This window comes from Ursus americanus, chromosome 32 (assembly GCF_024610735.1).
Source record: "Ursus americanus isolate L20-20 chromosome 32, mUrsAme1.1.p, whole genome shotgun sequence".
Classification (NCBI taxonomy): Eukaryota; Metazoa; Chordata; class Mammalia; order Carnivora; family Ursidae; genus Ursus; species Ursus americanus.
This window is the reverse complement of record NC_142158.1, coordinates 28,095,886-28,167,974: the sequence shown is the minus strand read 5'-3', so window position 1 is coordinate 28,167,974 and position 72,089 is coordinate 28,095,886. Positions and strand designations below refer to the sequence as shown.

General features: G+C 39.8%; 1 protein-coding gene and 1 pseudogene across 2 annotated transcripts; one reads left to right on the top strand and one right to left on the bottom strand.

The window, feature by feature from the left end:
* The first annotated feature begins 24,495 nt into the window (after positions 1–24,495).
* Positions 24,496–36,442, top strand: LOC123790953 (DLA class II histocompatibility antigen, DR-1 beta chain). Of its 2 annotated transcripts, XM_045795561.2 has the most exons (6): positions 24,497–24,677; positions 30,805–31,074; positions 34,188–34,469; positions 35,213–35,323; positions 35,788–35,811; positions 36,106–36,442. In XM_045795561.2, exons 1-6 carry the CDS (start codon positions 24,578–24,580, stop codon positions 36,117–36,119), a joined length of 801 nt encoding a protein of 266 aa, XP_045651517.2. In that variant the 5' UTR covers positions 24,497–24,577; the 3' UTR covers positions 36,120–36,442. The 2 variants fall into 2 exon arrangements, with proteins under 2 accessions (XP_087714250.1, XP_045651517.2); XM_087858124.1 differs by lacking the exons at positions 35,788–35,811; positions 36,106–36,442 and having other exon boundaries at positions 24,496–24,677; positions 35,213–35,361.
* LOC123790898 (large ribosomal subunit protein eL8 pseudogene) lies at positions 27,901–28,896 on the bottom strand (annotated as a pseudogene).
* Positions 36,443–72,089: the final 35,647 nt, after the last annotated feature.

Below are 72,089 nucleotides of genomic sequence, written 5' to 3'. Positions count from 1 at the left end.
TTTTATAAAATAAGCAATACATTGGAGACAAAAGCTAATTATTTTTTTTAAAAATTACTCAATATAGTGTCAGATATACATACACCCACACACCCACACACATATTTATTTATTTATGAGTACTTTGAATACTGACTTTTGGAAACACATTACTAATTTTTAGAATGTCATGCAGATCTTGATGGAAACTGCATTAAATCCATATATTACATTCCTTGCTGTGAACATTGTATTCTGCCCCACTTTTTCACCTTTGGTGTCCTCAGCAAAGTTTTGTACTGTTTTCTCCGATGACTCTTTATATCTCTTGTTAAATATATGACTTAGTATTTTGGGTTTTTGTTGTTTTTCTTCTTGTTAATGGATATCTTTTTCTTCTCATATATCTAAATATGATTTTCTTATACTCCTTCGTGGCTTAGTCTGCCGGAGACCAATGATGCTGCCTCCCACATGGTTTTAATTGGCCTGAGAGGAATGTACCGCATGTCTTATTTTGGTTTCACTTAAAACCAACTTCCCCAAAGATTGTCACCACAGCCTGGCTAGAGAGAACTGGGTTGTGGACTTGAGGATTTTGGTGAATATGGGTGTGCCTCTCAGAGTGCTCTGCTTCTCTATGGAGAAAAATGTTCCATAGGCAAAGAGAAGCGAAGGGCTCGGCAGTCAGATGACGGGATACATATTATCCCTCTGATCTAACCACAACCAAGTGTTGCACTTAAACCAAGTTTGGGCTCCCAATCATGGGTCTGTAGGGAAATGACAGCTATAAATATCAACATCTTAAAGTGTTTCCACTTCTAGAAATGCAAAGGTTACTTCATTTATCTATGTCTGCTCAATTTGGGGATGTGCTCTGCTCACCAAACAGCCAATAAATCCCCAAATCAACTGTATGTTTGACCTGAATCAATCAGGTGTGAACCTGATTCCTGCAGTTTCAGAGTCAACCAACACATTCTGGGACGTGTACATGGTGGAAAGGAAATCCGGAAGGGAGGGAGGGGATGGATGCGGTTGTTTGCTTAGATGTCTTGTTGCTGGTTAGTTTCCTGGAGGTGAGTAGGGAAAGGGCAGAATCTGAAGTATGAATGGCTGCTCCCTCCTACTCCTTCCCTCCTCCCCTTCCCCACCTAATACAAAGAAAGCCAGGCTTCTTCTGGCTTTTGACACTGAGACTTTCCCCCAGATGTATTGGATCCTGATCAACCCGGCTAGTAAGAGAATAAAGACAGATTGCCAGGTTACCCTCCAGACATGACGATAATGATAATTAATAAAAACTGTGATAATAATAATAATGCCTAATATTTACTGAGTGATTGCTACATGCCGTACACTCTTCTAGGTGCTGTTACTGTATTTACTGTCTTCATCTTCATGGTACCATGTGCTGAGACCATTGCTAAATGCAGCCGAGGAGTCAAGGCCGCACACGACCCCAGAAGTCCCAGTACGAAAGCTGCTGTACTTTAACTGCAGACTGGGCGTTTCTTCTGAAAGTTTCCTTTTGCAGGGCAAGCAGGGTGAACCTCAGTAGTGCTCTTCTGTCTGTGCTCACTTGATTACCACGGTTCATGGGTTCTGAATTTAAGGCTCTGTTGGATTTGGGGAGTGTTCATGTTTTTCCTCTTCTCTTTATGTATGAGGTACAAACTAATAATTATTTAGTTCTATGAAGTGAGTGGGTAAAAAACGAACATGTTGGAGGGAAATAAGAAATAGAAATGACGAAGACAGAAAAGGATTGAAAAGTGGGTGGGAGCCCAACTAAGATTGGAAACTTTGTGGCCATGATGCCTTTGGGGACCATGAAATCCTGTGGGAGCGGGAGAAAGGCAGAGAAGAGACCCAATGGGGACAGCGTGGGCGGTAACTTCAGAAATTCTGCACACTGCTCCATAAATGAGGGTTCCATACACCAATTTCCCTGAACTGAGATGTGAATGAAATTTCTGCACCGCCCCCCCCCCCCCGCAACCCCAGGTTTGGTAGGCCTTCTTGATGGTTTGTCTGCCAGAGACAAATAATGCTGCCTTCCCTCTTTTGTCTTGTTAGCTCGAAGGAAAAGTATTTAATAATGTACTATGGTTTTATTTAAGTGTGGTTTATGCAAAGATTTATGTCATCATCCTTCCTCTTTGACTACAACCCTGGTCTAATCACTGTTTCCTATGCCCAGACAGCTTCTCTCTTCCTACGACCATCAAATGTGTTGCTAGTTTCTCCGAGGTTTTCAATATAAATTTTAGATAGTAACATAGCCTTTAGCCCATACTCCAAAAAGCTTTGTAAGTAAAGACACCCAAGGAGTGTATGTTAATACTACCAACTGTGAAGGCAATTTTCTTTTAAGCACTATATTTTACAGGATACTTTCTAGGCATATGAATCCAGCATACCAGTAACCACATTGCAAAACTTTCCAAACACAATGGGGAAACCCACTACAATAAGGAGAATCTGAGATTGTTTGGTATGAGAGTAAGAGTGTGTTCAGCTCTGGGCCAGACAGACTTAGGGCCACTGTCTCAACATTTGAGAGACTGGGCTTGAAGGGTGAGGGCTGCATTAACAGGGGGCTGGGCCGGTAGGGCTCACACTTAAACAGAGATGGGAACCATGCTGACTGCCAGCTCAGGGTCTAGGCAGTAAAGGTCCCCTGCTGGAGGCCAGCATATGCATATATGCTGACCATTAATAAGGGCACAGTGTATTTTCCAGAACAGTGAGTCCTTCAGGGCCTGGGTTAAATGAACCAGCACCCTCCTCTCCCTTCACCCCATTACCATTTACCCAATGGTAAATCTGATCCATCATCCCTAATTTGCTTTGTATTATAGAATTTTCTAACATGAGAGCTAATAATTTTGAGCCAAGTTCTTTTACATTACTACTGACTCCAGAGCAATGTGGTAATCGAAGTGTAAGAATAGAATTTTGTACTGCTGTGCAAATTTATCAGTGACAGATACTCTGTCTCACTACCCGTTCACACACCTGTTCTCTTCTGGTGCTGAATAAAGATATATGACATTAAGGAGTTTATAACAAGATTGGTACCATGAAAGTCTCTCTTTTAGCTGTCCTGGATTTTGTCTCTTACAGTTTGTTTTACCTTTCTCCAGTAAGCTTGCAAATTCTGTAATCTCTTTGTTCCAGTAGATTTCCTGTATATAAATTTAAATGTAAGACTAGGAAAAAAAAAAAGAATCCTTTCTGACACTTGGACACTGAAAACAAGCATCTCTCTATTTCCTTGTTTTCTCAACAGGTCTGATCAAATGGAGTCTCCTGCCCATAGTAGAGGATTAATTTCTCTGCTAATTATCTCAGTTATTGAGGGCTCCTTAATATGGGAGTTCTTACTATATCACATGGGGAAAATGAAGGACATGCCTGAATTTGCAGGGTTGGTTTGGGGAGATCAGCTGCACTGTGTTAAGTAATTCCGTGAAAGACACTGTTGTCTTCTCCCCCCTGAACATTTTGATCTGAACATCTCCTTCACATCAAGGCTCCGCGCATCCCTGGTAAACAGTGAAGAGAGTCTGAGAATGTTTCTAAAAACCTTTTCCATGAGAGAATTTGGTGATTTCACATTGCTATTTTTTCTTGATTCAATTTTGGTAGTTTGTGTCTTTCTGAGAATTAGTCCAGTTAACCTAAGTTATCTGATTTATTTGTATATACATGTTTATACAATTGCCTTTTTAAAAAGTTGGTGTGTAATTGACATATGACATTACCTTAGTATCAGGTGTACAGCGGAATGATTCAATATTTGTATATATTGCAAAATGACAACCATAAGTCTAGTAACATTGGTCATCATACATAATTACAAATATTTTTTTCTTCAGATGAAAACTTTAAAATTTCTACTTCTTTAACTTTCAAATATGCAATACTGTACTATGATCTATAGCCAGCATGCCATACATTACAACCTTGTTATTTATTTATTTTATAGCTGAAAGCTAGTATCATTGAGCCCCATAAACCATTTCACCCACCCTCTACCTTTCCCTCTAGAAATCACCAATCTGTTCTCTGTAATATGAGCTTGGCTTTGTTTGTTCATTTGTTTTGTTTTTACATCCCACATATAAGTGAGATCATATGGTGTTTGCCTTTCCCTGTCTAATTTCAATTAGCACAATAATCTGAAGTTCCATCCATGTTGTCATAAATGGCAATATGTCCTTTTTATGGCTGCGTAATAATGCCTTGTATATATATACACCACATTTTCTTTATCCATTCATCTTTTGAAGGACATTTATGTTTACGTATCCTGGCTTTTGTGAATAGTGATGCAATGAACCTAAGTCTGCAGATATCTCTTTAAGATACTGATTTCAATTACTTCAGATATATACCCAAGATGGGATTGTTGAATCATATGGTAGTTCAATTTTTAATTTTTTGAGGAGCCACCATACTGTTTTCCATATCATTCTACCATTTTGCTTTCCAACTCATAGTGTACAAGGGTTCGTTTTACTCCACATCCTCACCAACATTTATCTCTAGTCTTTTAAATAATAGCCATTCTGACAGGTATGAGGTGATATCTCATTGTGATTCTGATTTGCATGTCCCTGATGAATAGTGTGTGTGTGTGTGTTTAAGATTTTATTTATTTATTTGACAGAGAGACAGTGAGAGAGGGAACACAAGCAGGGGCAGAAGGAGAGGGAGAAGCAGGCTTCCCACTGAGCAGGGAGCCTGATGTGGGGCTCGATTCCAGGCCCCTGGGATCATGACCTGAGCCAAAGACAGATGCTTAACAACTGAGCCACCCAGGCGCCCCTCCCTGATGAATAGCGTTAAGCAACTTTTTATATAGCTGTTGGTCATTTGTATGTCTTCTTTGCAAAAATGTTTTCAGGTTCTTTGCCTATTTTAAAATGGGATTATTTGGGATTTTTTTCCTGCTATTGAGTTGTATGAGTTCTTTATATGCTTTGGTATTAAGCCCTTATCAGATATGTGCTTTGTGAATATTTTCTCCCATTTTGTAGGTGACCTTTTCAATTTATTGATGGTTTCCTTTGCTGTGTAGTACCTCTTTAGTTTAATGTAGTCCCAAATGCTTATTTTAGTTATTTCCTGTGTTTTTGATATTTTATCCAAGAAATCATTGCCAAAACCCATGTCAGAGATCTTTTTTACTAAGTTTTCTACTAGGAACTTATAGTTTCTAGTGTGACATTTAAGTCTTTATACATTTCTAGTTTATTTATGTCAGTGGTGTAGGTTAGGGACCCAGTTTCATTCTTTGTGTGTGGATACCAGTTCTCCCAAGACCATTAATTGAAGAGAATGTCTTTTCCTCATTGTGTGGTCTTCACACCCTTGTCAAATATTAGTTGATTATCTATGCGTGGGTTTATGCCTGGTATCTCTATTCTGTTTCCTCAATCTATGTGCCTGTTTTTATGCCAGTATCATACTGTTTTGATTACCGCAGCTTTGTAATATAGTTTGAAATCAGGAAATGTGATGCCTTCAGCTTTGTTCTTTCTCAGTATTGCCTTGGCAATTTGGAGTCTTTTGTGTTTCCATACCTATTTTAGGATTATTTTTTCTATGTTTGTGAAAAATGCCATTGGAATTTTGATTGAGATTGCATTGGATCTGCAGATCACTTTTGGTAGTGTGGATATTTTTATAATATTAATTCTTCAATCCAAGAATATGGGCTATCTTTCTGTATCTTTATTCTCTTTCATCAGTGTCTTACAGTTTTTAGAGTACAGTTCTTTAAATTCCTCAGTTAAGTTTACTCCTATGTATTTTATTGCTTTTGATGCTTTGTAGATGGGATTGTTTTTTTAATGTCTGTTTCAGATAGTTCCTCAGTAGTGTATAGCATTTGCAGCTGATTGCTATACACTGATTTTGTATCCTGCAAATTTACTGAATTCATTTTTAGTTCTAACAGTTTTTGGTAGAGTCTTTAGGATTTTTTATATCAAAGATTATGGTTTTTATAAATGACGATAGTTTTACTTCTTCCTTTCTGGTTTAGATGCTTTTAGTTCTTTTTCTTCTTCTCATTCTCCTTCTTCTTTTACTGATTGCTCTGACTGGATCTTTCACTATTAGTTTAAATGAATAAGCAAAAATGGGCATCCTTATCTTGTTCTTGATCTTAGGGGAAAATCTTTTACCTTTTCACCATTGAGTATGATGTTAACTGTGGGCTTGTCATATATTGCCTTTATTATGTTGAGGAACATTCCTCTATACCCAATCTGTTGAGAATTTTTATCATGAAAGGATCTTGAATTTTTTCAAATGCTTTACATGTATCTATTGAAACAATATATGATTTATATTCTTCATTCTGTAAGTGTTATGTATCGTATTTATTTATTTGCATATGTTGAACTATCCTTGCATTCCAGGGTTGTATCTCACTTGATCATGGCGTATGATTCTTTTAATGTTTTCTTGAATTCACCTTGCTAGTATTTTGTTTAGGATGTTTGCAACTATGTTTGTTAGGGATGTTGGCCTGTAATTTTCTTTTTCTTGTGGTGTCATTGTCTGACTTCAGTATCAGGGGAACGCTGGCTTTGTAAAATGAGTTTGGAAGTGTTCCTTCCTCTTCGATATTTTGGAAGAGTTTGAGGAGGATTGTTAACTAATTCTTATTTAAATGTTTGGCAGAATTCACCTGTAAAGTCATCTAATCCTGGGATTTTGTTCATTGGGAGATTTTTGAGTACTGATTCAAACTCCTTCCTTCCTATTGGTCTGCTCACGTTTTCTATTTCTTCATGATTTAGTCTTGGTTTCTAGGAAATTATCCGTTTCTTCTAAATCATATAATTTGTTGGGATATAATTGTTCACAGTAGTCTTTAATGATCCTATTTATTTCTTTGGTATGAGTTGTAATTTCTCCTATTTCATTTATAATTATATTAATTTGAGTCATCTCTCTTTTTCTTTATTAGTCTAGCTGAAGTTTGCCAATTTAGTGTGTTTTCAAAAGACCAACTTTTAAAGGGGCATCTGAGTGGCTCCATTGATTGAGTGTCTGACTCTTGATTTTGCCTTGGGTGTGGCACCCACTCTGCGCTGGGTGTGGAGCCTGCTTAGTATTCTTTATCTCTCCCTCTGCCCTTCCCCACCCGCTTGTGCATGCTTTCTTTTTCTCTCAAAACAAACAAACCAAACCAAACCAAAACAAAACAAAACACCCAACAACTTTTAGTTTCTTTGGCTTTTTCCCTATACTTCCAATTACAGTTTTATTATGAAGGATGAAAATCAGGATCAAACTCAGACTGATGTCTAGAAATTTTCCAGATGTGATGTGAGGCTTTTGTGTATTCATGATGCATTAAACTCCTGGTACTTTAATGTGTATAACTAAACATTGATATTTTTAGATTGTCCCTCTGGTCTCTATGTCACTTATTTCTGCTCTAATCTTTATTATTTCATTCCTTCTGCTAACTTTGAGCTTAGTTTTTTCTTCCATTTCTAGTTCCATGAGAAATCATGTTTTTCTTTTTTAGGTCTTTCTTTTTTATGTAGACTTTCATTTCTATAAGCTTTCCTCTTAGAACTGCTTTTGTTTCATTCCATAGATTTTGATATGCTGTGTTTCCATTTTTGCTTGTTTCAAGATACATTTTGATTTCTTCTTTGATCCATTCATTGTTCAGAAGTGTGTTGTTTAATCTCCACACATTTGTGAATTTTTCAGCTTTTTCTCCAGTTACTGATTTCTAGTTTCATATCACTGTGGTCAGAGAATATACTTGATATGATTTCAATCTTCTTAAATTTATTAAGATTTATTTTGTGACCTAACATGATTTATCCTGGAGAATATTCCTGTGCACTTGGAAAGATGTGTGTTCTGCTACTTTTTTTATAATAATATTTTTTTATTATATTATGTTAGTCACCATACAGTACATCCCTAGTTTTTGATGTAAAGTTCCATGATTCATTACTTGCGTATAACACCCAGTGCACCATGCAATACGTGCCCTCCTCAATACCCAACACCAGCCTATCCCATTCCCCCACGCCCCTCCCCTCTGAAGCCCTCAGTTTGTTTCCCAGAGTCCATAGTCTCTCATGGTTCATTCCCCCTTCTGTTTACCCCCCTTTCTTCTTCCCTTTCTTCTCCTACCGATCTTCCTACTTCTTATGTTCCATAAATGAATGAAGCCATATGATAATTGTCTTTCTCTGCTTGACTTATTTCGCTTAGCATTATCTCCTCCAGTCCCGTCCATGTTGCAGCAAATGTTGAGAAATCGTTCTTTTTGATGGCTGAGTAATATTCCATTGTATATATGGATCACATCTTCTTAATCCAGTCATCTGTTGAAGGGCATCTCGGCTCCTTCCATGATTTAGCTGTTGTAGACAATGCTGCTATGAACATTGGGGTGCATATGGCCCTTCTCTTCACTATGTCTGTATCTTTGGGGTAAATACCCAGTAGTACAATTGCTGGGTCATAGGGTAGCTCAATTTTTAACTTTTTAAGGGACCTCCACACTGTTTTCCAAAGTGGCTGTACCAACTTGCATTCCCACCAACAATGTAGGAGGGGTCCCCTTTCTCCACATCCTCTCCAACATTTGTTGTTTCCTGCCTTGTCAATTTTTGCCATTCTAACTGGCGTAAGGTGTTATCTCAATGTGATTTTGATTTGAATCACCCTGATGGTTAATGATTCTCTGCCCTTCTTTAGTCTTTATTTTTTATAGTAAGTTTTTATTTTTTTTCCATTGTAGTTAGCATATAGTGTTATATTAGTTTCTAGTGTACAATATAGTGGATTCAACAATTCTGTACATTTCCCAGTGCTCATCATGATAAGTGTATTCTTAATTCCCTTCACATATTTCACCCATACTCCCACCTGCCTCCCCTCTGGTAACCATTAGTGTTTTCCCTTGGTTTCCCTCTCTTTTTTCTTTTGTTCATTTGTTTTGTTTTTAATGTTTATATATATATATACATATATATATATATATATATGTATATATATATACACACCACTTTTTCTTTATCCATTCATCTATCAATGGACACTTGGGCTGCTTCCATAATTTGGCTATTGTTAATAATGCTGCATTAAACATCAGGGTGCCTATCTCCTTCAAGTTAGTGTTTTCATATTCTTTGTTAAATATCCAGTAGTGCTATTGCACTATCATAGGGTATTTTTATTTTTAATTTTTTGAGGAACTTCCATACTGTCTTCCACAGTGACTGCACCAGTTGCATTTCCACCAACAGTACATGAGGGTTCCTTTTTTCCCACACCCTTGCCGACACCTGTTGTTTCTTGTGTTGTCGATTTTAGCCATTCTGACAGGTGTGAGGTGATATCTCATTGTAGTTCTGATTTGCACTTCTCGGATGATGAGATGATGTTAGCATCATTTCATGTGCTGGTCATCTGTATGTCTTCTTTGAGAAGTGTCTGTTCATGTCTTCTGTCCAGTTTTTAATTGGATTATTTTTTTTCTTTTGGTGTTGAGTTGTGTACATTCTTTATATATTTTGGATACTAACCCTTTATTTGCAAATATCTCCTCCCATTTGGTGGGTTTTGTTTTGTTGATGGTTTCCTTTGCTGTGCAAAAGCCTTTTATTTTGGTGTAGTCCCAATAGTTTAATTTTGCTCTTGTTTTCCTTGCCATACTTAGGAGACATATCTAGAAAAATGTTCATACGACTGATGTCAAAGAGATTACACCTGTAATTCTTCTAGGAATTTTATGGTTTCATGTCTCACATTTAGATATTTAGTTATTTTTAAATAAGTCAGTTAGAGAAAGACAGGTACCACATGATTTCACTCGTATGTGGAATATAAGAAACAAAACAAGTGAACAAAGAAACAAAAAGACAAATATAAAAAACAGACTCTAAAATATAGAGAACAAACTGGTGGTTGCCAGAGGGGAGGTTGGTGGGAGGATAGGTAAAATAGGTAAGTGTATTAAGGGTACACTTATTGTGATGAGCACTGAGTAATGTACAGAAGTGTTGAATCATTATATTGTATACCTGAAATTAATATAATATTGTCTGTTAATTATACTAAAATTAAAAAGTAAATAAATAAAAAAATTAAAAAGTAGAATATAAATTTGCTTTTAAAAATTAATCCTTATTTTCTGCTGAAGTCAGTTTTTAGGCCATTTCCTTCCTCTTTCTATGATTATTTTATTACTGAAATGACGAATGTAAGTGAAATTAAAATTAAATATTTATTAATAGTTATCATATTCCAGGAACCAGTTAAGTGTTAACATGGGAAATTAATGTAATTCAACCTTTTAATTTTAGTGATGAAGAAATAGAAGCTTAAAAGAATAAATCATGGATGAAGATATAGACCAATTGCCAGAATTCTAATCTCATGACAATGAACACAATGCTTTTTCCACCCTGCAGTATACATTTCCTAACTAAATTCCTGAGTAAGACTGATTAAGTGAGATATCGCTTTGTATTAGAGGGATATTGGAAGAAGAAATATTAAATTGAGGTGTGTAAAATTCACAGAATGAAGATGCAAGTTTTATTCCATATACTTTTCTGATCTCAGATAATCCAATATTTTTAATTCCTGGGTTTTGAATTTAGGCAGAACTGGGATTGGATCCTAATAATTATAATCCTGTATCTCTTAAATCCACTAATTCTTAGAATCCTACTCATTTATTAATTAATTGACCCACCATCTATTGAATATTAGTAACTATTCTGGATGCTGGAGACTCAGCAGTTAATAAAAATACAAGTCTGTGATGATAATTAATTGAGAGATACTGTATCTGGAAGTGCTGCCTTCTAGAGCAGAATAATCAGTATGTGATACTGTGACTTTCCCTCAAATTGTCATATGACAATCAGGAGGTGATCGTGGATTTTTTTCGCAATTTCCATCTCGTCCACCACAGGTACTCATGCATCACTAGCAGGGAATGCTCAATGTCATAGCTATTTCCTTCTCTTTTAAAACTGAGCAGGGACTTTCCGCAGATGCATGAAAAATATCAGGTGCCCTCCCCTCCCCCACCCAACACTAAATAGATCCTCACTCTCTGCTCAGCTTCACAATTATAAAATGGGGTTTCTTGGTTCTTCAACATGACATATCATTTCTTTCCATGAAACTAGGTGGTCAGCCATTCCTCTCACCACATATCAGTCATCCTGCCTCCTTTTCATCTTCTCTCCAGGACCTGGGATCAGATCAGACCTGCGTAGCAGATAGGTCTGCTGGAGACAAGTGATGCTGTTTCACTTTCTATTCCTATTGGTTGAAGAGAAATGTCAATAAAGGGAAGGGGATTTCCAGGATGACTTTCCTTTTTTTAAAATGCCTCAGTGCAAGAGCTGGAATACCTTCCCAAGAAGGTGTTAACCTGAACCTGAACTTATGAGTCGGATTCTAGGTTTGAGGGCTAAACCTGTACATGCTGCTTTGAAAAGAGAGAAGATGAATTCCTCTAGAAGGACTCATTTTTCCCTCTTCATCAAACGTTATTTCCTAGCATGACTATGAGAATTTTAGTGCTCAGCAAATCCAAAATCTCCATTCCAACTGTCACTTCTTAGCCTTGTAACTACACTGGAATTACCAAAATGACTTTTGGTTTGTTTCCTATTCTATCTGCAGCTGTACAATTCCTTTGCTTTGTTGGGGTGGTTCCACTCTGTATATCTGCTCTCATTCCTCGAGGAAGACTTTTCTCTAACACCAGGCAGGACTCTTCTCCCTGCCTGGATCTTTTATCCCTCATTATTCTGTGTATTATTTCATTGTATTTTCTTTGCTCCTTCTGCTCCCTTAATCAATCTGAGATGCACCCCCTTTCTCTTCTTTATGAGTCTTACTATGTCACATTACACAGAGAGCTCAAGTCTTTAATTTTTAAGGTTCTTATAGGTTTGTAGAACATTTAAACAATTTTGCCCACATCTGAAAACTCATGGCTCCACCAATTTACTCACTGTATGTCATAAACGAATTTATTGCAGTTCTTGTTGCAGCAGATAATAGTAAGACTATGTAGGTTCTGAACTCCTAGGGGAAAGAAGACCTACAGATCCCATTCATCCTTGTAATGTCAGCACCTTGAAGAATGCTTTGCACGAATGCAGTACTAATACAGTTGTACTAAATTTATATTTCCCAAAAAGAATACTTTTTTCTTTTTGGAATCAAGCTATAATTCCCACATTCCTACTAACATTTCCACAAATGATATAAATTTTTATTTGCAGAGTTTTTATAAAGATTAAATGGGATAATTTTAAAATGCCTAAGCAGGGCCCCAAACTATTGATTGCATTTTCCATCATCACCCCTGCACTTTCTCATGATAACCAGCAAGTGAAGTGATAGTCCTTAATCTCTCTCTCTCTCTGTCCCCCGTCCTCACTCCCTCCCCCCTCTCTCCTTTCAATCTTCTTTTCACTACAGAGATTAATTTTTTTTACCAGCAATGAGACACTAGCATCATAGCAATTTCCTTTCCATTTAACCCTGGCCAGGGGCTTTCCAACAATGCCTGAAAAGGAACAAGTATCCTGAATATAGCACTCTGCACCCATCTAAATCATGCTTGAAAAGCAAATGTGGAGAGTCTTTGACCATCCACACAGCCATATCGTGTCTCTTACCATGAACTCCAGGTGTTAAACCTTCCTCTCACGGTGTAACTCACCTGCCCCTACTCCACTTTCTCACAAGATTTGAAACCAGACTCATGTTAGAACTGTTGAAGTAGCATTATTGGTGAAGATAAGTCATGTTACTTCATTCACTGGTTGTAGGAAAGAAATTGTTAAGTAGTTGGAACTTTTAGTAGTGACTTTGTCCAGAAACCTGACCCGCTTCATCCTAAAAGAAAGAACCTAGGATCCAGGGTAGAGAAACAGCCTGACGTTCAAGGACTGAGAGACAGTTCTAAAAAGCTTTACATTTCTTTCCCTACTCATCCAATAGGAGTACCCTGTACAAATTTGTGAAGACACAAGACATTCAGTAATGCCAGCCCCCTAGTCTCACTGTCGCCTCCCTAGTCTAGATACTCTTCTATGCCTACAAGACACCTGTGTTACCAACAGTTGATTGTGCTGCTTTGCTTTTGTACCTGCAGTATATTTCAGTACGTGTCAGTTCATCACCTTCCTAAAGAAGAAACTGCTCTGCTCAGCCTCCAAGGCCTCTCCTTCCTGCATATCTGCTCTTATCCCACACTGCTCTTTAATCTGAATGTTCACTCCAGTCAATCAGAGTTGCTCCTTACATTAGTTCATCTCCCCCGGTACTGCTTCTGCTCCTGTGGTTCATAGTTGTTCCTTTTCCCCTGCGGTTCTTCTGAATCACATCCTCCTCCTTTTCTGCCTCAAGTCTCACTTCTGCAAATGAGCTACATTTTCAACTTTCCTCTCAATATTCAAACTATATGAATATATCCCATTTCTCTACTCTTAAAAAATTTTCTTACTTTTAAATTATAGACATTTGTATTTTTATTGTAACTTATAAATGCCTATATTTATCCTTAATATATTATTTATTAATTTGGCAACTGTTTATGATTACCTACTTTGAACCAGGACTTTCTGTAGGAACTGAGGAGAGAATGATACGCAAAGAATACAAAGTCTCTGACTCATGGGATTGATGTTCAATGTGTGTTTCCTTTTATTCTGGTAGATGCTGATCTTCCTGAGATCTTCATCTTGGTATTCCTAGCCTCTAGCACACTCCTTTGAACATAGGAGGTGGTCAATAAGTAATTTGCTCTTTATTTCACCGGTTATATTCCATGCTTCTTTAGTTCTCATAGTAATTAGCATAATGCTTGACATTTGTAGGTAATCAGGTAAAATTTATAGTTTAATTGATATCATTGCATCAAGGAGAAATGAAGGTGGAAATTAGGGAAGAGTTTCCTTCTCTGACTTTGGAATTGATGATTGGGGAAGTTATCACTGACATGCCACTTTCTCCTCCCCTCTTTTCTTGCACATTTCAGATCATCACCTTCCTAAAGGTCATCCTGCTTCACAGATTTAACTGCCCCCTTCCCTTTAGTGATTTCCAAAGTATCTGAGGGTGTGCTCCTCTGCTGTCTTATTTCTCTTTTTCCTGACCAAAAATATGAAACCCAGCAGTGTCATATGCTCATTGAAGATCCACATCAGGAGATTTCCTAGTGTATCCCATGACACTCTTTTGTTGTGTGCAATAATTTCTTACTGTCCTCATTTAAATGTTATACCTGTGACTGCTGGCTAACCTTTTCCTGTATGACTAGTGAGCTTTAGATCCTATGTTAGATATTATTTTTTACTTCAAGTCATAAAGATAGTCTCTAATATTATCTTCTGAAGGTTTTATTGCGTTGCTTTTTACATATAGAAATACATTTCAACTGGAATTAATGTTGTGTATGGTGTGAGATAGGTGTCAAATTTCATTTATTTTTTTTCCTTAAAGATTTCCAGCTGATCACTAAATGCTGCTAAGCATTTATTGACAAGACTATGCTTTCCTGGCTGCTGAGTTGAAAACAGTTGGGGCACAAAAGTGAATGTGCTGTATGAGTTAATTTGTGTACTGCTACTAAGCATGTTTAGACACAAATAACATGTTGCGAAGGTAAACCAAAAAGCCAGGAAGTGATTGCTATACAAGTCTAGATAGTGAGTTATCTTAGTGGGCATGTGAAGAGGCACACAATGAGCTTGTAGCGTATTGGCCCAATGTCCTGTTTCTTGATCTGGGGGGTTCCATGGATGTTCGCATGATAATAATCGAATAAGTTGTACATTTTTGCTCTATGTGTTTTTTTATATGTGTGGTCTATTTCACTATAAAGTGTTAAAAATGTAAAATATTTAATTTCCTGACCAGACCCTAGTAATCACTATTTATGAGTGGTCAGCATTTTTCAATGTGCTGGGGTTGTAGCAGTTAACTGACAGTATGAGGTGATACAATATACCCATTGAGACGCTATGAAGATAATTGAATGAAATAAGGCACGGGGAGTACATAACTGAGTGCCTGCTAGAAAATAAGTAATTCATTATTTGCTTCCCCCTTCATATATCTGTGCAACTGCAGTTGGGGTTATGGATCTCTTTCATAGTCCCCATCTCTTTTACAAACACACTGAATTGTACATTTTATTATTTTTTAATCTTTATTTTATTTATTTATTTTAGAGAGAGAGAGATAGCATGAGTGGGGGGAGGGGCAGAGGGAGACAGAGAGAGAGAGAATCCTTTAGCAGACTCCTCTGCTGAGCAGAGAGCCCCACGTGGGACTCGATCCCAGGACCCTGAGATCATGACCTGAGCCGAAATCAAGAGTCAGATGATCAACTGACTGAGCCACCCAGGCGCCCTCTCATCTGTTTTATAACAGAAAGAGCAGGGACATACCAACATCAGAGCTTTCTATTTGTGCTTTTTAATCATAGCCGGGGTCTTCCTACATAGGCATGAAAAACCAGGCATCGTGTCTCTGTCATTCTAAATGCCTAGTTCCTCCAATCCTCACTCCACGTTTTGCTTTACTCTACAGGCACCCTTTCCTAGCTAACCACCTAATTATGTCCTAAATAATTCCGTTAAAGGAAATGTTCAGCCTTTCTTAACCATATCTAAGTTAGTCATCCTGTCCTCCCCTTTAAATAAGACCTTCTGCTCAGGTGGATCTGCCAGAAATAAGTGATGCTGCCTCACTCTTTATCCCCATTGGACACAGAGAAAAACAATGATCTGAGAAAGGATGGAGATTTTCAGCATACCCCCCGCCCCCTTCTCCAAAGTATCTCCAAAGCTACCAACTACAACCAATATGAAGTCTGATCCTTTGGGTGTTATTTCCAAAAGGAAAGAAAATACATTCTTTAAAAAAAGCAAAACAAAACCTCAGGTTCTTTCCTTTTCATCAAATACCAGTTTCCAGTGCATGTCTGGGAATCCAAATAATGCATGGTATTCCTATTGTCCATTCCTCTATGTCCATTCCTATTATTATCATGCTAATGTCTGCTCAATCCCTCATGACTAACCTTAGATTGCTATAAGTGTTCTTAGATAATACTTTTTTTTCTGCTCCCATTCCCATCTTTCTAGAAGACATTACTTCTTCACCAATTTTTCAATGCCTTTCCTAGCATAGTTCAATCCTGCACATCCACTCTGATCTCCCAGCATTACTTAAAGAGGAATCTAAATTCCAATCAGTCAGGACTCCCTGCTCTCTACCACCTCCTGACCACCCTTCCCCCTGACACAGGTTTTTCACTATTGTTCCCCTGCTAGTCGCCAACCAACCAGAAACATAACCCCTATCTCCTTGTTGTGTCTCACTTCCTCTAGAATTCACATCTATACTAATGGTCTGTTTTACCATAAATTATATGTTTTTACCTAATTTTAACCATTTTATATCATCTTGTTTTATTTTTATGCATATAAATACTTGTATATATGTTTAGTGCTTTATACATACTAGGGAAAAATGTCAGGTTGGTGCCGTTCTTGAACCCCAATTCCCTACTTGGTAACAGTCTGCATTTGGGTGGGAGCAGTGAAAGGAGTGTTGATGGGCACAGGTGTAAACAGACACATGTTCCGTACATGTCTCCCCTGGGCTATACCTCTAGAAGTTATTTGAGAATGTGTCTTCATCCCCCATACTTCTGAGAGTTTCTTCCCTCTTGGTTTCTAATCATTTTGGAATTTTCATTGATGATGAGCCCTACCCAGTCTCTTCCCAACCACACCACAGATAACATTCTTTATTTATATGACATTATTAAATCACCTTTTAAGTGGATTCTTGCTACTAAAATTAAATCTTAAGAGAAAGGAAGAGTCCAGGGCACTATCATGAACAAGGATATTTTTAAAAATTTCAGGTGTATATATTGACAGAGTGATTCCCAGAAAGAATACTGGAGAGTTCCTTTTTTGATTTCCTTATTTGCAGTTAAGCACATTTTTGTTTAATAAAGTAGTAGAATTTCTTCATAATATTTGGAATACTTCTTATTAGAATATTATTTGGATACAGTTTATTAATATTAAATCAATTGAATTTGTATTGTACTTTTCAAAAGGTTATTCTAAGTATAAAGGAAAGTTTATGAGTTTGGGATTTGCTTACTCTTTTGTCCCAAATATTTCTCATTTGCTAGAATTACTAATGCAATACTTAACATTATTGGTACTTGTTTCATGGTTTGAATGGGATTGATCCCAGGAATTCACATATTATATTATATTAGTTACTTATTAGAAAGAGAAAGAGAGAGACTAAGCTTAAGCATTGTTAAGTGCGATTTGGTGTTAGTACTTTTCAAGTCTGAAGTAATAAATGAAATCAACCTCTTCTGTGCTCTGGAAGATGTGATAACTGATATTGATGACAATTATTTCTATTTTGAAAAAAAAAGAAAAAAAACAACATAAGGATCTTGGAGTGATTTAACACCTTATACTGTCTCTCAATTTATATATTATCATTTTGGGTATTAAATTATATATTATTTTAAAATTCCACAGGATAATTAGTATTATTTTATAAACTGAGATTTATATCAATTAGCATGGCCCATATATTTACCACTGTCTTTGTTCTTCATTCCTCATCTCATCCCAGACTTTCTAAGGGGGTTACTTTTCTTCTGCATGAAGTACATAGGTTATAATTTTCTTTTCTTTTTTTTAAAAGAATTTATTTATTTTAGAGAGAGGACAGCGAGAGCATGAGAAAGAGAGCAAGAGCGGTGGGGGAGGGGAAGGGACAGAGGGAGAGGGAGAAGCAGACGCCCTGCTGAGCAGGGAGCCTGTCTGGGGCTTGATCTCAGGACCCTGAGATCATGACCTGAGCCTAAGGCAGATGCTTAACTGACTGAACCACCCAGGTGCCCCCATAATTTATAATTTTCTTCATTAAAATATGTGGGAGGCAAATGATCTTGATGCTTGTTCGTCTGAAACTGTTTTCCTCATTCCTGAAAAATAGAGTCACTGGGTATAAAATTCCAGGTGGCCAGTTATTTTTTATTCAACACCATGAAAACATCACTGTACTATTTTTGGTTTTCATTATTGCTGATGAAAAGTCAGCAATTAGTCTATTTTTTTCTCTTTGAAGATCATCTGCATTCCTGCAGCCCTGCTGCTTTAAGATTTGTCTCAAGTATTCTATGATATTACTAGGTAAGCATCATCATCAGTGCTTCTGAAGCATTCTTCAACATCCTCAGTACCTGGTGCTAGAGGCTGGCTGGCTGGCTGTGGCACAGGTTCAGTTTTTATTAGACGGACTATTGACTTATTACCAGCCAATAGTTACCATGGTTACAACAATGGAATTTGCACCCTCTGTGGAATGGTGATTGCAAATGGCTATAGGATATCTACACAGTAGTCTTTGTAAGCCACTAGGCCTGCTGATGGCACCTGTTTGGGGGTGGTGCTGTAATGATTAATGGTAACAAAATTGCCTTTCAAGTTAATAGGTGTTTCTTTTCATGCTTGCCACATGTGCTATTTTGAAGATCAGAACACTGTGATCCTGTTTCTTTTGAGCACTTTCGTAATATAAACATTATCAAAATATATGATCTGCAAAGCTCGATGTTTGAGATGGGGAAATGAATTGAAGATGATATGAAAAGAACCCTCTCAACTTTAGACTTCCCATAGCAGCTGGGATCCAGAGACACTTCTTTTGAGGAACTTATACAAAAGGTTTCCTTTTGTGTAAGGCTTCCTAAGCTAGAGAACCTTTCATTACTACCCAACTATCAATCTTAAAGATCATTTTTGTGGGTCTGGGGATAATATTCAGACACAGTTAAGGGTATTGGCATGCCTACCAAGGATATTTTTCTATATTAGATTGCATTCAATCAATATTAGATTGCATTCTGGAAGGGTTCTGATTTTTTCCCTGGGTGTAAACTTCAAATCTCGAGGTCCAATACAGAGAAGACTATCAATTTGTGCCCTTATGAGATCAGGCTAAATTTTGCCAATTTTCCTGATTTTATAGTTGGTTGAATGAAATTGAAATTGTAGCCACAACTCTCAACACTTCTTGGATAGGAAAGCTATGGAGAGTTTGATTTTATCTCTTCACTTTCCGAAGTTTTACATTTCAACTTCATAGATGATATTATAACTGTGATCCGCCAGAGGTATGCTAAAGATTATAACACGTCACAAATTTCTGCCAACATTTCATGGCCTACCTGAACTTTCTTAAACCCACCTAGAATTTTACAATTCACTTAGTTTAAATCTTTGTCGTGGTAGTGATTCTGTTTTTAACTAATAGAGAGGGAAACTAGAATCACTCTTAGAAACCTATCTATGTAAACACTCCAGTGAATCGTCCATCTAGGAGTACGGGAAGGAGTTTGTTTCTGATGGTCTGAAGTCACACGGCTATAAAACTACAGATAAAAAGACCATGGTTAATTTTAATGGTATTGTAATTAATACCAACTATAGCACTGAAGGAAATGCTGACAGTTAAAATAACTTAGTGTTTAACTTCTGTTCTAGATGGAAAATAAACCAACAGCTATGAATTTTGCTTACATGGCAGAATCAATTGCCTATAGGACTGATCCTTGTGGGTTTCATAGCTTAGAAATTGTAAAAGCAGTAAGGACCTCTCACTTCTGGAGAAGCTTAAACTTTCCAAGCGTCCTTATGTTCTTTTCTGCTGTGGTTATTAGAAAACATTTTTTTCCTCTGGTTACTATAGTTTTGTTTTTTTGTTTTTGTTTTTGTTTTTGTTTTACTTAAATGACCCCTTGGATCTTATTTGAACAACTGACATGAATCATCTGAAAACTTTTTGTTTGAGGTCAGGTACTAAATTCTGAACTCTAAAAACTGAGAGGTTGTCATTGCACCCAAATCATCGTTAGCATCTCTAGGTGGAAGTGTAATAGCGCTAAGTTATGCTCCTTTATCTTGTTTGTGTAAACTATGGAATGAATATATGACCAAAATATGGATCCCAGCAATAACTAGTGAGGGTTGTATGTTCTAAGGTTCTCAGAATTGCTCTAATATTGAAAGAGTTGCTTTGTTTGACAGGCACACCACGTAGGAAGAAATTCAAAACAAAGTCTTCTTCTCCTCCTTGGGGAGAATAAGTACTACAAATTTACTTTTTCAGGGTGGAAACTTGCTCATCTATAAGGGGATAGACTACTCAACTATTAGTAAAATAGCTAAAAGATTTTATCATTAGTTTTGAATAAAACAGACAACATTCCAGGCATGCAACTAGAACCAATGCGCAGTTGACTAGTGAAACAACAAAGCAGAATTTTGAATAATAAGCTGGCCAGTATTGGTACTAGGTAAGAGGTAAATAGTTTGCCAGAGCACAATTAAAACATGGTCTAGAACAAAGAGAAAGAAAATAAAACTCTTCCTACATACAGTATTAATGACAGGGTTATGAGAATTCTAGTTGCTCTCCCTATGAGTACTCAATGGCTAACATTCTGGTTTAAAGAGGGCACGTATTGCACGGAGCACTGGGTGTTATACGCAAACAATGAATCATGGAACACTACATCAAAAACTAATGATGTACGGTATGGTAACTAACATGACAAAATAAAATAAGATAAAAAGAATGCTGTGTTAAGTATTACAAACACAGATAAGTTGAGTCAAAGAATGACATTCAGAAGTTGGAAAAGCCCTGCATACTGACTTAGATAACGCCACAGTGTAAAGACTGGCTTCATTCAAATTACTCAATGGAAGACATTGCTCATGAGATCTCACTGGAGAGGGTTCTATCACATCTGCTAAGTGCCAATATGACCTGTAAATGGCACAGTCTTCTGTCAAGGATACATATCTTCCATGGTAGAAGAAATTGGCCCTGTTTATCCAATTCTGTTATTACTATTTTTTCTTAGATAAAGGGACTCCTGAACTGCTTCTCACTTTAAGTTCCATATTCATGGTCATAGCTTTTTGAGAACTACAGGGAATATTTTGAGACTACTTGGACAAGTAATGGACATTCTATGGATTGCTGATAACTAAAACCGATTTTCCCAGATGTATTGCAACTTTTCAGGCTTACCACAGGTGAGTCCCATTCTGTGACAATTGGTAGGATTCAAGACGTTCTGTAATGCTACAAATTTCAACCTGTCTGTGTTCAACCAAAGTTTGTGCTTCTGATCTCACTTGTTTGTTCTCAAGACTGTTTTGATTTATCACTAATGAAAACAAACCTATGACTTCATGTAACAAGAGCAGAAACTGTAGAACTTCTGCTGATAACCACTCTTCTAGAAATCAATTTATTTTCCTCAGGAAATAAGGTCTTACTTGACACTTCTCACACACAGCAGAAGTTGAAGAGAGCTGCTTCTCCTTTCGCTTCAGGTGAAGAAGTTCAGCCTAGATACCTGTAGGATTGATGGCCTGGTAGTAGTTGCTATATTGTTTTACCTGAACTTTCCTTATATTGAATGAATATTGAAGAAAAATGTGAAATATATAATATTTAAAGCAACACATTTTCTTACTCCTAAACGTATACAACTACAGAATTTAAGTCATAGTTGCTGGCTTATTCTTTTCAAAAATAAATTTGTATGATTTGTAAATTGTCAAATTTATATGGACAAGTTTTGATAGTGTTGATATTTCATTATGTCAATATTTCAATATGTTCTTGATATAGAATTACTTTTCTTTGTCATTCCTTTTATCCTACAATCTAAGGTGAACTTTACTTTGGCTCTCTGAGATTATCACTTTTTAGCTAGTTAATTCTGAGTAAATTACGATTTCCATTTCTAAAATTAAATATGGCCTTCTGATGGTTGCACTTGTATAACTTCCAATAGTATTGAATTATCACTGGGGTCTAGGGACATAGTTTCTTCTGACATCCAGGGACAATAATGACTTTTACCCAACTTTTACAAGATATTTTGAAGTTTCCACATTAACAGAAATACATTTTTCCAAAGTATGTGAGATAAAATTTCTATTCTATTCTGACTTATTTAAATTTGCAATAAATTATGCTGAGAAATCTGAAATAATGACTGAGAACAATAGATTGGATTTAGGAATTTGGAGCCACTGTTATTTTTTATAGGAAGGAAACTTGTGTGGGAGCTTTGGGAGCCATTACATAAGACAAATGCAAATTTTGTCGTTTCCAAAGGAAAGTAATGATGGTGATGAGAAGGCTTTTTTGAAGGAACTAGAATTACTACACATTAATTGCCTCAATTTATACAAAGTTCTGTCATTCATTAAAGGGGGTAGTCATATAGATATACATAACCATGAATTAAAGTGTTAGCATAGTTTTAACATAGTGAACACTATTCTTTTCAGAAATTGAATGTGAGGTGGTATGATGTAATGGCTGGGCTTGTGGGATTTGGACTCACATATAACGGCTCAGTCTGGAACATACCATTTACTTGTCTTGTGTCCCTGCCAAAGTTGTTTAACATCATCCATCATTTTATTTTTCCATCTGTAGGAATGCAAGGGGCACTTAAATTACTGAGATGATGTGAGAATTAAATATAAATATGAATATAAAAAGCTCTTGTCTAATTCTCGGTGCAAAGTAAAATGCTCAAAATCTGCTTTGTAAATATTAGTCATTTTTATTGCAACATGGTGAGTTCTCCGTCACTAGCCCATAAAGGACTGCTTATCAGACTGTGGCAGAGTGTGAATTAATGTAGAACTTCAGATAGATAATTGTCCTTTAAAGTCCATTCTGGGGGCACCTGGGTGGCTTAGTCAGTTAAGCAACTGCATTCAGCTCAGGTCATGATCTCAGGGTTCTGGGATCAAGCTCTGGTTTGGGTTCCCTGCTCAGTGGGGAGTCTGCTTCTCCCTCTCCTTGTCTTTTCCCCCTCTGCTTCTGTTCTCTCTTTCTTTCTTAAATAAATAAATAAAATCTTTTTAAAAAGTCCATTCTGAATCTGAGATATTACATTTATATTAATAAAATGTATAATAATTATCTAAAAGTAGAAATATATGTTTAAAACTATATGGTAGCATCAAAGGATGTAATTCATGATATTTCCATTGTTTTCTATTTCCTGAACATTCTATAATATATTCGTTAGCACCAGCTTCTTCTTCTTCTTCTTCTTCTTTTTTTTAAGATTTTATTTATTTATTTGACAGAGAGAGAGACAGCCAGCGAGAGAGGGAACACAAGCAGGGGGAGTGGGAGAGGAAGAAGCAGGCTCCAAGCAGAGCAGGAAGCCCAATGCAGGGCTCGATTCCAGGACCCTGGGATCAGGTCCTGAGCCGAAGGCAGACACTTAATGACTGAGCCACCCAGGTGCCCCTAGCACCAGCTTCTTATATCTCTCCTTAAGATAAAGCTAGAGAAGGTGCATAATAAAAGGGGCATATCCCCAATAAAATGAGGAAGTCAGAGTGGGATCCAGGAGTATGGATTGAACACATTTGCCACATAAAATATTAATTATTCTAAAGCAGAACTTTTATGCTAGCAGCTGACTTTGAGTCCTTTATCAATCTCTCAGCTCCCTGCATACTTTGATTTGGACAGTTGGGCTTATCACTTTGTTAGGTTAAGTGCTATATAGAGGAAATTTCAAGACTTTCCATTCCACATAGATCGTATTTTAAGCCTCTTCTCCATGCATATTCTGGAGATACCCCCTAACTCAATGACAGCATCAGGAAATAAACTTGAAAAACCTTTTCACTCAGGTTAAGTTAATGACCACATTCCAATTTCCTTTAGTTTATTAGAGACCTCCCTACCCATAAGGAGGTACAGCCTGTACTCTCCAATCAACAGCTGTAATTCTGTCATATCATCAGTTACTATGGGATGCTGCTCCTTGAGCTATCCAGAGAATCATACCACAGTCCATATCAAAGTCCCAGAAAGATTGCAATGCCTTCATTTCAAGGTTAAGGTTAAAAAATTTCCCCAAATCTACAACACTAAGTGATGGTGCGTTAAAGTTCAAATCAAAGGTTTCTTGACTTGGAATCATCTTCCCTCCCCGCCACCCCCACCCCCCCCCCCCCAGTTCCTAAAAACACACACATTACATTTGTAAAAACAATTCCGTCTTCAAGGGAGAGACATGAATACTCCTAAAAGCAACTTTTGTGCACAACACTGCCCAGCACAGAGCTGGCTCACAATGGGGATCCAATAAAATGTTTCACATACAACTGGATCAAACCTTTAAAGTAGTAAATTAAAATAGTCCTTTCAACGAAGGAAATCCAAGTTTCAGAAGAGGCTCTTCATACTGAATCTTTGACCAGCGACTGATGATGCAGTACATCTCTGATGCTGATTGGTTCTCAACACCAAGGTTACCCAATCCAGGGACAAAGAAATGAATTCCTTCGTTGGTATTATTTGAGAAGTGGCCAAAGGAGGGTCCCAGTCTTCGCTGAGTGAGACTTGCCTGCTCCCCTGTGCCCTGTCCTCTCTGCTCTCCAGCATGGTGTGTCTGTGTTTCCTTGGAGGCTCCTGGATGCCAGCTCTGACACTGATCCTGATGGTGCTGAGCCCTCCCTTGGCTTGGGCTAGGGACACCCCACGTAAGTGCACACCTTGGGTGGTAAGCTATTGTGGGGGAGGGGGGTGAGGGAAGAAAGAAATTAGTTTTGCCACTGGTCCAGGCCGTGTCCCTTAGAAAATTGTGATATTTTCTTCAATGACCACGCTTGTCAGTCACATAGACCCCTAATTTTATCCAAAACAAAAGGAGCCTGCATGCTTGCCCTCTACAAGCCCTGCATAAGGGACCTCCATACATATAGTCTATTTATGCCTAACTGTCCTCCAATAAAAGTTCTCCAGGCTTGCATCTCATTCCCTCAGGGTTTTGGGAAGACTCAGAAGTAATTATTTCAAATTAATTCCCATCAAGTGGTTCCCTTTATTATATTGAGTTATGCTGGAAAATAGGAAAGTTTGAAAAATTTAAGGAGGATCAAAAGGAATTAGAAAGATCTCTCCTAGAAGACCCTGTGTTATGTCTTCACTGGACCAGTTATGATGGTGCCTCTCCCTAATATGTGAGGATGTATCAAGAGGTCTCTACCATTATCTCCTTTCCTTTCTCCTGAGCCCCAAAGTTTATAAGGCCTTTATCCCTATACTGGAGGTTCTCTGACAGAAGCTGGGATTAATTTTATCTCTATTTCTCACCCTGGAGCTACAGCAGTGATCCTTAGTACTTGAAATGACACTGTAGATAAGAAGTGCATGTAGTGTGTTTTTTGGTGTCTTATAGAGCTTAATATATCTTCCAAGAACTTGGCACAGGTTACTTTCCATTACGAATCTATGTTGAACCTTTCTATAGTGTCAGTTTCTCCTGCATCTTCCGACGGTCTGGCCTGAACCCACAGGAAGGGGTTCAACTAGTATAGGATAAGTTATATGAAACTATGATTTTGTAAGTCAAAAATAGTCAAATATCAGGAATTTCATATGGTTCAAACTATACACCCCAAGCAGGGTACAGAGAGTGTGAAGGTTATTTACATTTCATAGGACTGAAAGCCAATATGCAAAAGGGAACTTACTGACTTACTGAGGTCTTGGTCCTGAATTACATAGATTCATTCACCATGTTTTCTGTTTTCCTTAATTAGCCATGTTTGGTTGCCTCCACTTCCCCTTCCTCACTATTCTTTCCCAACTGTGTCGTCATCATTACTGAGACTCCCCATTGTTTGCACAGACCCTCAGCATTATCAGACCTACAAGATGAGCTGAAATTTAATGAAATTTTCCTTTTTTTCTCCTTTACCTTTTCTTTACCTGTGATATTTTTTAGAACAGTAGGAGAAAGGAAGTTTGTTTAAATTTCTCACAGGAGGTGGAAGAGATATAATCTATTATAAGAATAAAAGAGTGTTGAAGCTTAAAGCTCCTTCTTATTTTCCTCACAGTGACTGATTCCCAGAACCCTGGGTTTATCCATTTAAACCACACATATTTTTCTGAGCAGCTATTTTGTACTGGGCTCTGTTCTAGGCTCAGTGAATTCTATTTGAATAAGATAAAAAAAATCACTACTATCATGGGTATTATGTACTGACAGAGTAGAAAGCCCAATAGACATTTAAAAATGAAAAAATTTCAGAGAGCAATAAGTTCTCTGAAAAAAAAAATACACCAGGGTTGTGAAATAGAGAGAACAGAGTCACCTGACCTCAGTTGGAGCAGCTCGGGAGCTCTCCCTGAGAAAGTGACATTTAGTTGGGACATGACTGATGACAAGCCAGCCATGAGAAGGATCCGAGTGACAAGTGTTCTAGGGAGAGAGAACAGGATAGAGGCCACAGTATGGGAAGATGCTTGCTGAGTTTAAAGGACAGAAGGAAGACTGGAGAAGCTGGAGTGTGAGGAGCAAGCTGAGGAGTGCTCTCAGAGTGGCCACTAGCATGTTTCCATCACTCTGGGAGTGCCCAGCACGGCCTCATTGTCGGTGCTCAGTGATTGGTGGATGTCAGCGTCCTTTCACTTAGATTTTTATCTGACAAACTTTTACTTGTGTTGAACTTTGATATGATTTTCTTTCATTACTGACATGGTAGTTTTCAAAATCTTCATCTGCTAGTTCACACAAACCTGAACATAGCCCAACGTCTGTGCAAACATTTGTTGAAGTTGTTTTATTAATTCTTAGCTTCATAATAGGCACCAGTAACTGATTCTTTCAGGAAGCTGTGGATTTGTAGGCTTCTTTCTATAAACTTCAACAAGAATGGAATTTATAAATTATTTATACCTGCTCTTGATGAGACAAAAATTCCTTGGTCATAAGATGTCAACACAGACGTCGTACTGGGGGAAATTTAAAGTCAAAAGCTCTAGTTTTTACAAGAAGCTCAGAGGAGTAGTAATGGAACAATTATCTGGGGACAATGACACTACAGGCTTCTCATAGTCCAGCTTTGAGCCACTGATGCAAAGTGGTGATTGAGCCATTAGAAAATACAGATCTGGTTATCTGTATTCTCTTGTTTGACAATAATGCACAGGAAACATCGTTACAGCTTTCAGACACCCTGGATTTTGATTTTTCCAGTCGCTGCTCATTTGTTTTGGGTGAGACTTAAGCATTAGCACAGCAAGAACAGTCATCTTTTGGTTAGAATTCTCAGTAGCTTTTGATACTCTCTCACTAGGCACTATGAATGTTTTTTTGAAATCTGGTCCCAGTACTGAGCTTAATCAGGCAAGATAAATTTCCTTGGGGTAAGGTTTTTATCAGATAAATGATGTTGGCAAATTTTTCAATGTAATACTCAACTGCTTCATAATTAACAGCGGCTTCTTCACCACATATATTTCAGATGGTTTAACCGTGGCTCTTACCCAGGACAGTTTTGCCACCCCCCCACCCTACCCCCTCCCCGGGGAATTAAGTGTCTGGAAACACTTACTGTTTTTCAAAACTGGGGTTTCATCTGACATCTAGTGGGTAGAGGCTAGTGATGCTGATAGACATCCTACAATGTACAGAACAGCCTTCCCACAACAATTATCTTGTCCACGGTGTCAACAGCTGTGGTTATCTGCTGTATTGTTTTCTCTTCCATTGCTCATTTTGGGTTTTGAGCCTTCTTTCTCGTTTTCTCTTAGTTATTGTAGTTAAAGCACTGTCAATTTTATTTATTTTCTTGGAAAAACTGGTCATTACTTTTAATGTATGTGATTGTTTCTTCTGGCCTCTATTTTTTTTATTTCTGCTTTTTCTTTTGTTATTTCCTTCCTTTACTAAATTTCCCCCAAGTTTCTTCTTTTCTAGTTCCCTGTGGTGTAATGTTGTTTGTTTGAATATTTTTCCCCCTTCTTCCTTTTTTTTCCCCCTTGACACTGGCTCGAAGAGAATTTTTTATTGCCTTTATGTACAGAAAATTCGATAGTGCACACTTGGTCCAGTTTGGTGGTCAGTTCTTTAGCCTTTGCCTTTTCCAGCTTGGCAATGTGAACCACCGACCTTGGACCCAGGACATTGCCTCCCAAGGGACAGCAGATCTAACAATATCTGTCATTGTAATTTGACCTGATACCTTCCAAAAGCTCATTTGTCTTCTGAATTAACTTGTATGAAGGCGACAGTGGTGCAGATCTTCCCGTGGACCAGACGCCCCAGCCTGGCCCTCCCCTGATCATGCAGGGGAGCCCCCATCTTAGGACACAGGGCAGGCAGGAAGACATCCAGCCCAGTGGAATTCACAGCCTATGAAATCACTACCGGCTGAGCCTTCTTGTTTTCCACCAAGGTGGTGGCTGTATTAAGGGCAACTTGAACGACAAGAGGCTCTTAGGGGGACATCCCCTTTACTGGCAGTTTTCTTCTCAGCCCAGGCCAACCATCTCTGCTTCTTCTCTTGCTTTGCCTCTGGTCTGTATCTGTGGGCCAGCTTAGGCAGCTGAATAGCTGCGTGGCCGTCCAAGGCTTGGGTGAACCGGTTAATCGTGAGAGGCACTTTTAGACGTTTATAGAGAATAGCCCTTTGCTGCTGCAGCTGGACGTGGTGGGGGCATTTGACAAGGTGGGCGAGGTCCCTTTTGGGCTGGACGTCCTGTCTGTTTCCAAAATTCTTGGGCCTTTTCTCAAACAAGGGACTGACTACCTTCTTGGCTTCCTGCTTCTTCACCAAAGTCCAGGGCCACCCCTTAGCCTCCTTTCCTTTCAGCATCTTGGATGGCTGGTGGAGGGACTGAACTTTCTTTCTTAATACAAGCATTTAGAGCATAAATTTCACTTGTGTTTTCTTTTTCTTTTGTTTTGAGACATATTTTGATTTGCCATTTGATTTCTTATTTGGCCCGATGCTTGTGTAGTGGTGCAGTTTCATATTTGCATGTAAATATTTAATGCTTATATTGTAGATTTTCCAGCTTTGTTTTATTGTTGATCTTTAACTTTGTACCATTGTGGTTGAAAATACATGAGGTATCATTTCAAAGAAACAAACAAAACCCCAAAATGTTAAGAGTGCTGAAGTTGAAAATACTGATTTATACTGAGTTGCTTCTCAAAAATCTAGACTCAAACTTTATACACACACTCACCTTCCAATTCAGGTCTTTGTGGTTTATTTTAGTTTGTTTAAATACAGAAATGACAAACTATAAAGTTGTATACATTCACCAGTTTCTCGTAGAGCCCATTCAATCAATGCACACCAAGATCTTTATATTTTACTTTTTGCCTTATGCAATGTTTTTCGATATTTCATGATTTCTGGATCATCACCATCTCTGTTAACTTTCAACAACTTGCCTTTATAAGGCATAAATTCTGACTGCCAGAAGTATTTTCAGTAAAATGTATCAAACTTTTGTATTAATTCTACATTCTATTCTATTGATAACGCCAAATGCTCCCTTTTGTCTCCCTTTTAAACACAGAGGTATTTTCCCCTATTTTAAAATTTTTTTGTGTTAATTATACCTGAATAAAAAATTTTTCTTAGTTCAATTAAACATAAAACAGACATATCAATATATACATACATATATGCATATATGTGTGTATGTGCATATATACATGTATACATATATTAGGATGTGTGTATGTTTACGTACATTGAAACTTCAGAAGCACGTGTCACTGACCAATTAGAGCTCTGACGTGTTTGACCCTTTACCTCATCAGATGAGATTTGCCAAATGGGTTCTGCATCAAAATCTTTAATGTGACCTGGTTTTCTGAGATTTCTGGATTTGGAAAAGTAAAGATTGAGGAACTGTATTGCAACCATGGTTTTAATCTTAAAATTCTTCACTCATATGCCACTGAATTCAGTATAAAAGTCAAATGCTACCACCACCCACAGGCTTTTAGTATCCACTCCATGCGATGCCGTCTCTAGTCCAAACTTCCTTCTTCCTCTCACTGTCTGTGCTTCCGTGAACTGTTTCCTCAGGTTTCTTGAGGAGGTTCCTCAATTCTCTCGAGTTTTTGCAGTTACTTTACCTCGACCTGAAATGTGCCTCCCTTTGCCCCAAACACACGCACATGCACACACACACACACACACACACATACACGCACGCACACGCACACCCTCGAGGTCACATCTACTTAACCTTTCACGTCACATGTCATGTCACCCTTGAGACCACCTCTCTGGCACCCTAAGGTGGTTCTGATCATCCGATTATTCTTTGTTCTAAACTGCACACTTCTCTTGTGACATGTCTCGCCCCGTATAAAGTCTTGCCTGGTTGCGTTTTGTCCTTCCCTTTCCCTCCATTTGAAGCTCCCCGAGTGGAGGGGACGCGTGTGTCCTTCTCTGGATTCGCAGGGCGGCGGCGGCCTGAGCCAGCTCAGCCCAAACCAACTGCTCGGCGGGGGAGCAGGTGGGACGCGTTTAAGGTCCGGGGAACCGGCTGTGGGAGGCGAGGAGGGAGGCGGGTGTCCGCCAGGAGGAGGCGTCGGGGAGGACGCGGTGAGGAGCAAATGCCCGCGCGGCTCAGGCTGGGAGGTCCGCCGCCGCGCCCGGGACCCAGGGACCCCGAAAGGCTCCCCTGAGACCGGTCGCCTCCTCCCCGTGCCGCCTGCCCCCGCCGCCGACAGCGGAAAGACGAGCCGTGGGTGCGGGTGGTTTGGGGGCGCGGGGGGGCCACCGAGGGGTGCCGCGGTCGGCGTCTTCCGGGAGCCCGCGGGTGACCGGATCGTCTCTGTCCCCACAGCACATTTCTCGTTCCTGGGGAAGTCCGAGTGTCATTTCACCAACGGCACGGAGCGGGTGCGGTACCTGCAGAGATACATCTATAACCGGGAGGAGTACGCGCGCTTCGACAGCGACGTGGGGGAGTTCCGGGCGGTGACGGAGCTGGGGCGGCCGGACGCTGAGTACTGGAACCAGCAGAAGGACATCATGGAGCAGACGCGGGCCGCGGTGGACAGGTACTGCAGACACAACTACGGGGTGTCGGACAGCTTCCTGGTGCAGCGACAAGGTGAGCGCGGCAGGGGCGGGGATTGGGGGAGGGCGTGTGTGTGTGTGTGTGTGTGTGTGTGTGTGTGTGTGTGTGTGACTGTGAGACAGACTCGTCCGGAGTGAACATACAGGGTCTTGAGCAAGCACAAGTTACAAGGATGCCTGTGAGTGTGCGACGTCAGGGACAGTGTGGTCTGTCTGTGTGACTGTGGGGAATGTGCGGTTGTGTCCCTGTGTGACTGGAGAGTGCAGTGTGTCTGTGTGTGACTGTGGGGACAGTGTAGTGGGTCTGTGTGTGACTGTGGGGACAGTGTGGTCAGTCTGTGTGACTGTGGGGAATGTGTGGTTGTGACTGTGTAATTGTGTCCCTGTGTGACTGGAGACTGTAGTGGGTCTGTGTGTAACTGTGGGGACACTGTGGTGTGTCTGTGTGACTATGGGGACAGTGTAGTGGGACTGTGTGTGATTGTGGGGACACCGTGGTATGTCTGGTGTGACTGTGGGGACACTGTGGTGTGTCTGGTGTGACTGTGGGGACACTGTAGTGTGTCTGTGTGTGACTGTGGGGACAATGTGGTGTGTTTGTGTGTGACTGGGGGGACAGTGTGGTCTGTCTGTGTGATTGTGGGGAATGTATGGTTGTGATTGTGTGGTTGTGTCCGTATGTGACTGTGGAGAGTGTAGTGTGTCTGTGTGTGACTATGGGGACAGTGTAGTGTGTCCGTGTGTGACTATGGGGACAGTGTGGTGTGTCTGTGTGTGAATATGGGGACAGTGTAGTGTGTCCATGTGTGACAATGGGGACAGTGTGGTGTGTCTGTGGGGGACTGTGGGGAGCGTGGGAGGGGTGCACTGTGAAGGGAGGGGACAGAGAATGAGTGAGTGAGTTGGGCTGTGGGCCTGGATGTGGGGGATGGGTTGGGAGAGTGGGTGTGGGGGGAGGACACAGGAGGGGACATCTGGCATCCTTGGTGGCCCCTGAGGGAGAGGGGAGGGGGGCTCAGGAGCTCCAGGTGGAGGGAACACTAGGCAGGTGGTTGGAGACCTGGGGAGGGAGGTGGAGGGCGTCCTGGTTGGGGTGAACGTTTGGGGGAGGGGAGGATTAAAAGATTGGGGAGAATGTGAGGAGACCAGTCACCCTCTGTTCTTGGCACTCACTCTTCTTAATTCTGAACCCCCTGAAGGAAGTGTGCCTATGTCTGTGTGTGGGACCATGTCTTTGAGAAAAAGTGTCAACTAATTTTTGATGGGTTGGGGGACCTCTGAGGCCCCTCTGATCTTTCCGAGGCTGCTTTTAGGTTTCAACTTCTTGTTTTCTTTCTTTCTTTTTTTGAAAAATGTTTAAGATTTATTTTTTTATTTTGGAGAGACAGAGAGAGAGAGAAAGAGAGAGAGAGAGAGAGACCACAGGCAGAGGGAGGGGCAGAGGGAGAGGGAAGGGGAGAATCTGAAGGGGACTCTCTGCTGAACAAGCCTGAAGGAGGGGGTTGGGAGAGGGGGCAGCTCCATCTCAGGACCCCAAGATCACCACCTAAGCCAAAACCAAGAACCTAATGCCACCTTGCTTTGTTTCTTAGTGTGTGTATTCTTAAATACGTGAAATGATTTTGAAATGATATTGTTTAATTATATGTTTGTTACAAAATATATCAATACTGCTATTTTTAAAATGATGAAAGTATTTAAGGAGTTGCATATGATTTCTTTATATAGTTGTAACAATTCATCTCACATTCCCCTTTGCTAGACCTTTTTTTCAATACTGCCAAATGCTCAGTTGAAAATCTATCTTGTTAATTTTTAGTTTCTATTACTCCAATTTCTGAGGTTATTGAACGTTTTTTTCACATGATTTGGCGAATCATTGTAAAAATTATCTACTGTCTATTATCTCTAGGGTTTTGGTGTTTTCCTCACTGATTTTTATGCATGCTCTATACATAAGAATCTTAACGCTTTGCTGACATTTGATTTAGCATTTTCCCTAGTTTGAGGTTTATATTTTGATTCCTTTATTACTTTTCCAGCTAGGAATGTAAACATTTTTATTTAATGAAATATACTACAGAATTGTTAACAGTGGTTTCTCATCAATTAAATCTACAATTTTATGGTGTTGTAAAAAGGTTTTCCCATATTTCTCCTTTTGCAAAAATGGAAATTGTATTTATTCAGGCTGTAGTGTCAGGGATTGTCTCAGGCACTAAGGATACCTACTATGCATCTCAGACCCTGCCCTGAGCTCAGATGTCAGCTTTAAAAGGGAGACAATTATTAAAAGGATAACATTCCAGTAATAGATATTTTTGTACTGCAAAGAAGGACTGATCAGCCGAGTGCAATTATGAGAACATTTTTAAATAAATGAGTTCCTTTGCTACTTTCCCTCTCTTTCAGGACCGTGCTGTTCCCAGGACTCAGTTCCCAGAGCTAGAGAATCACCTCTGTCCTTCCTGCTTCCCAGGGTTGAACCTTTTCTGTGTTGTTCTGAGGTGTGAGTGTAGCATTTCCAGGATTTCATACTCTCTTTCCCCGTCTACCTCAAGCTGTTCCCCAACTTATCCACCCTGCTTTGAGTCATATTTCCTCCCCAACAAAACAAGGATAATAAGTAGCTAACATATATTGAAGGCTAAATTCCAGTTACTGTTTTACATACTTCGGTGCACTAATCTTCACATAACTCTAAGAGCTAAGTCAGTATCACTAACCCCCTTGATAGGTCAGAAAGCTGGGGCACAGAGGAATGTAAAAATTCACCCAGGTTGAATCAGTAAAGTAGCAGAATCTGGATTTGAACCCATTCAGGCTACGCCAGAAATCATGCTTTTAATTAAGACACTATATGCCTTGCAAACCTTGTAAACACTTCAATTCAACCAGGCATAACTGCTTCACACAATGAAAAATAAACCCCACCAATTTCCCCAACATCTCTCAAATCTAATGGATCCATACATTTGGGATTAAATTCATGACTCATGATACTGGCTCTGTTGGGCCACGTGACCAGCTTCGGGGGAAGCCTGCTTGAGACTCAGCCTGGGACCAGAGCCTGGAGGCAGCCAGGCAGCCAACCAGGGAGACTGACTCTGTCTTCCTCACTGAGTCCCTCTACCACTTCTCTTCTAGCGGAGCCTACAGTCACTGTGTATCCTACGAAGACCCGGCCCCTGCAGCACCACAACCTCCTGGTCTGCTCTGTGAATGGTTTCTATCCAGGCCACATTGAAGTCAGGTGGTTCCGGAATGGCCAGGAAGAGGAGGCTGGGGTCGTGTCCACAGGCCTGATCCAAAATGGTGACTGGACCTTCCAGACCCTGGTGATGCTGGAGACAGTTCCTCAGAGTGGAGAGGTCTACACCTGCCAAGTGGAGCACCCAAGTTTGATGAACCCTGTCACCGTGGAATGGAGTGAGAAGCTCTCTGACCTCCTCAGTTCCTCCCGCACCAAGCAGGGGACTTTGCTTCTTCCTGAGTGTCAGGGTTCTCTCTCCTGACACCATGTTTTCATCTGCCCCATGTTCTCTTCTCTTCAGCATGAGTCATTCGGGGTAGCCGGGTGATATCCTGTGATAGAAATCCTCTGATAGTTTAGAGATATCCTGCAATCATTTCTACAGATCCTGCATTCCTTGGAGAGGCAGTTGTGCCTGGCAGACAGAAAAGAGGTTGTCCACGTTTAGAGACCTTCCATGGCTCATAGGTCATGGCTCTGCCTTGACCAGGGCACCAGTCCCCTGCCTCAGGCTGGCCTTGTGCGTCGGGCACTGTGGCTCTGAGTTGCTCATTGTGAGCTTAGAAGAGGCACATCCTGGACATTGTAGGGACCTTCCTGACTTGAGGAGAATCTAATCTTGGATTCCTTCTATTTGCTCTGTCATCCTGCATGAGCTACTTGAACTTCATGTGGTCCCAGGATCCTCATCCATCCATGTTGAAGTAGCAGATTTGTCAGAGCTGTGATATTTAAAAAGTTCAGTGCCTAAACTTTGTATCTATGCAAAGTGATTTTAAATTTCTTCTCCAGAAATTGCCAATTATTCTGCTTCTTTAGGGAAGACTTCCTTCCTCATTCTCAAAGTTCTCAATCCCTGAGTCTCCAACAGAGAAGTTGAATCTGGAGTAAAAATCATTAAAATGACTTCTTCCCTCAGGGGCACGGTCTGACTCTGCACAGAGCAAGATGCTGAGTGGAATCGGAGGCTTTGTTCTGGGTCTGCTCTTCCTGGTGGTGGGGCTGTTCCTCTACTTCAGGAATCAGAAGGGTAAGGCACCTGTTGGTAGCTGAGACTCCCCAGAGACCTCCTGTGGGGGAGAAATACAGCTTGGATCAAATAAGCTCTCTGTGTAGCAGTGGCCCTGTAGAAAGCCTTTCTTTCCCAATTTGACATCAGATTTCCTAGGAATCCAGAAATCACATGGTTACTGTGTTACAGCATAAGAGATTATGGCCTGTAGAGATAAGAACGAGGTTAACAAGCATGGAGATCTTGGGTTGAGATCCTGGGCCAAATGCAGGAAGAGCCAGTAAAGCTAATGAAATTACTGGACTTATGTGAAAGAAACTTCTTGGGTCACACCTCTCACTTCCTGCTCCACCCTGGCATCGTGAGACATGGGTTGTGCTGTTACAGAACTCTAAGGAGGCGGCTCTGGGGCTGGGACCTTGTTGTGGGGACAGATTTACTTCCGTATCTGCTAAATATGTATCTTCCCTTCTCTTTCCCAGGGCACTCTGGACTTCAGCCAACAGGTAATACTCTTTCATCCTCTTTAGAGATAGATTTGGTTTTCCTGGAACAGGTGGTGAAGGTGAAAGACAGAAATAATGGGAAAGACTTTGGATCCGACTTGTGATCAGGCAGTTTACACTGAAGCTTCCTTTCTCTACTTAGTTAAAAGCCCATGGTATAGAATAGCTTTGTTTCCAGGAGACCTAAGAATATGTTCTTCTTACTGCAGTGCTTTCACTCGAGGTCCTGAGAGAGGGAGGAGCGGCTGCTTGGAGAGGTGGGTCTGGAAACAACACTCTGCTCTGTCTCCGCAGGACTCCTGAGCTGACGTGGAGACGGTGGCACTCCAGGAAGAACCTTCCTCTCCAGCTTCTTCACAGAGTGAAAGTCTTCCAGCTCTTATTCTTCCACAAATACAGTTTTTTCTCAGGATCTGGCTGGCCCTGGTGTCAGTGACCCTGCAGAAGCTGTCCTCCCCGTGGCTCCCTCCGCCGTGTCCTTGACCTGGAAGCCCCAGTGTGACTGTAGGACCTCATCTACATTCTCTCCCGGTTCCTTCTGTGCAGCCCTTACTGCCTCCCTTCTTGGGAACTCGCCTTCTGCCCGTGTGTCTTTATAAGCTTTCTTCAAATAAACATGGAGTGAAAATCATCTGCTTCCTATAGTTTCAGGGAAAAGAAGTGTAAAAAGAGAGACAAAGGGATGATAGGATCACAATAAAAAATAGTTTTGATTTGTATTCTAGAATTTTGCATAGATATGGACATGGAGAGTATCCTTGCTTCATTCTCTGTTTATTTTTGGGCTTTATGCATACTGTAATTAGACATATTTTCTGAAGTTAGGAGGAAGCCCCTAATGACCCACATGATGGTGGTGTCCTCCACTGGTATGTTCTCAAACATGAACACACAAGTCCCCTTGCACCATGGGATAAGGAAAGGGAACAAAAACATATTCCTGCAATGTAACGCAAGTAACTTATAAGGATATGATGTCCTCAGAATTTTTATAATCCCATTTTTTTGTCTCTTCGTCCCTGATTTTTAAAAAAGATTTTATTTTGTTTACTTATGAGAGAGAGAGAACAGAGAAGAGGGAGAAACAGACTCTCTGCTAAGCAGGGAGCCCCATGTAAGGCTCATTCCCAGGCTCTGGGATCATGACGTGAGCTGAAGGCAGATGCTTAACTGACTGAGGCACCCAGGTGTCCCTCTCCCTGAATTTTTATTTTATTTTTATATTTTTATTTATTTTTAGTTTTTAAGTAGGCTCTACACCCAATGTGGGGCATGAATTCATAACCCTGAGATCAGGAGTTAAATGTTCCACTGACTGAGCCAGCCAGGTGCCCCTTTCCCTGATTTTTTATAGGAATCTAAACCTGAGTAAACCCCTTTCATTATACTAATGGTGGACTCTAGCTCTCGTCCATCTTTTTCTGTCTCTCAGATAAACTCAGTGGCATGCTGACACCTTGGCCTGGGATGCAGCCTTCCCCATAACTAAGTCTCTGACCATCAGAGCCAGGACTCTAGGGGGAAAAGATGCATTTCTGACCCTTCCAGATAGTGTGCAAACTTACTGTCTACAGGAACATCCTGCGTGGATAATTGTCTTAGCAGATCAGAGACAATGCTGGAAAACAAAGGAGAATTTATGAATCCTCTGATATGGATACAAACAGTGAAATACTATGCAGCTGGAAGGAAAATAACATCCTGCTATAGAATAATCCTCCAAAGGCATTTGTACAGGTATAGGAGAGTTTGTACAGCACACAACATTTTGTTTAATGAGATAGAGGAAGAGAATAGGAATATATAGTTATATCAGCTAATTTTATCTATATTATGTATCTGTCATTATCTATCACCTAATTTACATACTTCTCTATTTATGAAAATAGAAGGTTTTTAAAAATGGTTGCCTTGAGCAAAAGGAGTGAAGAGGTTAAAGGGTGCAGAGATGAAAGCTGGACTTTTCTGAATAATTCTCCTTTAATAGTTTTAATTTGAGGAAACTTCAAATATTTTATGTAATAAAACTTTAAATAAAAAGTTTAGAAAGACAATACATAAAAACTAAAACCAAACTGTAATGATGAAACAAATGCGACAAGTATATGGTAGGAAATAAACTAGATGTAAACCAAATGTTTTGGGCCCTTTGATAGAACACTGTGGAACTGTAATTGTAAATCAGTATGTAGTTCATAATTCCATAGACTTCAATTACATGCACCTAAACTGGTTAAGGAGATGATGAGTGCTGCTATCATGTTCTGCCTGAGGAGTCATTTTGAAATGTAAATCAAATCTAAAGAGTAGACAATCGATTCAGAAGTTCATTTCAAGGCAATAGTGATTTCAACACAATTTCTCCACTATCAGAGACAGCTATAATTATCAAGCCAATTCAAAGTTTATTTTATGTATATTTTAGTTTTTTTTTTAAGATTTTTATTTATTTATTTGACAGAGACAGAGACAGCCAGCGAAAGAGGGAACACAAGCAGGGGGAGTGGGAGAGGAAGAAGCAGGCTCCCAGCAGAGGAGCCCAATGTGGGCCGCGATCCCAGAACGCTGGGATCACGCCCTGAGCCGAAGGCAGACGCTCAACGACTGAGCCACCCAGGCGCCCCTATGTATATTTCAGTTTTATCATGCATTATTTATGTGAAACAGGTTATCATCCTGTGGGGATTTAATAAGCTAACATTTATGTATTCAATATTTATATGGTTTAATCAAATCCTGTTTGATCCCAGGGTTGCAACTTTACTTTCAGTGTCTTGTCTAAGATGAAGAAGTAAGTTGTCTCATTCATCTTGGATCTCAGGAGTCACATTATAATGTAGAATTAAAATGCGTGGTAGGAATATTCTGTGGCTAGTAGAGAAAAACTAATCTAATTTGCTTTATTTTTCTTTAACGCCTTGTCTCACATAGCAGATAGACCCGGGGTAGCTCATCTCCAGAGCTGGTCAATTCAGCAGACAAATAGTGTCACCAATGACCCTGGGACCTTGTATCTCATCTCTTTATCATACACCACATGTCACTGTTCCTGGAATGGTAGTAGGATGCCTGCAACAGCTTTAGGTTTCATTTTCTTTCATAATTTCCAAAGGCAGGAAAAGGGAATTGTTTCTCCTCATATGCTTTTATAAGAGAGAACTAAACATTTTCAAATGTTCCCAGGAGACCTACTTCCCCACACACTGGGAGGACCACGGGATGCAGCAGCAGTCTCAGACAAACCATGCTTCATGCTTTCGGCTGGACCTGCCTCACCTCACACATTGGAAAGATGGGAGCAAGTAATCTTCTTTAGAAGGAAAGAAATGTTAGATGAGGTAGAGGAGAAGAATTTCATGTAGGAACCTACAGTATCTGGTACTATTAGTGTTAGTAGTTTTAATTATTTCCTCATGAAGGATGATAGATTGTTGAGGGACAACATCATCAAGGTTTTGAGGTTGTTTTTTTTTTTTAAATACACGGTATTAAATCGCAGCTATAAACCCAATTACAATTTAAAAAGGCAACTAAGCAAGAGGATTATTTGTTTGTTCTTAGAAGTTAGTGTGCTGATACTTAATTTTCTAAGGAAAAAAATATTTTCCAGAAAAATTTTAAACAAAGACATTAACGAATATTAAGTTTGATAAGATTCTGAAACGTGTTATATAACAATTTTGATAGGCACTATTTTTGGAATTGATTCATTATTGGTTAAATACACCAGTAGAGCAGAGTCCAGAATGAGATTCTGAACAGTTGAAGCTTAGTTTACAATAGAGTATTTCAAACATAGGCAATGGGGAATGAATAGTCTCTTCAATAAATGGTGTTGGGAAGCTGGACTGCAACATGCAAATAAGTGAAAATGCATCATTATCTCACTATATATGCAAAAATAAACCCAAAATGGATTAAAGACATAATGTAAGACCAGAAATCATACAACTCCTGGAAGGAAACAAAGGCAGTCAGCTCCTTGACATCCATTTTGGTGATGATTTTTTGGATTGGATACCAAAGGCAAAGGCCATAAAAGTAAAAAGGAAAACTACAACTGCATCAAACTAAAAAGCTTTTGCACAGCAAAGGAAGCCATCAACAAAATGAAAATGCAACCTACAAAACGGGAGAAAATATTTGCAAATCGTATATCTGGTGAGGGGTTAATATCTTAAATACATAAAGAACTCATTCGACTTAATAGCAAAAAACCCCCAATCAAATATAAAAAATGGGCAGAGGATCTGAATACACATTTCCCCAAAGCATTCACACCAGTGACCAACAGGCACATGCAACGATACTCAGTATCACTAATCATCAAGAAAAAGCAAGTCAAATCCACAAGGACATGTCACTTTACACTTGTTAGAATGGCTATTATCAAAAAGACAAGAAATAATGAGGGTTGTTGGTAGAGACATGACAGAATGAACCCTTGTGCATTATTGTTGGGAATGTGCATTGGTGCATCCCCTATGGAAAATAGTGTGAAAATTCCTCAAGAAGATTAAAAATAGATGTATCGTAAGATCTAGCAATTCCAATTCTGGGTATTTAATCAACGAAAATTAAAACACTAACTTGAAAAGATACTGGCATCCCCATATTCATTGCAGCATTATTTACAATAGTGAAGATATGGAAACAACCTAAGTGTCCATCAAGAGATGAATGGATAAAGCAAATATGGTGTACATACATCAACAAATATTCAGCTATAAGAAAGAATGAAGTTTTGCCATTTGTGACAACACCAATAGACCTTAAGGACATTTTGCTAAGTGAAATATGTCACACAGAGAATGGCAAATTACAGTGATCTCACCTACATGTTGAACCACAAAAAGAAAAACCAAAAACCAAAATACAAAAAGCCAAGCTCACAGAAACAGAGAACAGATGGGTGACTGCCAAAGGGGGGAAGTTGGGGGTGGTAAAATGAGTCTGATATGTGTAGTAAGGTAGCTATTCTTTCTTAGATCATGAAAATTCCCTTTTAATAGAATTTTAAAAATCTAGATATAGAAAAATTAAATACAGGTGCTGAATTCTGTCAAATGATATTTTATGATTCTATCAAGATGGTCATATTTCTTGTCTCCTTCTTTAACTTAGTATGATAAATTGCTTTCCTTAATTCGTAGATGTTAAAAGAACCTTGCAGTCCTGGAGTAAATTCCACTTACCGTGACGTATTGTGCTTTCTGCATACCACTGGATTCAATTTGATAATTTTTTCTTAAGAATTTGGCATCTGTCCTTATAAGAATGATGAGTCTGTATATTTCTTTTGGATACAGTGTCCTTGTCAGGTTTTCCAATAAAGCTTAACCTGGTCTCATAGAAAGTATTTGCCAATATTTTCTTTCTCTTTACTTTTTTGGAATTTTATGGAGATTAGGGTGGCTTCTTTCTTAAATATTTTTAAGAATTTACTGGAGAGCTAAACTTGGGGTTTTGTCATGGAAAAATTTTGCATAATGCACTTATTTATTAGATATGAAACTCTTTTTATTTTATACATTATTTGTGAGCTTTGGTAAATTGCACATTTTGAGTAATTTATCCACTACATACAAATTAATTTTTGTAAATTTGTTCAGAGTATGTATTATTATTACTTCATGATGAAGAATCTGTGGGACTACAACTAAAGATAAAATATTTGTGTTATTCAAGCTCCAGAAGGAGATGATAAATAGGTGATACTGAAAAACTTTTTGAGGGAAACTTGACTGAATATTCTAAAATCTAACAAAAGACATGCACCTAAAGATTCAAGAAGCTGTGTAAACTTAAAACAAATGGTAAGATGGTCATCAAAAGCCCTCACATAATAATAATTGCATTAAATATAAATGATCTAAAATCATCAATTAACAGACATCAGATTGGAAAAAATTGACCCAACTGTGTGCTGCCTATAACAAGCTCACTTCAAATTCAACAATATGGGAAGGCTGAAATAGAATGGAGAAAGATAAGCCAAGAAACAATTAACAACAACAACAACAACAAAAAGTAGAGATAGCTATATGAGTTAAAGTAGAATTCAGATCAAAGAATATGGCCAGAGACACAGAGAGACTATATATAATAATCACAATGATAATCTTCCAAGAAGACATAGCAATCCTAAATCTCTATGTACCAAACAACAGAGTTGCAAAGTAGGTGAAACGAAAACTGATAAAACTGAAAGAAGAAATGTCTGTGTACAAATACACAGATATACTTGAAGTCTTTGATCATTTTCTCTGACCAATTAATGAAACCACTAGACAGAAATTCAGCAAGACTATAGAACGTAGCACCATCAACCAACATGATCTAATTGACACTTACAGACTATTCCACCAAATAAAAAGAGAACACACATTCTTTTCGAGTGTCCATGGAATCTCTGTGAAGATAGATGGTTTCATGGGCCATATAGGAACTTCATCAAATGCTAAAGAACTGAAATTGTACAGATTGTGTTCTTTGGATACAATGGAATTAAACTACAAATCAACAACATAGAGGAACCTGGGTAGCTCAGTTAGTTAAGTGCCAGACTCCTGATCTCAGCTCAGGTCTTGATATCAGGGTTTTGAGTTCAAGCCCCATGTTGAGCTCTACACTGGGGTGGAGCCTATTTAAAAAAAAAAAATCAATAATAGAAAGATAACCAGCATGATGCCTAACCCTTAGAAACTGAACAACTTAGATCTGGGTCAGAAAGGATGTCTTAAGGATAATACAAACCACATTGAACCAAATGAAAGGGAAAATAGAACACTACATTTTGAAAAATATATCTAAATTTGTGACACACAATTGAAGCAGTAATTAGAAAAATACATGGTATTACATGCATACATTAAAGAAGAGAAAAGACCCCATATCAATAATCTATGTTCCCACCTCAATAATGTAGAAAAAGTAGCAGCAAAATCAGCTAACGCAGGCTGAAGAGAACAACTAGTACATGTAAGAGCAGAAATGAACAAAACTGGGAAAAGAAAACAATAGAAAAAATCAATGACACGTAAAGGTTGTTCTTTGAAAAGATTGATGGAATTGACAAACTTCTGGGAAGACTGACAAAGAAAAGAGAGAAGACATAAATTAACAATTTGAGGAATGATAGAGGGTGGAGGGACTGTAAAGTATGCTAGAAAGTGTGAAGGCACTCTGAGATTGAAAAACAAAGGAGGGAACTCCACACAGTTTTTAGAGTTTTACTCAGGGTAATGTATAGATGGGAAGGATCCAGCAGATGGCAACTCAGACAGCTGTGCAGCTACAGATTTTATAGAGCGGGGGGAGACAGAGTGGAGGGCGTTGTAGTGAGATGAGGGGTTTGACAAAGTTAATTCTCAGTCAACATTTAACAGACCTTTTGACACCACGTGTGCACAGGAGGGAGAAAAACTGTTATTTCTAATAGTTATCTAAACAGATACATGGCCGACTGGAATAAGCCTTCCTGCATTCTGGTCATGGCCTACAATTCTAAGGAATATACACATTAACCTCCAAGGGGCCTGGGACATGCAGCCCTGAGGGAGTCATTAAGGGGACATGGACAAGACAGCAGGCCAAAGAAGGATCAGTATTGTCAGCACTCCGACCCTCCACCCCAGCACCTTCATGCCTGTCCAATCTTTACATGCCGTTCTTCCATGATTGGCCTAGAGCCAGAAATTAGCAAGTGACTTGCATTCCTATGTCACAGCAACAATATAAACAGCAAGATAAAATTCACATAAGTCAAAAGAAAATACTTAAACTCTAGTTCCCAGCAAACTGGAGAAGACAGAAGCCATGAGGTGAAGGCATCAGCAAAAGAGATCTTCTGTAAATGATTATAACCTTTTGCATATGGAACATTACGTTCCGCATTCCAACAGACCTGGCATTTGGAACAATTGTGAATTTCAGCATCATTGGTGACCTATGACAGGCAGATGTTTCCCGAGGCAATGGGAAGGGACATCAGCCTTGTGAGGCCAGGGATGATAAGACAAATGTTTTAAAGGCAATCCACATGGTAAATCTTCATTTAGCAACAACCCAGTAGTTGTTTGGTCCCCATGAGCCGATATCCTGGCTTAGGTATCCTTCCTGGGGGATGACAGCATATATTTTGTCCCTTAGTATTCTCAGAACCTGTGTCTCTCTAATACATGGGTGTTTGGGGTGCGACCCATAATGATAATCCCACCTCAGTACCGAGTGACAGAGGTCCAGAGGCAGTCACTTGTGTGCATGTGGGGCTCTGACCAATATAAAACAAGACACAAAGGTAGTACTGGATGTGAGCCCTTGACCCCAGTGGATTAGGATACCAAGGCACCATGGGGCGGGGGCAGGTATTTTGAGCCAATCTCCAATGAACTTACTGTCTTACTGCTGCAGGATCGCAGGGTTCTTGTCTCAAGGAGTGGTAAAATGAGTGTCGTGGACACAAAAGGGTGAAGCGAAGTGAAAGCATATTAAGTGAAGGTGAGAACAGAAAGGAAAGAAAAAACTCTCCAGAGCGAGAGGGGTCCCGAGTGGATAGACACTGAGGGCTTCTGCGGACAGTCTTTAATAGAAAACTGAGCAGGGAACTTCAATTTTGGTGTCACCACTAATAGCACCATGATTACTTCTCCTCTGAAGTTTAGTAACTTTCAGTGGTCAATTTGTAACTATCATGAAAATATCTCATCTCTGACTTTTAAGACAAAGGAGTTGGTCTTGTTTTGTTCCCTTATCTCTGGTTTTGTAGCCTCAGCATTTTCCCACATCTGGGGTTTTTGTGAGGCTGATCTCCTAGCCCCTTACATATCTCTCCCTACATAGCCCTGCCCATCCCTCACCCATTCCTCCCTGTGGAAGAGTAACTGTAACTGCCCTTAGGCAATGGGACAATGACAACTCTGGCTGTTTCCTGCTGAAATGGGGCAGTGGGCTGTGCGGCCGTTAGAATCTACACGGTGGCTCCAGGGGCATCATGACGAACAGCAAATGATCCATGCATCAGCACATGCAGAAGAGTAAGCATGCAAGAAGTGTTAGGCTCAAAATTGTGATCATGTCTCTTAGATAAGATCCGCAGGTACCAATTCCTTCAAATAGGCCAGTGGATATCTTGATCTTATTTAATTGATCACAAATGTCCCCTATTAATTGGGACATCTTGGGGAGGTTATAGGTAATGTTAAAACAACACATGTGAGGAAATTCTTCCCACCCCAAATGGTGCAGCTATAGCAGGTAGTCAGGCGATGCACGATTCTCGAGAAGTCCCTCTCTGACTTCCCTTAATCCTTGGTTGAGTGCATCTAGTGCCTGGGAAGTAACATGTCAAGTCCTGCTGAGCAAACATTCTATTTTGCTTATTTCATGTTGCGGTCCTAACGTAAGTCCCGGGCGTCCCACCAAAGAAACAGTCAAAGCTATGGTGTCTGCTTCCGATAGGAGGAGATGACATTATCATTACAATCAGGTGATAAATACAGCAAATCTCTCTTTTGTTGGCTTTTGGGTTTGGGCAACATTAATAGTCCCACTTGTCCCAGGGAACATAATCCTGTAAAATGTTTGGGAATAATAAATATACCTTATCATGACAAAACAAAGACCAGGCCCCTGGTAAGCGAAAATCCGCCTGGCGGGATGGAATGTGGAGAGTAAAATCACACTGTTGCATTGGGGTGTTACAGTCAACACAGACACAGTTAGGTTTTAGTATTGCCACAGTCGCAGAGGGGGTCTAGGTGCTGCTGTGAGAGCAGGGGATCTTGTCTTTAGGCTTAATTCTAAATTTCATAGCTTGGCCTGTGTTGCTCCAATGCCAACTAGGTTATTGACAAGTAATTCTTGAGGAGCATTACTTTCTGCTCTATGAAGCTGGGACTGGTTCACTATGTTTACACCAAATGTAGCCAAAAGTTATTGGTAGACAGGGATTTCATGGGGTCAGGTTTAATAACAGCATGAGTTGAAGATGAATGGTATTCAATGTCTGGATTTCCCCATTGCATTTTCACACACGAATATTCATCACCATCTAGCAAGGTGCTAACGGCTAATTGTTTGGAAAAGTTTTCATTTTGCCTCTTAGATTGGTCAAATTAGTGAAACAAAAAGATCTCATGGCCCTTTGTTGGCAGATAGCATGTCTTCCGTTTTTCCATACTAGGGCACCCACTGCTGTGGAGCAATCAGACCGATGAGTAAGTGAGGGGCCTCCCTAGAGTTACATTAATAACATCAGGTGTTAATATAGTACATTTCAAGGCCAAAGTGGCCTGGATTACAGTCCACATGATGGTTAAGCTTAACATATAGCTAACCTTCATAGAGGATTACTTGTCCTTATTTTTCTTGAATAAGAATCAGAGATCTTCGATTGGTTCACATGAATAAGTGGGAGAGTCCTCGGAGGAGGTCCAGGGATCCTTATCTGTATGTTCACTGGTCCAGGGCTTAATTCGAGAGTGACGAATCCAGGACTGGAAACCTGCAACTTTAACAGCAGTGGGAGTAGAAACCATGACCTATGTGGACCTTCCCAGGTCTCTTTCAGAGAGGGCTGATTAGTGGGGATGGTTTTTATGAATATCATACCGCCTGGTTGACAAGTGCGGGGGCCCTGCTGTCTTTCCGGTCCTTCAGACAGTTGTCTAAGCTGTTGTTGGGCTAAAGGGCTAAATAAGTGATGCTGGCTCTGAGCATTCAGTTTAGGATCTATTAGGAAATCAGTAGTAAGAAAGCACAGCCGCAGAGCATCTCACTGAATGAGAAGAGTAGTCCGTATTCTTACCAAAGCCATGGGTGGGGGTATATCAATTCAAGGCATCTGAGTCTCCTGGTAAAGTTCTCTTAGGGGCCTTGTAAGGATATCATTCATTTTTTCAACTTTTCCGGAAGACTGAGGTCTCCAGGCACAACGGTATTGAATTCCTAAAGCCTTGGAGACCTCTTGGGTCACTTTGTGTGCCCTGAGGCAGCCCAAGTCTGGGTATTATTTCATTTAACAACACCTTTATGACTACCTGGGCCTTCCCAGTTCTACGTGGAAAGGCCTCCACCCGATTAGTAAAGGTCTCTACCAAGACCAGAACACACTGGAATCCTCGGGATTCGGGCATCTGAGTGGAATCTATTTGCCAGTCCTCACCAGGATAACCTCCTGCGTGCCGGTGACCAGGAAGGACTAAAGATTTTGCTTTGGGGTTATTCTGACGAGAGATACCACAAGCCGATACTACCTGCTGAACAACCGGAGAAAAATTGCGTCCAGCAAATGATGTCTGAACCATCAGACGCAGTTTAGGTCTTCCCAGGCGGAAGGTCTGGCGGAAGGATTGCATAATCCTCCAGCTCTGGGATGCCGGCCACAGGAGTTGCCTTTGTGCCCTCTGAATCTCTTCGGGGGAATAAGTGAGTCTGAAGCTGGGGATAGATTGTTCCCCCATGAGGGGGTCCTCCCGGATATCAGAGGAACCGGCAGCGGCCTTCGCTGTAAGGTCGGCTATTCCGTTTCCCTGGGCAACGTCATCTGCCGGGTGTTCAAGACCTTTACAGTGAGCCACCGCTCCCTCCTCAGGCGGGAAGACAGATGTTAGCAGCTCGTCTATTTCCTGATGATACTTGGTTAGAGAACTGTTAGCTGTTAGATACTCACCTTCCCTCCAAATAGCTTCATGAACCAGCAAAACTAAAAATGCATATTTAGAGTCAGTGTACACGTTTACCTGCTTTTCTTTACTTAACTCCAGAGCTCGGGTCAAGGCCATTGATTCTGCCAACTGTGCACTGGGCCTGGGGGGAGAGGTCCGCTCTCCACTCTTTCGAAAGCTGTAACGACCGCATATCCTGCTTTTCGAATTCCCTGCTCTATGTATGAGCTTTCATCCATATAGAGAGTCCAGTTAGGCTTAATGAGGGCTTTCTTCTGCAGATCCGACCTTGCTGCATAATTTTGAACAATAACTTGTTCACAGTCATACTCTAATTCAGTCCCACCTTCCGGGAGAAAAGTGGTAGGCTTTATGCGGACAGCAGATTCCTCAAGGAGCAGGGCTCTGTATCTTAAGAGCCGGTTATCTGTCAGTCAGTGTCCTCCTTTTGATTCTAGTAGCCACGCTAAGTTATGTGGGGCAAAGACGGTACTATCTGCTCCCACGGTTAGCTGAAGTGCCTCGGGAGGTAGAAGGGCTACTGCGGTCACAGCTCTCAAACAGGCCGGCCATCCCCTAGCCACAACACCCGGTTCCTTCCTAACATCCCCACAGGTCATTGTGTGGGGCCTCTGGGTTGGGTTATGACCCCAAGAGCCATACCTTTTCTTTCCATAACATATGGATTAAAATCCTTCTTGATAGGAAGGCTCAAGGCTGGGGCTCTCACCAAGGCATGTTTGAGTTCCTCATCTGCTCCAGGGCTTCTGGCCCCACTGCAATGTCGAGGTTCCCACTGATTGTGTTTCCACGGCTAATTGACAGAGGAGGCTTGCTCTTTCCCTATATCCAGCTGTCTGTAGTCTGCAGTACCCAGTGATGCCCAGGCACCCTCGAAGCTGCCGAAGAGTGTGACGTAAAGGGAAGGATGAGTTTGGCTTAACCCTGTCTTCTCCTCGTGACTGTGACCGTGACCCTTCCGCCAGCACGAGCCCCAGGTATTTTACAGAGACCTGGTATAATTGAGCCTTTTCCTCTAGACTTCATATCCCCAGGAGGCCAAAATGTTGAGGAGGGTGGTTGTGCCTTTTTGTGATGCTGACTCAGGGGGGCACATACCAGGATGTCATCCACATAGCACAGTTATTTTGGAGAGTTTAAAATCCAAAAGATCTTTAGCTAAGGCTTGACTGAACAGGGGAAGGCTACCCCGGAATCCCTGAGGCAGGTCAGTCCAGGTTAACTGGGCATCCTTCTGGGTCAGATCCTCGTATGCGAATAAGTATTGGGAATCCTGACGCATAGGGATTCAAAAGAAGGAGCTTTGAGATCTAGGACTGAGAGCCCATATATGGTGTTACTTGGAATCTGAGCTAAGGGAGTGTGGGGTTGGGCACTGCAGGGCAAATAGGAGCCACTGCCTCACTGATGAGGCGCAGGGCTTGCACTAGTCTCCATTCCCTGTTCGCCTTTGGGGCTTCAATATGGGTGTATTGCAAGGATTATTCCAAGGCCATAAAAGACCCTGAGCCTTTAAATTGCTTACTATGGCCCCCAGTCCCCTTTCAGCTTCAGGTTTCAATGGATATTGCCTCTGGTGCGGAAAAGAGGAAGAGCTCTTTAAATGAATTTTAACTGGAGAAGCCATTACTTGCCCTGCCTTTCCTTGTGTAGCCCACACTCGTGAGTCTACAGTGACTTTGGTTAGTGGGAGACAAAAGAATTGGCCTGGGGCGACCAGAATTGTGGTCTTTATTTGAGCTACTAAATCTGTCCCCAAAAATGAGGTAGCACTTTCAGGCGTGATTAGAAAGGAATGCGAAAACATTATCTCCTCGCATGTACAACAGAGGGGTTCTGAAAAATGACGAGTTAAGGCTTCCCCGAGACACCTCTCATGGTTACCTTATGAGCCTTGAGCCAGTTGGGATTGGAGAGAAGGACCAAGCAAGTGGCCCTTGTATCAAGAAGAAAATCAATTAAGACTCCTTCTATATCCATAATTACCGAGGCTCCTGGGTGGTGATGGTGTTCTGCGTGACAAGGGCCAATAGCACAACCTTGGGCCCCATCAATCTTGTTGAGCCCCCGGGGATGGGACTGATTCCCCAGACCTATGGTCCGAGGGGCAGTCTCTTCCCATGGCCACCTTGGCATGTTGGGCAAGGCTGAGGGCGCCTCTGAGGACAATCTCATCGACAGTGTCCCTCCTGTCCGCAGGCAGAGCACCACCTGAAGCCTTTCAGGTCTGCGGAAAATGCTGTCCTTTCAGGGCCCCAACTAGAGAACCTGCCTGTCTCTGGTCTCTTCTCTCCCTTTCCCATGCCTCTTGTTGGTCTCGATGAAAGAAGACTGTATTAGCAGTCTTCAATAAAGTGTCCAGGGCCAATAGCCCTCTTTTGTAATCTTCTCCTTATGTCAGGGGCTGGTTGGGTGAGAAATTCGTGCTTTAGGATCAATTATCCCCCTGGTGTCTCAGGGAGAGAGAGTTATGCTGGAGTAAAGCCTCTCTCAGCCTTTCCAAAAACGTGGAAGGAGGTTCCTGGGGCCCCTGGATAACCTGTGCCCATTTAGAATAATTTAAAGGTTTTGCTCTAGTCCTTCATAGCCCTTCCAGAATACATTTGAAAGTGCTTCTGTTTCCACACTCTTGGTGAAGAATCATAGTCCCATCCTGGGTCCTCCAGGGGTACAGCCTGCTTCCCTGAGGGCAAGGCGTCCTCTCCTACGCCGGCTCGCTCTCCATATGCCATCACGTGTTCATCCCCAAATGTTTCCGTGGCCTGTAGAGCTGCGTTTTGCTCTGTGCTAGTTAATGCCTGATTTAATATTAACATAACATCCTTCCGATCTAGTTCAAATATCTGGGGTAGATTTTGAAACAGTTCTACGTATTGGTCTGGGCTATCTGCAAATTTACCCAGATCCTTCGTTAGTTGTTTGAAATCATATGAAGAGGAGGGAATATGCACTTTTACAGGACCGAATTCACTAGGTATTTCCGTTAGTGGATATGGTGTCTTGGGTGTCTCTATACAGAGGGAGTCTCCTTTTCTAACTTCCCAGGGTCAGAGGGGAATGACTCCAAACCTGGAGGCTGGGCCAATGCCAGTTGGGTAGGAACTGCCTTTATACATTCTTTTCCTGATGTTAGTTTATCATTTGACATTGTAGCCAGGAGGTTACATGCCCTCCATAATTCACTATTATCCCACGATGCAAAGAACACCTAGGTATATGGGACCTCAGTCCATTTGCCCTCAGCCTACAGTACAAGCCTAATTGTAAAAGAGAATTGTAACGAATCATTCCCTCCGAGGTCCAGGTCTCTCTATCCTCCAATCGGTATTGGGGCCAGGCCTGGGAGTAGAAAAACTTCATACATTTCTTTTTTGGAGTTTGTGGGTCCAATTACTCCCAGTTTTGCAGTACACGGTCCAGAGGAGTCCCCCTGAGGATGGCTTAGGTCCCATTTTTTAATTCTGGTATTACCTTGTACCCATTATGGAGAGGTACCTATGAAGGTGTCCCCCCATATCAGCTCTCTGTCCCCTAGCCAAGGTGTCCCCTGGGCCATACCCTAGAGTGAGAGAGTGGCCGAACACCGTAGGACGTGGAAAATCTGACTGGCTGGGATGGCCAGCCTGACCCGGCACCAGACCCTCCCCCTCCTCTGGACTATTACCGAATGACATATGGTATAATCTTTTTAGGTAGCTTGACCACAGCCAAGGGTGCAAACTGGTATCTAGGGATTTGTGGGCAGGTATGTGCAGCTAGTGGAGGAGGTTTCCCTAGGCTCTGACCTCCAGGCTGGTCTCCATTCTTTAATGTGTCTTGGACACCCCATGGTCATTTATGATGTCCAGGGACAGACTGGGAGTACCGGGCGGTGAAGCTTTCTGTGCGCTCCCTGGAGGAGGCTTGAAATTGGTCAGGGGGGATTCTGCCACATGTATCTTCGGAGTTTTCCTATGGAACCCTCATTCATTTTGTTGGCACCCAAGGCTCTGGTAAGCAAAAGCCCAATTAAATGCTTTGGTTTATTTTTGGCTGTAAAGCATCTGGGCATCCCCTCCCCTATATACCTGATGACCCATCAGCTGGGGGGTTCCCACCGAGGAGCTTGTACCCTAGTTTTAGCATCATTATAGTTGTATACCTTGTGCGGCTGAAACGGAATCTTTCCCTATCTGAACCACAACAATCCCAGATGCCGGTGCAGCCAACTCAGATGGCACGTGGGCAGTCGTGGGCTCCCTACGCCTTCTTAGTTTTAATGCCAATGGACTCCAAGGCAGACAGAAGCCCACAAAGCAGCCAGTAACTTCCAAACAGTCATACGAAGAGATTAATTTGATTGTATTGTCACACCCATCTGTGTTTCTGCACCTGGCAATAGAAACGGTGCTTCACGAGGCAGCAAAAACAGAGAAATGGCCATCCTTCAGAGGCCAGGTCACAGTAAAAGGTGCTCTTAAGGGGAAAAACTTCATAACGGGACATAGAGCAACTACAGGACATATAACAAAACCTGGCAGACCAGTCCTGACCCTGCTGCATGCAAGAAAGGCCAAGAGCCCTGGAGAAACTATTAGGAAGGATGAGAAATGCTTCTCATTCCTAGAGAGAGTCCCATAGTTGAGGTTCATAGTCACTATCAGGAGTTATAGAGGCTCTAGTGTGGGGGTGTGCTTCTCCTAAGAAGAGAGAGGTCATAGGAAAGAGTGAACTGCTTAGGGCGGGGCCAACTTTCCCCGCCTGTGCAGGAAGCGGGATTGACCCAGTGGTTCCCAGAGGCCTGTCACCTACCTCTTAAGACCGGTGGCCGTGCTAGTGTTCCTGTGTTTCACAGAAAAAGCGGGATGAGCAGGGCAGATAAGTCTCCGAGAGCATAAAGACAGAGTGTGCGTTACTCGCCTTCTGACGAACAAAGTGGGGTGAAGTTTCCTGGGCCACGCACCAGAAACGCTGCAGGGTTGCAGGGTTCTTGTCTCAAGGAGTCGAAGAATGAATCTCACGGACACAAAACGGTGAGGTAAAGTGAAAGTTTATTAAGTGAAGGTGAGAAGAGTAGGAAAGAAGAAAGCTCTCTCGAGTGACAGGGGTCCCGAATGGGTGTTTATGGACAGTCTTTTATAGGAAACTAACCAGGGAACTTAAATCTTCTCGGCATCACCAGTGATAGCACCATGATTACTTCTCCTATGAAGTGTGGTAACTTTCAGTGGTTTTGTAACTATCATGAAAATATCTCATCTCTGACTTTTAAGACAAAGGAGGTGTCTCCTTATGTTCCCTCATCTCTAGTTTTGTACGCCTTTTTCCACATCTGGGATTTCTGTGAGGCTGGTCACTTAGCCCCCTACCTATCTCCCTACCTAGCTCTGCCTGTCCCTTACTCATTACCATGGGGGAGTCTTGTGGCAAATGGAAAATGAGTACTTCTACAACAGTGGATAGGCCTCTAGCCTCCTGACAGTACCCACACCCACAGCACCCAGCTATGGGGACGTTGTTTGTTACATGTCCATATGCTAATGTTTTTACTGCTGCTGGTGAGGCCATAAGGAGTCAAAGGACCTCTCGTACTTGTGGAGACCATCCCTGGAGGGAACGATCTGATGACAAAGTCTTTAATATACTCTTTATGTTAAGCTAGTGGGGTCACATTTAGTGATTGTATCTCTAGCATAGTGCTGGTGGACTATTTGTTTTACAGGTTCCTTTGAGTGATAAGCAAGCATCCCTATCCTTTGAGCCTAGGTCTATGTGTTCCTACGCCCGTCCGGCCGTGCCTGAGAGGGGATATGACTTCTAGTTTTCATTCTTCCATTTGAACTGACAAGATGGACTCTGGCTTCAATTTCCCACTGTCATTTCACCATTCTCTTTCTTGAGAGATAGGGCGATGATCACTCTAGCTATTTCCTGTTGTAAAAGGGCACAGATCAGGATTTCTGGAATGAAAGTGTCTTGCACCCAAGTTGCAGATACTCCCTAGTAGCAGGCTTAGCCCCCACCCTTCATAGAGCCATTATTCTGGAATCTCATCTATATCTTAGCATCTTATTTTGCATTTTATAAGGAAGTAAATTAGATGAGTTCAGTTAAACAGTTATCTCATTTAAGGAGGTGGTCCTGCAGGTGGTCTTTTAAAGTTAAGCCTATATTGTGCAAGCAGTCAGGTAGAAAATTAACCAGATATTCAGGAAACAAGAATTCAGGATCCAGCACAGCTGTATAGATAAACAACAAACATTCTCCCACTGCCCCTGCTTGTGTTCCCTCTCTCGCTGGCTGTCTGTCTCTCTGTCAATAAGTAAAATCTTTAAAAAAAAAATTCAAAGACAATTAATCAGATCTAGAATCTAACACCCATGAAAATGTGTTACTGAAACATAACTTTTTCTTACTAAAATCACCCTCATTTCCACCAAAGATAGCTGAATTAAGATGAATTTTTATGTAAAACAAATCCAGTTATAATAATCCTGGCCTTATTTACATAAGTACAGCAAGAACAGGGAATACAGAAGATTTTTAAAATCTTCTTTGCCAGAACGTTTCATAAGGAATTTCAGATTGAGCTTTTAATAGCCTTTTGAGGCTAAGAGCAAGGTCAAATACTTAGCATCAGACTCACCTGCAATACCTATAGATTTGGGAGCATTCTTCTCTTCTCCAGGTCCCTCAAAGATCCCAGGTTCCTGAGCAGCTAGGCAATGACCTTCCTTACATACCTGCTAGGGCTGCGGGGAACCCTGGAAACAAGATACCAGGGTGATTCTTCCAAGGGGCTTCACTGAGTCCAAAAAGTCAGCCTTAGTTCCTCAAAGCTGTCTGGTCATATCTGAGTTTATGAATGTCTTTCTCAAATATGACATTCCAGTCAAAGCCTTAGTGATATGAGCAATGTTTCCTGGTGTCCTGTTACAAGGAGACACGTTCTTATGGAGCTTCTGCAAATAAGTGTAATTGCCATGAAATTAAGAATAGTCCCTGAGAGTTTCAAAATTCTGGAGAAATCAGGTATGGAGAAAAAGATAAATTTTTTTATGAAGGAATATTTTACCGCATTTTTATAAGTCAAGATTATATAAATCTTATTCTATAGCTATGGTAACTAAGTAAACCTGTGTGGTATTGGCAGAGAGATGGATATACGGACCAAGGGACAGATATATGGATGGCAAGAAAATCACGTAAAAAAATGCTCATATCACAAATTTTAGGGTCATGCAAATTAATACCACAGTAAGCAATCACTATACTTAATTAAACAGCTTAAACATTGTGAAAAGACAAAATACTGGCAAGGACAATGTCAAGGACACTGGCGAGATCTAGTGAAACTAGGTCTCTTGTACGTTGCTGGCAGGAATTGAAAAATGTATAGCCACTCTGTAAACAGATTGAGTGTTTGTTATAAATGAAATGTTGCCATTTTGATAAAACTAACAGCAACCTATAGAAGGAGAGAAATTCGCAAATGACCCACCTGTTAAAGGGTTAGCATTTACATATAAAAAGAAATTATAAAACTCAACCTCCCCAAATAATCCAATTAAAAAATGGGCAAAAGACATGAATAGACATTTTTCTAAAGGAGACATACATACGAAAAGACACTCAACATCACTCATCATCGAGGAAATACAAATCAAACCTCAATAAGATATCTCCTCACAGCGGTCAAGATGGCTAAAGTCAACAACACAAGAAACAAGAGGTGTTGGCAAGGACGTGGAGAAAGGGGAACCCTACCCCAGTGTTTATAGCAGCATTATCTACAATAGCCAAATCATGAAGACAGTCCAGATGTCTATCAACTGATGAATGGATAAAGAAGAAGTGGTATATATCTACAATGGAATATTACTAGGCCATAAAAAAGAATGAAATCTTACCAGTCACAGAAAACCAAATACCATACGATTTTATTCCTTTGTGGATGTTAGAAACAAAATAAACACACAAAGGGGAAAAAAAGAGGCAAAATAAGAAACAGACTCTTAACTACAGAGAACAAACAGAGGGCAGGTGGAGGAGGGGATGCGTGAATGGGTGGGGGGGATTAAGGAGTGCACTTGTGATGAGCACTGGGTGTTGTATGTAAGTGTTGAATCAGTAAATTGCACACTTGGACCTAATATTACACTGTACATTAACAATCTAGAATTTTTATTTATTTATTCATTTGTTTCTGGCATTGTTCTCTTTATTTTCTATTTATTTATTCATTTTTTATGATTTATACATTTAGTCATTTACTTATTCTTGTTGATCGAAAAGGTAGGTATATTCAAATCATTGCAAGCAACAGACACATTACATCTAAAAGTTACATAGCCTGAAGTTATGTAATACAAATGAACTGGAATTTGGTTTCATGTTTTAAATTAAAATTATTTTGATAAACTGGCACACAGATCTTTACCTTTTTTTGTTCAACGAATACATCAAATAATATTATTTTTTCCTCATTTTACATTATCATTTTCTTTTTCCTTTTTTAAAAACGATCTAGAATTTAAATAAGAACTTGAATAAAAACTTAAAAAAACAAAGCAGAGTAAAAACTAAAAACCGAAGTGTATACTTACCACATGACCCAGAGACTGCAGTCGTAGGCATTTACGGCGGCGAAGTGAGCATTTGCATTCATACAGAGCAAACTGGGGTATGTCCACCTCATGAAATAGCAGTGAAAAGGACGAACTACTGATAGATGTGAGAACCTGGGTGGGTCCCCAAAGCATCAGGCTGAGGACAAAAAGCTTCTATTTGGTACCTTCTTACATCTTCCATCTCCCTGTTGCAGTTCTATTTTTGCCCATCCTTCATCTCAGTTTGGTGAGCGTCTTTATCACCATTATTTTGAACCCTTTACGAGGTAAAAATCTCCATTTCATTAAGGAATTTTCTGGGGTTTTATCTTGTTCTTCATTTGGAACGTATTCTTCATTTTGCCTGACTCTCCTGGTTTCCCTGCACTAGATACACAGGCACTTCTCCCAGGGTTGAAGGAGTGGCCCCTGCAGGAGATGTGCCTTATCGTCCAGTCTGCACTGGCTCTTGGTGGTCTCTCCAACCTTTGTGATTGTCCAAGCAGCCTATTTTATTCTTAGTGGTTCCCAGTAGTTGAGAGTGTGGTGAGACCTGTTGGTGACCTCAGAGGGAGGGTGGCAATTAGCATGTAGATTCAGGCTGATTGGAAGACAGGCACTCAGGCAGGCTTTAAAGTATGCAAATACACACAGTCCTGTGGGACCACAGGTGTCAGCTCTGCTGGCCACCAGAGCCAAGCAATCTAGCTGTGTCCTCTGGGTGGCAGTCACAAAAATCATGCCAGATACAAGTTCCTTTCTGGGTGACAGCAGGAGAATCTGGAATGAGGCAGAGTGGGAGTGCAAAGATGGCATCCATAAGCCTCTGTCCCCTGAGTGTACCTCCACAGGCCGCTAGATGGGAACCAAACCAGAAGCTCCCTAGACCAAGGACCAAGACAAGCAAATAGGCCCCTTCCACAGAAAGACAGTGGGTGGCTTTCAGTCTGCTACCTGCATAGCGCCTTGGGGGTGACAACTGCCAAGAGCTATCTCTGCAATAGTTACAGTCCCCTTGGACCCAGAGGTGCAAGCCCCCTGGCCACAAAGGGCCAGATGATCAAGGGGTGTCCCCTGGGCAGATATAATGGGCTCCTTGGTCTGTTGCTTCTTGCTGGGCCCTGAGGGTGGTAGCTGGTTAAGAACCATTTCTCCATTGGTTACAGTCCTGTGGCTGCCAGAAGCAAGCAAGATAGAGGTGTCCCCTAATAGCTGCAAAAACTGGGGCACCAGACAAGGATAATAAGCTCCTTTCTGGGGGAGACTGGTGAGTTGGAACTTTCTCTAATGAGTATTAGTTACCTACACTGTTGAGTGTTGTTTGGTGTTAGTACTTTTCTAGTTTTATGTAATAAATCAAATTGTTCTATCGTCTGGAAGACCTGATAGCTGATGTGATGTGAGAATTATGTCTATTTTGAAAAAAAAAAAGAAGAAAAGATTATATGGACTTGAACCATGAATTAGAGGTCTTTTAAAAAATGTAATTCATGTTTACATGTCCATTTCTGTTATTTACTTCTATTCATTTAAGTAGTTTTAATTTCACCACAAAATCATTCACATTTCTTTAAATTGGTGTAATATTTTATCTGATAGTCTCCTAAATTCTTTAAAACCTCTATGTACCTGTCATATATCACTTCCTAAGCACACAGTTTTATATCATCCTACATTTTTAATTTCACAATTAATTTGCTCTCGTTATAATTTTAATATTCAAATACCCCTGATTTCATTGAGTTGGCTTTATTGTTTGTCTTTTTAAAATTTGAGATGACTCATTAGTTCCTTATTTTCACCTTTATTTTTTTAAAGTTTACATTACAGCTTTGGTGAAATGAAAAAAAAAAAACTTTAAAGCATAATTACAATGAAGGCTGTCCGTTTGAATATGTGTTAAATATCTAGCCAGTCAAATTTTAGGAAATATTATCTTCTATGTAGATGTTTTACACCCTCAGTACAGTTTAGAATCATGATCAAAGAACATGTATACAATTCCCTTTTATAATGTATTAACTTTTTTTAAGTTTTTAAGGTAATTTATTCATTTCTGAAATAAAGTACAAGTCTCCCCACAAATACAAGTCTCAGAGAGGGAAAAGTATTAAGTTTTTTTTTATTGTGGTTTATATATGTTTCGTGCTGTATTTTTTTTTGTCTGTGTGTGTGTGTAGTAAGCATCTTTATTTTCTTTATTTAAATTCAATTAGCCAACATATAGTACATCATTAGTTTTTGATTGTTTCATATTGTATTTTATGAAAAATTGGGGAGAAATTTTTCTCTGTGTCTATAAAAAACATGTCACAGATATTGTATTACTCTACATTATTATTTACATTGAAATTATTTACAATTATGCGATTATTTATAATTTTGTTTTCCCTGTTGTCTTGACTCATCATACAGATGATTGGCCTATTTTCTGTTTGTGGCAGAAAACTGTGAATGTACAGAAAATTCCAGTGGAGAATTAAAAGTAAGCCATAATCCATCAACCATGTATTTCCAAACATCTGAGGGTTTTTTAATATATATTTTGGTAGAATTGTCTTTAAACCACTAATTTTCATAACTACTATAACATTATTTTAACAATATTATTATAGCAATATTATACATTTTAACATACATTATTATTCTTGTCACATTTATTCATTTGAGTAAAGTTGATTTTTTTGCTGCTTCTGTATTCCATAACTTTATGCTTTGTTTTTGTGTCAATCCCATTTCTTCCTTTTTAAAATAAGAGAATATCATTTTATCACATTTGTAGAGGATATAAACTCAATTTTTAAAATCCATTGTGCTTTCTCATCCTTTTAATTTTGGAGAGTTCTATCATTTGTATTTGTTGTCATACACAATATCTCTTATGCTTTTCACTGTTTACCTTTATCACTTCTTTTATAGTGAACATCTCTCTTTTTGACTCAAAAGAAGAATGATTTTACCCAAATAGACTATAAAGTCTAATTCTATGGCTGTTAACTTTTAAAGTTATAAATATGACATTAAACACATTAATCAATTAAAGGAAAAAATACTATCACATTCAGGAAAATAGATTAGAAGTAATTCACTTTTGTTTTACTTTTCTCACCCACTTCTAGATATTTAGAATTGTAATCAAGGTTTATATACTGTATCAATTAGGAATGTAATTCACCTAGTAAGATAATCTCAGACATGGAGCCCAATCACAGTTATGTTTTAAAATTTATATTTTACTGAAAGGTTTTGTTTTGTATCACGTTGAATTTTGTGGACATGCACATGCAATATATTGTTGGAGAAATCAGGGAGAAAAAGATAAATGTTCACAGTGAATATTTTACCACATTTTTGTAAGTCATACATAACTTAAGAAAAGAAGTTTCCTTCAATTTGGAAAAGCAAACATGATAGGGTACCAGAAGTGTTTCAAGCAAGTGTCGTAAAAAATGTAATCATCTTCCTCAATTCTTTCAGTCCCATGTTAATAATTCTAGTGCCGGTGGAATGCAGTTTTTCCATTAGTTCTGGAAATTCTTACTCAGCTTAGTTTTATGATCTGAAGGATATTAGAAACCTGTATTCATCAAAAGTCCTTTTCATGAATCTCCCTGAAGATGAAACACATTCACAAGAAAATCAGAGTAGAACAATGACTGTAAATGACAAAGGTCTCAAAAATGCTATGTTCCAAGATCCGATGACAGTTCATTGTAATGCAGGTGACAAAAAAATCTGGTTATTTCTGTGACACACAACACTTCCATATTTAGAATTACAGGTGATGTAATTATACCAGGACATATTAAAACTTCAGGAATTTCATCTAATTTCTAGGACAGTTTTAGCACCCACCCATGTGACATAACCCAAAAAGGTTTATCATCACTTATCTGACAACGCTTCCTTTGTAATTTGACATACCAAATAAATAAGCCTAATTAGTCAAGGAGATTTCATTTGGAACTGAACTTTTAGGAAGTTGGTTAAAAATATCAGAAGGTCTTAAAGCACAAGCCCCAATAGAATCAGGAATCATGACAAAACTTAAAACTTATTTATCTATTTAACCAAGGTGGCAATACCAAATTCTGAAGGCAAAAACAGATGGTTACATAGTTGTTAGCAAAACTTAGCTCTTTTAATATTGAAGAAGATTGAACTTTCTTAAGTAATGAAGACCTGATAAAGACAAAACATGAAAACTGTTTTCCCACACAGACAAAGAAAAATGTTGGTTACAATTTGCTGTCAAGATCAGTCTAACCATCCACGAAAACTTTATCATCTTAACAGAGAAAGAAACCAGGTTTCAATCTTTCACTATTGACTTTCCATAGTAAAACTCCTTTATTCCAATCTTAGTCCAATCTTAGTCCTTACCACTCATAAAATTCTTTTTGAAGGATTCCTTTTCCACAACTTTCTATAACCTTAAAAAAAATATGCAAATATTTATCTTTCCTAAACAACCAGTCTCATTTTAGAACAAAATTACTCTCTTATCCCTCAACAAATGCATCTCTAGCTCTCATAATTTTCTTACCAAGAGCATACATCTTATTCTCTTTGGACACAGAGATGTTTTCCTTGTTATTTCTAGTTGTTTTATTATTTTTGTTAGTACTCTTAGTGCTTAGAAACCTTAATTTTTTGTGAAAACTAAGTAGTAAGCAACTGTGAACTGTCTGTGACATCCGAATTCTCTCATTTGGCCAATTTTTTAATATATTTCACAATATCCAGTAACATATGCTTCTTTATATACTATCTTCCAATAGAGCATAAAACATGTTTACTAACAGACCCCAATTTATCTTTACCTTCTCTGTAACAAGACAAAAGTAGATAAACCTGTGTTTAAAAATTATTGTTTCAGTATTTTACCTTATTTGGAAAAGACTTAGTTATCCAATGGATTTCATCCATTTTATCATTTAACCTAGCAAACGTCAAAAGTTTTAGGTTAACAATGATTTTGGAATCTATTTAAAGGTTTACCTACAATTCTAAAAATCTTATTTACATTGATTTAATTTACTTATTCTTGACAATTATGCTTAGATTACCCATAAGAACTTTCTAAGATATCAAAGTTACTCATTCTCTGGAGCTATATTAACAAAAAGCATTTTGTAATAGAAAACATATCCTTTTACTTGACTTAGGTAAATGTGGGCAGAATAAATGCTTTAATTGAAATGCTTATTATGAATGTGAAGGCATGTCTATTTAAATTAAACCAATAACCTTAAATTAGTTTTAATAATGCATATTTTTCTGGAGCACATGACCTTGAGAAGTATCTGGATTATTTTCTATCTTTCTGTGTTTTAGAATACCCAATTTTTATAAATGCTTGTCCTCAAACCAACTGAATAGTGCTATTTTACAAATTAATTTTATCGATAACATCCAGAGGTAGGACAATATCTCATATTTATAGTGTACATATAAACACAGATGTAAAGAACTTAATAGGTAAGATTTGTGCTTATCCTTGACAAGAAAACTTCTGGAAGCTGTGGGTTAGATTTTTGAGCAAGGGTGCTCTCTAACCATTTGTATTTTTAAAAGCTCCCACACATCTTTTGTCAACCACCCCATCCCCCTCCTGAGACTTCATTTTTCCTTCAGGCTTAGGAACAGAGAATTGTTTAGATAAGAGTTCCCAGAGAGGCTGAAGAACTTGGAATTGCTTCTGGGCCCATATTTCGTGTTTTGCAAAGATTTGCAAGGTAAGGACAGTTGCTTTCAATCTCTCAAGGAATTGGGCTGTAACATAAAAGACATCATAGGTGGATCTATCCCTCTGACCACTTTCCTTCAATTTGCTTATTCCACTCTGGATGCATAGTTCTAATTTGAATTTAGGGGAGAAGGCCTTCAAAGAAATTCCTATGAGGCTCTGAATATCAGCTTTCACTCTGGCCAGCTTTTGACCTTGGAGCTATCATTGCCTTAGCCTGGTGAGGAGAAGGAGGAATTTGCTTTTAATGCCTCGATGCCTGGCATCTCATTTAAAAGATAAGAAGAAGGTAGAGTAGTAGGAAGTATGAAGGAGTTGATGTTTTTGAGCTCAATTTTGTCACAGGTTCATTCAGGTTGTTTAATGTAATGAGCAGCTTTCTCAAGTTAGATGTGCAAATAGACTATTTAGGTAGTTTAAAGGGCCCTCATTAGGCCATTTAAATTCATCCTCTCTTATCCTCTTAAAACCTTTCTTCTGACTTCCTTCAGGGAGGATTTCTAGGTTCAACCTGAGGAGCATTCAATCCCCTGGAGTTTTACCAAAGTGTTCCTTCTCTCAAAACCCTTCATTAGAGCACTCCTCCAGTCCTTGCCATCAAGACACAAAGCACTAATTATTGTGGCAAAGCCTGAAAAGGGCCACCATAAGCATAACCTTGAGTGCCCCTGCTTATACCAGGTACCCTTTCCCAACCCAGAAAGTAAGACTTCCACCCAGCTACTTATCAGCCTGAAAAGCTGCACCCCACCTGATCCTTAACCTAAGGGTTTCAGTTCCCTGCCCGCCCATGGGGCTATTCAAAGAAACCAATAGCATCTCCTGTGGGGGCCAGGGGGCATGTTATCTTCTTGCTCCTACCAAGCCTGCCTCTCACAGCCCTGATGAGTCACTGTGTTCCTGAGCACAACCCTCCTGAGACCCTGCATAGAATGCAGTGTCCTTCTCCCTCAGGCTGTGAGTACAGGTAGCAAACTGCTATCGATCTCAAATGTCCATGTTGGGTATTGTGTGTTCAGCCATCTCATACTATTTAGGGAGGGCAACCCCTCCTGTATTAACAGGTGGTTTTCAGAACACAGGCACGTCAGAACGGAAGAAGTAAAATGATCTTTATGCTCATTTGATGTGAAAGTCTCCATAAAATATCCCAAGGAATTACTCTCCCACCAAACACACACTCAAAAAAAAAAAACCCATAGAGAACTAATAAGATGGCAGGATTCAAGGTCAACAGAAAAAATCAATTGTTTTTCTATGTATAATAATGAAAGCATAAAACAAAAATTAAAAATACAACACTATGTATTATCATTAAAAAAAGAAAGCACAGAGAAACTAAAGTAAAATTCTAACAGAACATGCACAGGACTTCTATCCGAAGATGAAAGAACTCAGAGATTAGCGGTACCTGGGTGGCTTAGTTGGTTAAGTCTCTGCCTTAGGAGCAGGTCATGATCCCAGGGTCCTGGGATTGAGCCCCCTTTGGGCTCCTGGCTCAGCGGGATGCCTGCTTCTCCCTCTCCATCTGTCCACCCCCCCCACTTGAATTCTCTCTTGTGCTCTCTCCCTCAAATAAATAAACTCTCTCAAATAAATAAGTAAAATCTTTAAAGCCTTTAAAAAATAAAAAAAGAAAGAAATTGGAGATCTAAATAAGAGAAGAGACTTACCATATGCATGAGCTGAAAAACTGAACAAGATGTCGCCCCACAAATTGATATCCACACTTAATGCAATTAATATTCAAATCTCTGTAAAATTTTTAATAATAGTAGACATAGTTATTCTAAAATGTATATGAAAAATCAATGAAATTAGGATAGATAAATCTAAATTTGATAAAGAAAAATAAAGTCGAGCGATCACCCAGCCAAACTGAAGATTTTATACACCTATGGTATCAAGAATAATGGGTGCTGTGGAGGGACAGGCATATGGACTGATGGAACAGTAGAGAGAATCCAGAAATAGCCCCACACCAACTCATTTTCTTTTCATTTTTAAATTTTATTATATCATGTTAGTCACCATACAGTAGATCATTAGTTTTTGATGTAGTGTTCCATGATTCATTGTTTGCATAAAACACCCAGTGCTCCATGCAATATGTGCCCTCAATACCCATCACCAGGCTAACCTATCCCCTTACCTCCTCCCCTCTGAAACCCTCAGTTTGTTTCCCAGAGTCCACAGTCTCTCGTGGTTCATCTCCCTCTCTAATTTCCCTTCATTTTCCCCTTCCTTCTCCTAATGTCCTCCGTGCTATTCCTCAGGTTCCACATATAAGTGAAACCATATGATAATTGTCTTTCTCTGCTTGACTTATCTCACTTAGCATAATCCCTTGCAGTTCCATCCATGTTGATGCAAATGGTGGGTATTCAACCTTTCTGATGGCTGAGTAATATTCCATTGTATATATGGTCCACATCTTCTTCATCCATTCATCTGTTGAAGGGCATCTTGGCTCCTTCCACAGTTGGGTTATTGTAGACATTGCTGCTATGAACATTGGGGTGCACGTGACCCTTCTTTTCACTACATCTGTATCTTTGGGGGAAATACCTAGTAGTGCAATTGCTAGGTCATACGGTAGCTCTATTCTTAACATCTTGAGGAACCTCCATGCTGTTTTCCAGAGTGGCTGTACCAGCTTGCATTCCCACCAACAGTGTAAGAGGGTTCCCCTTTCTCCACATCCTTGCCAATATTTGTTGTTTCCTGTCTTGTTAAATTTTGCCATTCTAACTGGTTTAAGGTGGTATCTCAATGTGGTTTTGATTTGAATTTCCCTGATGGCTAGTGATGTTGAGCATTTTTTCATGTGTCTGTTAGCCATTTGTATGTCTTTTTTGGAGAAGTGTCTGTTCACGTCTTCTGCCTATTTTTTGACTGGGTTATTAGTTTTTTGAGTGTTCAGTTTGAGAAGTTCTTTATAGATCTTGGATACTAGCTCTTTATCTGTAATGTCATTTGCAAATACCTTTTCCCATTCCGTGGGCTGCCTCTTAGTTTTGTTGACTGTTTCCTTTGCTGTGCAGAAGATTTTTATTTTGATGAAGTCCCAGAAGTTTATTTTTGCTTTTGTTTCCCTTGCCTTTAGAGGTGTACCTTCAAAGAAGTTACTGTAGCCAATGTGGAAGAGGTTACTGCCTATGTTCTCCTCTAGGATTTTGATGAATTCCTGTCTCACATTGAGGTCTTTCGTCCATTTTGAGTTTATCTTTGTGTATGGTGTAAGAGAGTGGTCCAAATTCATTGTTCTATATGTAGCTGTCCAATTTTCCCAGCACCACTTATTGAAGAGACTGTCTTTTTTTCCAGTGGATATTTTTTCCTGCTTGGTCAAAGTTTAGTGGAGGGTTGAGGGTCCATTTCTGGAATCTCTATTCTGTTCCATTGGTCTATGTGTCTGTTTTTGTGCCAGTACCATTCTGTCTTGGTGATCACAGCTTTGTAAGATAGCTTGAAGTCAGGTAATATGATGCCCCAGCTTTGTTTTTCTTTTTCATCATTCCCTTGGCTATTAGGGGTGTTTTCTGGTTCCATACAAGTTTTAGGATTTTTTGTTCCAGCTCTTGGCAATTCCAGCAAATGCCAAGGCATTTTAATAGGGATGACATTGAAAGTGTGAATTGCTTTGGGCAGGATACACATTTTAACAATGTCTATTCTTCCAATCCATGAGCATGGAATGTTTTTCCAACTTTTTGTGTCTTCCTCAATTTCTTTCATAAGTGTTCTGTACTTTCTAGAGTATAGATCCTTTGCCTCTTTGGTTAGGTTTATTCCTAGGTGTCTTATGGTTTTTGTTGCTATTTTGAATGGAATTGATTCCTTAATTTCTCTTTCTACAGTTACATTGTTAGTGTATAGAAAAGCAACTGACTTCTGTGCATTGATTTTGTATCTTGCCACATTGCTGAATTGCTGTATGAGTTCTAGTAATTTGGGGGTGGAGTCTTTTGGGGTTTCCAAGTAAAAAATCATGTCATCTGTGAAGAGGGAGAGTTTGACTTCTTTGCCAATTCATTTTCGACAAAGATATAATACAACTCAATGGAGGATGGATAGTCTTTGCAAACAATGGTGTTGGAACACGTGGATATCCACAGCCAAAAAGAAAACATAAGCAAAACCAAAGGAAAAAGAAAGAAAAAAAGGGAAAGGAAAATGAGATCAATTCTCACACTTTTTACAATGATGCACTCAATAGAAATTAGAAATTTAAATGTAAAGTATAAAACTTTCAGAAGGAAAGAAGAAGAAATCTTTGGGGTGAAATGTTTGGGCCTGGTGAAGCATTCTTAGACATGACATCAAGGGCATGATCCATAAAGGAAAAAAGTCAATGATTTGGGCTTTATCAAAATTATAGTTTTTTATTCTGAAAAATATCTTGTTGAGGGACTGAAAAGGTTAGATACAGACAAAGAGAAAATATTTACACACCCGAAATACCTCGAAGAGCATGTGTCTAGAATCTATAAAGAACTCTCAGGTCTCCACAGTACACACACACACACACACACAATTATTCTTTTTTTTTTTTAAAGATTTTATTTATTTATTTGACAGAGATAGAGACAGCCAGCGAGAGAGGGAACACAAGCAGGGGGAGCGGGAGAGGAAGAAGCAGGCTCATAGCGGAGGAGCCTGACGTGGGGCTCGATCCCGAAACGCCGGGATCACGCCCTGAGCCGAAGGCAGACGCTTAACCGCTGTGCCACCCAGGCGCCCCCCTTCACACACAATTATTCTAATTACAAAATGAACAAAAGACATGAAAGGACATTTATCAGAGAGGATATTCACATGGAAAATAAGCTCATTGAATGATGTTCAACATCACTAGCCACTAGGAAATACAAATTAAGAACATGCTGAGACATCAGTATATACCTTTTGAAATAGTTAAAATATGAAATAGTGACAAGGCCAAATGATGAGAATGCAGAGAACCCGGATGTCTCCTGCACTGACAGGGTTGTGAAATGGTACTGTCTCTGTGGAAGATAGTTTGGCAGCTTCCTAAAAACTAAACATATACTTACCTCCTGACCCAGCAATCACATTTCTTGGGCTTTATGTCAGAAAAAGGAAAACTCACATCCACACAAAACTGTACACAAATGCTCACAGCAGCTTTATTTGTCATAGCCCCAAACTAGAAACAACCAAAAGGCTCTGTAGTAGGTGAATAGTTAAACTGTGGTGTGTCCATAGCGGAGAACATTCTCAGCGGTAGAAGGGAACAAACTGTGGATATACCCAACCTCTTGGATGGATCTCGAGGGTACTATGCTAAGTGAAAAAGGCCAATCTCAGAAGGTCCTGTACCGAATGACTCCATCTATCTGACATTCTCCCAATGATCAATTATAGAGATGGAGAGCAGATTAGTGGTTGTCAGGTGTGAGGGTGATGGGGCCTGAAGGGGAAGTGGGTGTGAATACAAAGGGTAGCATGAGGGAGATCTCTGTGGTAATGGAAGAATATTGTGCTTGACTGTGGTGGTCACCCAAATGTATCCATGGGAGGAAACATAGGCATAAAACTGCACATGCACATTTTACCAATATGATTCCAGGTTTTGATGTTGTATTATAGTTTTTTAAATATGTAACCATTTGGGGGAAAGTAGGTAAGGGGCACACAGTGTCTTTCTATTCTCTCTTTGTAAATTCCCATGAATCTATAATTATTAAAAAGTTATTAAAATTATTAAAAATTATTTTTATTTTATTTAATTATTAATTATTTAAAAACAGCTTTTTAATAAAGGTTTTAAAAAGGTGGCCTTCTGGCTAAAATCGAGAACCTTCAAAACACCAAATGCTAGCAAGCCAGGATGCAGTACAATAGGGGATTTTATTCCTTGCTGGTGGTAATATAAAATGGCACAACTATTTTGGAAGACACTATGGTGATTTCTTACAAAGCTAAACATGCTCAACATACCTCACAGTCCAGTAATCAGACTCTCAGGTGATTATTCAAATGACGTGAAAACATATGTCCCCACAAAAACTGGCACAGGAATGTTTATAGCAGCTTTGTTCATAATTGTGAAACTTAGAAACAACCAAGATGTCCTTTGGCAGGTGAGTGGATAAACTGTGGAACATCCATACAGTGAAGAATTATTCAGCAATTTGAAAAAAGGCTTTAAGCTTTGAAAAGACATGGTGACCTTAAATTCATATTGCTACATGAAAGAATTATGTTAGACTAAAAAAGCTCTTAATATATATGAGTTCAACTGTATGACATTCTGGAAAAGGCAAAACTATAGAGCTCTGTATAATACAAACAGTGAACCTTATTCTAAACTATGGATATCAGTAAATAATAATGTATCAATGCTGGTTTATTAAATGTGGTAACATCAAATGTATCACACTAATGACAAATGTTAATCATAGGAGAAACTGTATGTGAAGCAAGGAGGCAGGAGATGAGGAAATTTGGGAACTCTTGCACTTTATGCCCAAGTTTTCTGTAACCTTAAAACTGCTCTTAAAAGGTAAAGTATTCTAAACATGTCTTTTTATATGGGAGATATAGATGTTTTCTTTTTTATTCTACATGTGTCTGAGTTTCAGTGTATTCTCTATTGTACATGAAATAGGAGCTATGTAAAAGAAACACCTGTGCCTATTTTCAAATTTCTGAAGACATGGCTTTGATTCTTTAAGCCATAGGAACGACACTTGCTATTTTTAGTACGTCCTTTAAGTGTTAAAAGATAAACTGAGGCATAAGACAATTTTCAAGTGTTTATTTCAGAACATGATTCAAATCTGGCAGTGCCAACACAAAAATGGTGAAGAGTTCTGTGACAGGAGCTAGGGGACAGGCTTTGACAGAGCAGATGCCGAAGCAGAGCATGGAAATTACCTGATTGACTAAATCCTCTTCAGTTGTTTTTCTTGGAAAAGCCTATTTGGCTATTGGTGTATTTTTCTGGGATTCCAGCACACGTACAGGAATGACTCCAGCTTAGGTTTCAGATTATTTATGTAAATTACCAAAATGTTAAAGCCATCTCGGTCTAATGACCTCCTAGTAAAATTATTCCAATAACTGTCCCCTTTTGGTCATCCTTACACACATGAGAGGTGGACCAAAAATTTGCTCTTAGTGCAACTCTCAGTCACCATCAGGGTTAAATTGTTCTTGTTTCCCTGTGAAACTCATAGGTTATAGGTTCATGGAAGGTGTTTGCACCTTGATAGAGTCCAAGGTGTCGGAGGAGTAGGAGACCTAAGTTTCATTTGGTCCCAGGAATTCAGCTAGATAGCTATCAAACCATCTGAACACCTGCGAACTCAACTGGAGAGCGAAGAAAAGAAGAGCTACAACTCTATGAACAGAAAAGTGACCACTTTCTGCAAGGTAGGAGGGGTGGAGAAGTGAATCTGAGGTGATATACAGGAAGATAGACCACAGTGGGGAGGGAGCCTTGGTCAGCTTGCTACTGGCAAGTGATAGAGCAGAGAAACACAAAATTGGAACTTTTAGAAGTCTGCTCCAGTGAGGAATGGCACTCTGGTGGCTAAGCAGGGAGTGGAACCTCACTGGGACAGTGTAGTCTCAGAATCCTTGGGGTCACAGGAAGACCAGGGGTGCCTAAATGCAGCAGAGCTCCCAGGTACTGGGGCAGGGAAGCCGGCTGCAAAGAGTGAGATGAGGAGTGGACCCTCAGCTTGGGGTGGCCATAAACCATGATCTGCGGCACAGTCAGGCCATTGCTCTTTGAGCAGGAGCCCAACAAACAGCAGATACAGGGAGACTCGCCTTCCTCCCCTAGGAGGAGTGGCGCAGAGTGTGCCGCAGGAACGTGCTGGGTTTGGAGACTCCAAATGGGGTCCTGTCCAGAGATGGAAACCCTCAGTCTCAGGCCCAGTGAACACAGAGTGCAGCCAGAGGCGAGGGAGACAGGAGTGATTGCCTGCTTTTCTCTGATGAGTGATGCTACTCTTGGCTCCAGGGCCAGAGATTGGGAGGCAACCATTTTCATTCTCATCCTGTAAAGCTGTGAGGAAAGCCTTCAGGGAACAAAAGGCACAGAGAGAAAACAGGAGAAAATTTCTTAGCCTGGGCCCTGGTAACTGACGTGCAATTCCTCCTGGGGCAAAGACATTTGAGAATCAATGCAACAGGCCCCTCCCCCAGAAGATCAGCAAGATCCAGCCAAGACTAAGTTTACTGATCAATGAGAACTGTAAAACTCCAGCACCAGGGGAATACACCACATAGAATTCATGGCTTTCCCCCCATGATTCTTTAGTCTTTGAACTTTAATTTTTAAAATTTTCTCTATTATTTGTTTCTTTTTTCTTTTTAAAATTTTTCTTCTCTCTGTTTTCAACCAACCTATCAATTCCTTTTTTAAAATCTTTTTTTAATTTTCATTTTTACATTCATATTCTATCCCTTTCATTAAGTTAGCCTTATTTTTTGTATATATATAAGTTTTTCTTTCCTTAGAGTTTTGGGATGCGATTTCTTCTAACAGACCGAAATACACCCAAATTCTAGTGTATGGCTCTGCTCTATTCACCAGCCTGATCATATTCTCCCCGCCCCCCAACACCCAGTTTTGGGTCTCTTCTGATTTGTTTAGTGTATATTTCTCTGGGGTCATTGTTGCCCTTTTAATATTTTGTTCCCTTGTTCATCTATTCTTCTCTGGACCAAATGACAAAACGGAAAAACTCACCTCAAAAAAAAAAAAAAAAAAGAAGAAGAGGCAGTACTGACTGCTAGGGACTTAACCAATACAGACATTAGTAAGATATCGGAACTAGAGTTCAGAATAACGATTATAAAGATATTAGTTGGGCTTGAAAAAAGCATATAAGACACTAGAGAATCCCTTTCTGGAGAAATAAAAGAACTAAAATCTAACCACATCTAGCTATTCATGAGGTGCAATAAAAAATGGAAGCTCTAACTGATGGGATAAATGAAGCAGAAGAGAGAATTAGTGATATAGAAGACCAAATGATGAAGAATCAAGAAGCTGAGAAAAAGAGAGATAAACAACTACTGGATCACAAGGGGAGAACTCAAGAGATAAGTGATACCATAAGGCAAAACAATATTAGAATAATTGCGATCCCAGAAGAAGAGGAAAGAGAAAGAGGGGCAGAAGGTATATTGGAACAAATTATAGCAAAAAATTTCCATAATTTGGGAAAGGAAACAGGCATCAAAAGCCAGGAGGTACAGGAAACCCCTCAAAATCAACAAAAATAGGTCAATACCCTAACATCTAATGGTAAAACTTATAAATCTTAGAGACAAAAAGAAAATCCTGAAAACAGCTCGGGACAAGAGGTCTGTAACCTGCAATGGTAGAAACATTAGATTGGTAGCAGACCTATCCACAGAAACCTGGCAGGCCAGAAAGGACTGGCATGAAATATTCAGGGTAATAAATGAAAAAAATATGCAGCCAGGAGTACTTTATCCAGCTGGGCTGTCACTGAAAATAGAAAGGATTCATAAAAAGCTTCCAGGACAAACAGAAACTAAAAGAATTTGTGATCACCAAACCAGCCCTACAAGAAATATTGAAATGGGTCCTCTAAGCAAAGAGAGAGCCCCAAAATAAAGAGAATAGAAAAGAAGAGAGACAATATACAGTAACAGTCACCTTACAGATAGTACAACAACACTAAATTCTTATCTTTCAATAGTTACCCTGAATGTAAATGAGCTAAATGCCCCAAACAAAAGACACAGAGTATCAGATTGGATAAAAAAGCAAGACCCATTGATATGCTGTCTGCAACAGACTCATTTGAGACCCAAAGACACTTCCAGATTTAAAGTGAGGGGATGGAAAACCATTTATCATACTACTGGACAACAAAAGAAAGCTGGGGTGGCAATCCTTATATCAGACAAATTAGATTTTAAACTAAAGACTGTAATAAGAGATGAGGAAGGACACTATATCATAATTAAAGGGTCTATTCAACAAGATCTAACAATTGTAACTATTTATGGCCCTAGCATGGGAGCACCCAATTATATAAGTCAATTAATAACAAAATCAAAGAAACACAATGATAATAATACAAGAATAATAGGGGACTTTAACATCCACCTCACTGCAATGGACAGATCATCTAAGCAAAAGATCAACAAGGAAATAAGGGCTTTAAATGACACACTGCACCAGATGGACTTCACAGATATATTCAGAACATTCCATCCCAAAGCAACAGAATACACATT

Coding starts and splice junctions, on each gene's coding strand:
- LOC123790953 (XM_045795561.2), top strand. CDS start 24,578: ATGGTGTGTCTGTGTTTCCTTGGAGGCTCCTGGATGCCAGCTCTGACA. Junction 31,075..34,187: donor CTTCCTGGTGCAGCGACAAG/GTGAGCGCGGCA, acceptor CTTCTCTTCTAG/CGGAGCCTACAGTCACTGTG. Junction 35,324..35,787: donor CTACTTCAGGAATCAGAAGG/GTAAGGCACCTG, acceptor TCTCTTTCCCAG/GGCACTCTGGACTTCAGCCA.